This window comes from Pipra filicauda, unplaced genomic scaffold (genome assembly GCF_003945595.2).
Source record: "Pipra filicauda isolate LSUMZ 115617 unplaced genomic scaffold, ASM394559v2 scaffold46_size3722508_pilon, whole genome shotgun sequence".
NCBI lineage: Eukaryota > Metazoa > Chordata > Aves > Passeriformes > Pipridae > Pipra > Pipra filicauda.
This window is the reverse complement of record NW_024104609.1, coordinates 855,076-927,164: the sequence shown is the minus strand read 5'-3', so window position 1 is coordinate 927,164 and position 72,089 is coordinate 855,076. Positions and strand designations below refer to the sequence as shown.

Below are 72,089 nucleotides of genomic sequence, written 5' to 3'. Positions count from 1 at the left end.
GCACCTGTGTTGGTGGAGAACAAAGAGAGTTAATGCCCAAAACTACTGAGGAAAATTGTAAAATAGCTTAACACTTCCAGCTCTCTTTTACCAACTATTGAAACATTTGGGAGATATTTCATTAATTATAGCTCAGAATGTTGGCAGATACGTACAGAGGAATTATGACAGCAGTTTCCATTCTCTCCATGAAACTTTAAGTAGCATGCAGAGTGTCCATATAGCTTATTCTTTACCAATGCACCATCATCAGAGGGGGAAAAAAAATTATTTTAAATGCATTATATGAATTAATGGGAGAGCCATCTGGCTATAGCTCAGCTCTTCATACTTGGACCCCAGATCTTAATGCTTGTCTGGGGTGTAGACAGTGAAGGGCTGTGCTCCCACAGCATAAACGGGGTACAAATCTTTCCTGCCGTTCATATAATTCTAATATCCTGGGAATTTCAGGGCCTTTTATAAGCTGGAATAAGTCCAGTGTAAGTTTTTATGTAACTCTGTTTATACAGAAGCACAAGCAGATGAAGATGTGCTTCTTTGGAAGATGAAGCTCAGCCCAGACTTTCAGTAAATGAGGAAGGCCTCACGCAGTTTCTCCATGAGGCCAGAGATATAAAAGAAGAAATAACCTAATCTTTTCCCAAACCAGAGAGAGGTCTTCTGGCTAAAATGTTCTCTCCTAGTGAAGCTCTTTCATACACCAACCATGAAAATTACTCCTTACAGCCAGCAGAAGAATACAATGAAAGGCAGGAGATGCTCTTCTGTGACTCTGGATATAAAGCAACAAAGAAGAAACGGTAGGACCCGGAGGAAACAGAAGCCTTGTCCTACTAAAAAACAGTGGAGAAAAAGCAGTAAGGTTTCTCTGTAAGTAATGTTATATGGCTGATGTGGGCACCTCATGAAAAATGGAATGTGTGTAAGTGAATCTGGGTGTAAGCCAGTGGCGATGCCAGGGGATTCTTCTGTTTAAACTTTTAGCTGGCAAATGTGAAATGCTTTCAAAAACTACTTTGAGGGTTGATTCTCGGTACTGTAATTCAGTTCTTCTCAACAAATACCAGAGGTCAGCCAGAAAAAAAAAAAAAAAGGCCGTATTTCTAAGATGCTGTATCTGCTTCATAGTAAATGAACATATTCTGGTATTTCTCTCTGCTGATGTCTGTCTTGTTAAAATCTGGGATTTTTTTTCCTAGACAGCAACTTTGAGAACATGATCCCTTTCTGAGATCATATGCTTCTGGTTTGCATATTGCAAATATGCAAAATTATCAAGCAAATAAGCCCTGCTCCTCCTTAGATCCGTTCACAGCCTCTCTGTTAATGTCTGCCAGCTCTCAGTGGTACTGAATGATTAAATCCTTTCTCCAGCAACCCCAACACAGCACGGTTGATGCCTTTTTGGTTAGTTTTTAATTAGTTACTCAGTTCAGATTTTCATGTTTGTCTATGCCCCTCCTCATGCTCCAGAAGAAGGTTTTGCACACCTGCAAAACTGTTACTTTCATTGAAATCCCAGAAAACTTTTTATCCCTCTTTTTTTTTTCTCTTTTTTTTTGGTCATGCTTGCAAAACAGGATAAATATCAGAATGACAATGTACTTCCTATATTGCTTGCTTCTTTTGTTTTGCCACTTTCTTTTGTCCATATTCTCTCCCATCTTATACAAAAGTGTGTGTGGGACAAGAAGCGTCCTCCTAACTTTATATCCATGGAGCAGCTGGCATACTGAAGCCCTGGCACATGATTAGGATTCATAAGCACGGTGCATTTAATAAACAAAACATTACCTACGTAATTTAGGCTGGTGCAAAACTGGAATTGATATTGTTAAGACTCCATAAAGGGATCTATGATGAAAGGTGTCTGAAAATCCAATTACATATTCTTACCTAATACACTTTAGTGTCTTTAAATTTGAAGAGGTCATTGCAGTTTGTACAGCAGATAGAACTAAATTGAGTCTTCCATCACAAAACTGAGGCAACTGTGTGTGGGCTGAGTATGAAAGCTTTAGCCAGGATCTTGCTTGTAGGTAGCTTCGTGACATCGGAAGGAATGTCCATGAGCATTCTAATGTCCTGATTGTTCAGAAGTACTCCGTGAATTATGGTCACGAAGAGTTGGATTTTTCATTGTCCTCTTGAGGGTACTGCAAGGATGGTGAATCAAATGTATCAGTCCTTTTATATGCACACATGAAGACAAATATGGCAATTTGGGAAGTGGAGTGGTTATTCCATCTCCTTCCCAGGACACACAGAATCTGCTGATGGGAATAGAGACACAGGATTTCAGGTCCCATTTTGCTTTTCTTGTTAATTGTCTGAATTTAGGGTATCCAAGAATAAGGAAGATTGGTAATGTTTGTATTAAATACGTGCAAAAGGAGATGTATCAGAGTATTCCCAGTTTATGATTGTCTAGGTGAATCTTGGTAGACTGCTAACATGGTGTTATGCATGCATTACTCATAGTTCATGTTGTAGATAACATAATTCTTTTGATGTAGGAAATAACATGTCAGATCTCCAAAACAGCAAATTATATATTTTTTAAATTAGCCTTGTAACTTGTCTGTACGAGTAATAATATGTATTTACAGCACTTGTTCTAGGCCAGTCTCTACTGGTGAACCAAAAAAACCCCCATGCATACAGCAACTAATCCAAAAGGCAGAGAAACCAGAATTTCTAATGTCTGAAATTAGTTAGTTGTATAGTGTTTTAACTCCCTTAAGTCAGATCATCATATTTACATCTTGATGTCATTGCAACTGCGGTTCAAAACTCAAGGTAAAAATACAAGAAACTGAGAATGTTAGAAAAGTGCCTCTCTCAGACCAAGAATTGGTTGTTTTTTTCCTCCGTTGGCACAAGAGGTTATAATCAATAACCTCCCTGCTTAATTTGCATTGATAATGTGTAGAGATTTATCTCCCTTCTAGGATATGGTCTTGTCACCATCCTCTTTGAGGTAAGTGGGTTTGGGGGACAGTATTTTAAATATGGGAACAGTATTTTAAATATTGTTACAGGTTTGACACATGCAAGCTTAGGCTGCTGAGCCTATGTATTTAGCAGTACTGACATAAACAAGTAACCCCCCACCACTCAGTTCCTATTTGTGTTGGTTTCAGTTTATACTGAATAAAATCATGTGGAAAAAAGTTCTGTATAGTAAGAAGGTTTTTGTTATGGTTTCCTTAAGCACCATGTTATAACAAAGTTACAGAACTAGAGAGCTACAAAGATAAATGACATTTAAAATAGTTTGTGAGGATTTATGATAAGCATGTACACAGTTCAGAAGGCCTCTGGCACTACTAAGCCCCAGTGTCTATCCTCTAACTAGATTAAATTCATTTCCATTAGATTTCAGCAGATGCAGTAGCCATGAGTTGTTTTTCATTCCCAAGGGGTACTTTCTCCTTGGTAGAGACTCCAGATACCCTTTTGCTTTTCCGTGTCTAATTGGTAGACAGCAATCAGGAAGGTGACAATAAAACCGAGAGCTTATGGTAAACAACACTTAAAAAAGGAGGAAAAAGTTAAAGTGGACATGGATTAAAGTAGTTTCTTAATGGACTTCACAACTAAGGAGAAAAAGGGAGATATACAGCTCTGAAAAACACAATGCACAATTTGAAAATTTGAACCTAGTGGAATAAAACAATAGTGGAATAAAACAATTTAAGACAGAGCAGTCATTGTAAAAGGAAGCTAAATTGTCAAAAAATTTGAAATGAGGAGGAGTGGCAAATTTAGTAGTTGGAGTCAAGAAGTTCTTTCCTGTTTTTCAGGAATATTCTGAAATTTATCTCTGCCTCAAAAAAACCTCCACAAGAAAACCCCCAAACTTTGGATGCAGCACTGTAAGAACTCTACAGTCAATGATGAGGAGAAATTTGATAGGGTAAAATAGTTGGATTTTCTGAATGAGCTCTAATTCCGTGCTAAAAGAAGTTTTACAGCTGCTTTGATGTGCAGCTGGAGAAGATTCTGCTTTGGTTAGTTACCAGGATAGGTCACATTCCAGGACTTCCCATTGTAATACGCTTCTAAGGACTATTTATTGTAAGCTCAGGGATGAAATTTATTGATTGTGAAAATTATTGTCTGTAATGCGATGACTAAAGGGACAGACATGTTTGTTGAAACTATTGGAGTCACTTTGTTTGAGATTTGTCCCTGAATAGCCTAGTTGAGAATTCATAGAGATGATTGATTTTATTGCTGTGCAGTAGATTTCCCTACCACCCATCCAAACTGTCTGAATGTGTAGGATGCCCAACAGCAAGAATAGTTCTGCAGCAAGAAATTCCCATGTTCTGGAGCTTAAGTTCTGAACAAACTGGGGATTTTTCCATTAGCACTCTTAAGGCACCACATGTTGCAATAATATGTTAAAGATCTATAATGTGGCAGACCTCTACAGCTTCAGTGGCATATTATTTAAAAGAAGAAGGTGCTGTTGCAGGCTTCCCTAATACTGTATAGAAGGCCAGGCAGGCAGACAGGGTTGCAGTATTTTATCATGTCTTGAAGTGCCTCCCTGGGGTGTGCCTGTTGGAATCCAATCCTGTCTGCAAGGTCCCTGTGGTAACGGCTGCACTGTGCAGGGTTCTCCTCATCCCCACTGGGCCAGCCAGGGCAGAATTTGCTCCATAATTATGAAAAAGGATGTGTGTTTCACTGTGCAGATGTTCAGATGATGTACTTGCTTTCTTCCATTTAGAGAGAAATAAACTTTTTAGCAGTATCACAGTGAACACAGGCACAGCTTGCAAAGGATTTCTGTTTAATATCTTATTGAATGTTGTTACCATGTCACCCAAAAATACTTTGGAAGATGATATCTTTATGCAGCTGACAAGCTATAAATTTTCTCTCAGGCAGCTCTGCAAATGTGTGATCTTCCCAAGAGCTTTTCATTTTAAGCAAATGTGCAAAATAATCAAAGCAAGTATGGATTTATTTATAACTACCTCAGAATTTTACATTTAATTTTGGGCTTACTTTGGTGTATATGCTTGATGTTTAATGAATCAAGTTTAATAATTTTACAAAAGAGTCTTTTACCTTGGCCAGGGAGCTGTCCTCTCCACACAACTGAGAGAAATGAAAAAAAAAAAAAAAAAAAAAAAAAAACAACCCCCCCCCCAACAAAAAATAACAAGAATTAAAAACCCAACATCTTCAGCAGAGAGAATTATGGAGACATTATTGATGGTCAGTGTCACCATCCTAATTGGGATGGTGAACCTATTCTTGTCATATTACATTTTTTTTAATCATCCTGTTGCAAACCAGACTGTGTTTTAATTCTTTTTTTTTTCTCTTATAACACTGTTATAACAACCTCGTTGAATAAAAGGAAGCCTCAAAAGCTTTCCTGTGCAGCACCAGCAGTCTATGGGGAGGCTGGAAACAGAGGTGCTACAATGGTAAATGACACTACAGTAGGAAGGAAAAAAGATGTGTGCAGTATGAATTAGGCATTTATATCAAATAACATTATAATGCCTCAAGCTTTCTCTGTACTCAGGTGTGAAAACCAGAACATTATCATTTGTAATTTTCCCTCTTCTCTGGTAAATCAGAAGTGTCAGGGATAATGCATGTAATCAGATTTCTCTGTGGCCAACAGCTTCTTCTGTGCTTCACCCACTCTAATTTTATAATCCTCAGTATACTCTGTGGTGTGTGCTCAGACTATCTCCCAGTAAAATTAACAGGAATGTTGAATGACAAAGGATCCCTGATAATAAATATCCCTGTTTTGCATTTTTCCCAGAACACCTAATGTGTTATATTTATCCAGTACATTTGCTGATGTATTTCTGGTGAGAAGTCTCTGTTGACATTGATAATGCTTTTAAAATGTATTGTAAACAGAAATAGGAATGTGAGTAAAGTTGACCCTTACTGTACTATATGATCTTGCTGCATTTGTATCTTGGTGACCACCAGAACTCTGTTGAAAAATTACTGACAGGAAATTCAAAACTCTCCAATCCCCCTTCATTGAAAGCTGAATGCAAACCTTTCTTCTTTGTCCAGGCTTCCCCATGGTAGTGCTCTCATTCTTACTGATTCATGCAGAAAATGAAAACCAGGAGACTTTTTGTCCCTGTTTGTATGGATAGAGGAAGAAAAGAGGGGAAAAAAGACTGGAAGCATGACCATTTTCTTTGGAGGTGTTCTCAAAATGGTCTTTTTTCTGGCCAATGTTTGTGCCTGTGCTCAGTCACGGGCTGTCAATAAGTAAAGGCTGAAGAGGAGAACAATGGAACATTTATGTGTGCTGAGAGAGCTAGAACAGTAGGAACTGGGAGACGTGGCAGGATCTGAGCAAGGTGTTAATCATGTGCCTCGGGAGGCTGGTTGCAAGTATAGAAATGGGGATTAGTATGTGTTTTCTCATCAGAAAACTTGAAGAGAAGCCATGAGCCTCTGTCAGAGGTATTTCACAAAAGCAAAAAAAGGGATTTGTAAGCAAGGAAAGTGATGCCACTTTCTTTTTCTCTCCAGTATGTTCAAGGCAACTATTTCATAAATCAATAGGTTTATGACAAAGACATACCTAAATCCTATACAAGTCTCCTCCTGACTGAAACATTTTAGGAAGGCTCCAAACATTGGCTGTTTGCCTGAACTGTGAGTAACCATATAATGGAACAACTTGTAAGAATTTAGAGAAAAACTACCTTTAATGTGCTTGGTATGGGACTATACGTCTTGAAAACTAACTTATTTGTGCCAGCTACAGGTGTTTGCATACCCTGTTTGCTGTTTGTTTCTGGATTAAACTAAAGATGTGTTGAGTTCGGTTCAGAACTTTCCGTATAATGATTAGGTTTTAGTTGGCACCTGATTATTTGTATATAGAGATTATCTGTCAAACAAAGTCAGATCTGGCAATAGTCTCAGACTTAAAACAACAACAAAAATCCACAAAAACCCCAACCTGTTTAATGGATGACTTACTACTTTATATTGTTTCTAATTACCTAGGACTGTCCAATATTGTTGTTCTTCATGGTATGGTGTAAGAATAATGTCTTCCACCCAGGCATAAGCTCCCAAAAACCTTGACAAAAGAAAACCCTCAAAAAACACTTGTTCAGCCTTACAGACATAAAAATTTCAAAACTGGAAAAGTTATTGTGTGTGTTTCAAATTATTTTAAAATCAGGTTTACATTCTGTAGTTGACTTAGTGAATCAACATGTAGTTATGAAGTTATTTCTATATAATATCATGTGCTACAGGACCATATGAGTTTTTCAATGTGATACCATTTTATTTATGGTATATAATTATATGCTATATAATTGTACATCTCATTTTTCACTCAGAAGGAGTTAAATGAAGACAGCATATAAGACTCGGATGATTCAGGATATTTTAATTGCTTTTAAAGGCTTTTAAATTTAGTTAGCTGGAATCTAAAATAGGTCAGGGCTGATTGGAATTGTATTTTGTCTAATGACTAGGTATAGATTCTTGCAAAATAACCTGATGGTCCTAAGCCTCTCCTTGGATTCATGCTGATCCTCAGGAGGACAATGCTTGTGCTGGCTCTTTCTGTGGCTGAGAGTGTACTACTTCTGTCTTGAAAACCAGAGCTTGTTCTGAAACAGAATTTAGATTAATTACTTCATCCACATTGGTACACAGTCATTTGCTTTCCTCCTAAAACTCCAAGGTAAAAATTGCCTAGAAATATGCTGATCATAACTATTTCTGTGGAGCTCTGTGACCCATCAGATTTGCTAACAGGCCTGCAGTCAACTGACAGATTATTAAAATGTGTTTTTTAAATAATTGCTGCATAAAGAAAAAATACATGCAGCCTAATCCTGTGATTGCTGTATGCTTGGATATCTACAAAATGTTAGGGTGCCAGCCTTTATCAGGAGGGGAAGAAGGCATTAACTTCTGTAGTGCTTCTGAAGAATTAATTCTTTTGGGATTGCCTAAAATCTCCAGTTCTAAAGAGGCTTCTGCAATGTGTTTATATGATTTAAAGGGTAACAAGGCACAGTTTCCTGCCTTAAAAAAAAATAATGTAGAATCTTTTTCACTTTAAAAAGATTCTTTTTGTTTGTGTCCACTGTTAAACTAAAAATGCTCTTGTTTTCCTAATCTTTCTATGAAGTCTGTCTTCCACCTTTTCTTTCAGTTTCAACTTCTGATAAATCCTGAAAAAGGACATATGTGGTAAATAAATCAGATGCATGAAAGTCAAACAGAAGTGGAAAATGTTCCCTATAAAATAACTGAGATAGTTAAATCAGTCAGTTATGATAATTACAAAATACAGAATATCAGTCTGATGTTTTTCAGGCTGGCTGTCTTTTAATTTTTTGAAGACTTAGTACATAACTACACTATAATTAATAATAGAATGTAGCATATCGTTTCTATGAGTATATCCAATGAACTCAACTGGTACATCAGGACCAGCAAATCCAACCAGTCTAACACAACATTAGCTTCAAAATGAAATATTTATTATTTTGAAACAACGTTTTGGATTCTATTTGCCTTCTGAAACTTTAGCTCTTACTTTTGAAAGTTTTGTTTGTTCACTTATTTTAGTGGAAACCAAATTTGAGGAAATTGCTTGAATATTGCAGATGTTAAAGGCAGCACTGCAGGGAAAAATCCCCCAGCTCTTTGTCAGGTGAAGTATTATCAGTGAAATTACAGGAGTCAGCAACCCTGTGTGGGTAGGAGGCTGTGCAGGTTAGGAGTGGGTTATCACACCTATTTCAGAGAATCTCGTTACTCTCTTGCAAACTAGGTTTAGTTCAGCGTGTTATATAAGAAGAGATTCAGCATATCCAAAGTCGCTTTCTTATGGAATTCTTGTTAGCTCAGAATTTGGTTCCTATGCAGAGTGTGTGGTTCAAGCAGACATATGAAACAGCTATCGATGCTTCTCTGAAAAACTAAGATTATTTTTCGATGAGCTGCTTTAAGTAGTCATGCTGTTCTTTCACTTTCTTGCTGCCAGAAGATCCCTAAATAAACTGGTCGGGAATACAGATGTTTGACAGCCTAGGCAGTGATGAATATAAATTAAAAAACCCAAACTCACCCTACTGCAGAATGAAGAGATCAGTAGAGATCCGACGTGTCCTTTTGTAACTTGTGTAATCACTAATTTTTAATTAGTGTACTATTACCTTCAGACACTTCATTTACTCAAGTCTCAAAATGTGTGTTTTGTTGGACACCATGTACTCAATTTTCTTAAGGGCTCAATGGTCTCATTTCAATATATAAAAAAAGTAGTCAGGAAAGGATACTGGGTAAAAATTAATTCATTACTTTTAGAGACTTTATAAGTAGGAAAATCACTTAAGCATGTGTATTTTTGCTACCTTCAGTGTTGTTACAGACAAGCTTAGAAATGAATTTATGTTTGGGTGCTTTGCTGAGGGAGTAGGTCCTTAGCTCATAGGATTGAGTGTTACTTTGAATGATCAGAAGCAGTGTTTTTGCCTAAGAAATCAGATCCAGACGCAATATTTGATAGCCAATTTATCCGTTGATAATCATGTTTCTTCATCTCAAGAGAATGCTGCTATGTGTTGCTAGTACTTTCTTCATTTGTAAAACAAAAAATGTGTTTTACAGAAACATAAAATAACCACCAATGACTTTTCACATAAAATTCATGTATAGTATAATAATATATTAACTTTGTAAAATACTACAGTAGTAGTATTTTATAAAAATAAACAGTGGGAACCAGTTTATCCCTTTCACTAAATGAATGTGAAATAATAGGACTTTTAAGGAAGAGGATACTGTCTAAAGTTTAGAGGAGAAAAAAATTATTTTATTACATAAAATGAAACTGAAGACCTACAGACATTATTGTCTAGCAAGGAAACACAGTAATCCCATTAAACTATAGGCCTACATCCCTATATAACGTCAATGACAGTAGTATTATATACTTCCATAGTGACAGTAGGTACTTTTCCTAGTAAACAATGCATACAAAAATAATGTCAGTAAATAAATAATTAGTAAAACTTGATGTTAAAATGCTTAACTTTGGTTTAAAATTATTATGTTAACAGATACTGCTAATTTAATGGCACCTCCACAGTGGGCCTTTATTACTCATCATTTAAAAGGGGCTCGGTTGGAGTGCTGTGTCCAGTTGCCAGAACTATGGTAAAAAAGGATAAAAGGCGCAGTTGCAGAGTATGCAGAGAGAAAAGAAAAGCATGATCAGAGGTCTTGCAGTGCTAACCTGTAGATGGAAAGAAATTTATGTAATTTACTGAAGATTAAAGTCATCAAAAACTGAGAAATGAAAAAAAAAGATGTTCCTGTGTTCACTGAAGTGTTTCAAGAATGAGCTGAAATTATAATGGGAGATTTAGATTATAATGTAATGATATCTATGAATTACTTTTATGAGCTGTTTATACAGACTTCTGGTAGAAATAACAAAGGTATAGCTGATCCTACCTTGGAGCAGGAACATGGATTAGATGGCGTCTTAAAGTGTCTTTGAGATCTTTTAGCCCTCATTTCCTACAGTAATGAAGTTTGTGCCACCTGCTATGGGGTCTATTCCAGTCAGGCCTCTCTACTAACTCTTGACCCTGTGGGTGAGTGACACCCCAGACTGAGGGAGGAATGAGTCTCAAAGACTCTGCAGTTCCTGTAACTTTACAAGAAAGTGTAATCATGAATAATGGAGGAAAACTGAGATAAGTGGTCCTACTGATGGGAGGAGGGAAAGGTGACTGGTCTGGAGAGCTGGAAGGTGTGAGCTGGGTCATGGAGCAGTGGGTGGAACACAGCTGGGAAGGAGCTGTGCTGGGTGCTCCCTCTGGGGCACCTCCAGTTACAGGGATGAGCGAGCTGAGGTGCTGCAAAGGGTTAAGGCAGGTGAGCAAGCTGGAGGCATTTCAGAGCTAGCGGGAACGTGGGAGTGAATTGGGAGGTTCCTGTGGTGAGGTCAAAGAGAAGAAAAAGCCATCAGAAACTAGATTTAATTACTTTCACTGCCCAAGAAACTAGTTTCTACCCAGGGAAAAGCAAATGCTTAGTAATGTTGACCAACTAGCAACACATTGATCTGGTACAGGACTGAGAGACTGTCACTTGCCTCTTTTTAGCAAAAGGTTAGTGTGTGTTCCCAGGATCAAAGTGTTAACCACAGAGATGCTTTGTAGAAACCACACAGATTACTGGAACTGATAAGCATTCTGGTTCTCTAAAAATACTAACTGTTACTATTATAGATACTTTTTTCCTTGTTCTCTATAGGATACTACCTTTTTTGAAGTTTCCACCGTTGAATAGACTTCTATATGTTTAAAAATACATCAAATGATTAGCCCTACTCTGTACTAAAATTGAAGGTGGGGAAAAAAATTAATATTGAGAATATGTTGCTTCAGGATTGTGCCCTTCCTATCCAGGACAAAAATAGTACCTTACTTAATCATATCTCTTTAAGTATTCAATAAGTCAGCCCAACTATGAGTTGGCAGTCACTGCCACTGTATCACTCCCCATGAATACTTAAAGGAAAAGGCTCAATAATCACTGCATAGCTACAAGGTGTGCAGGGAGAAATTATGAGCAAAGTTAAACTCCTGTAGTTGCCATCCTTTGAAAATAAATAATTGATATTATCCATACTTGGGGGGATTCTTAAAGAGTGGTTTTGGTACATATTGCATTGCATCACTACAATGATGTATTTTTGAGAATCTGCCTTAAAACTAATCACAAAAATCTCTGAAGAGCAGACTTGGCAGATTCAACATAGCAATGTTAAACAAAAAGAAGTGCTTTACTGGTCATCAAAAGGAATGAGGAGGATACTGAGAACCATCTGGATAATCAATTAAACTGGCCAAGAAAATGCTTCAGTCATTCAAAAAAATGGAAATAAGATAGCAAACGCATATTTTTAAATATTTTACTGAAAATAAACAAGTGTCTCTCCTCTGGCAAACCTCTGAATAGCTTCCGCAGATGAACAGGGTCCTAATCCAACAAAGTATATGTAAGCACACCAGTAATTACATTTATTCCATCCAGTTTATGTGCTGAAACTTACATATGTATTTAGGGCACTGCTGGACGGGGACCCAACCCGAACGATGCACAGTCTGTGCAGAGCCCGGAGGAGGGGTTTGTTTTCAGCAGTCCATTAAACCTCGTGCTGGACGGTACCGGCCTCTCTCGGAGAGGCCACTTTGCGGATTTTTTTTTTTTTTTTTTTTAAAACAGAACTACGAGTCCCTGGGACAGAGCCCGCGTGGCCCCCGAGGCCCCGGCCCTGCGGATGCCGGCGCGTCCCAACACCCGCTCCCAGCGCCGAGCACGGGGCGGCCGCCGCCCGGGGCGGGCCGGCCGAGAGGGCTCCGGGTGACCCCGCGGCGGCGCAGGTGAGCGGCGGCTCTGCCGGGGCTCGGGGCCGGCTGGGATCCCGTGGGATCGCGGAGCATTCCCGCAGCATTCCCGGGGGGCAGCGCGGCCTTTGTTCCCGGGCCGGGCGCGGGGCAGAGCGCGGCCCGCGCGTGCGCGGTGGGTGGCGGGAGCGCGCCTCGGGAGCGCGCTCGCGCGGAGGCGGCACCGGCGGGATCGGGATCGCTCGGGCGCAGCCGGCGCGTGCCCGCGGCCGAGGGAGCGAGCGAGGGGAGGGAGCGCGCGCTGGGCTCGGGCCGCGCACGGAGCGTCTCGGCCGGAGCAGCGCAGAGAGTCGGCCCCGCACGGAGCCCGCGCCCATCGGGGGAGCCAAGGCCGCCTCAGCGGGTCCCGCCCTGCCCGGCGCACACAGGTGAGCGCGGCCCCACCGGGGAGCCCGAGCGGCCGCGGGGGCGGCGGGAGCGGCTCTGCCCGGCGCGGCCCTTCGGCCCCCGCCGCCCGCGGCAGAGGCCCCGGCGCGGCCGCGGGGCGGGCTCGGGACAAGGCCCCGGCGCGGCCTAAGCGCGGCCCGGGCGGGCGGAGCTGTGGCGGGGCCTGCGGGCCCGAGCGGGGCCGGGCGGCGGCGGCGGCGGCCCCGGGCCCTTCCGCCGGGCCATTGTGTGGGTCGGGGGCGGCGGCACGGCCCGGGCCCGCTCCGCCCGGCCGGGGCTGCCCCTTCGCTTTGTGGGCTCGGCCCTGCCGCGCTTTGTGCTCGGGCGGCGCGGCGGGGCCGGCGCGGCCCGGGGAGGCGGCCTGGCCACGGCGGGGCCACGGCGGGCCCGGGAACAGCCTGCCCCGGGAAATGGGCCGCTCGTGGCCCCGCCGTGACATTCCCCGGGAGCGCGGCTGGCTCTTACCTAATCCGGGCAGGGCAGAGAGGGAGGGAGGTTCTGGCTCGTCCCTCGGGTTCCCCTGCAGAATTAAACGCCTGGAGATCTTCGTTCTTTCCCGTTCTCCACGGTTTTAAAAGGACGGGAAACAACAGTGTTTGTAGTGAAAGGCAAAGCATTCTGAGTATTTATTCATCGAGTTTCTTTTGCCGGTGGTGAACTGGTGGCACTTTTGTTATAAGCTCACGTTCATACAGTATTTCTCCACTATTCTCTCTGCAGTCTCTTTTTCAACCAGTCTGGGTGAATATTGCCTTTCCCCTGAAAGCAGTTTAATCATATGCTACATAAATAAAGTGGTTTAATTTGTTTAACCTGGCAGATGAGTGTCTGTTAGGAAGCCCATAGCTAAACTGGTCTAGGTCATGGAGGACATGGGATATTCCACGCGCGGGACGTAGTTTCTGTTGTCTTCTAATCTCCCTCCCAAACTCGAGGTTATCACGGTGCATTCCAGACGGGTAGGGAAAATGGAAGGGAGTCTTCTCAACCCTGATTTATTCAAGCTGGTCTGCGAGAAGATTTGAGTTACTGGGATACAGGTAGACTAATACAGAGAGGCTTTTAGGATAAAACTTGGATTTCTGGACTACTCATTTGTTACAGAAAATAACTGGGGTGTATACCTAAAGCATAGGTCGATTAGTTCTACTTTTATCATTTGTTCTATGCTGTAACATTGGTGTAAAAATCGAATGGTAGAAATCATAATTATGTTATTGTCAGTGGAAACTAATGTTCTTAAATAGCCTTAGTACTTCTCAGAGCAGTGAAAAATTGTGTAGGAAAGGACAAGGATAAGGCTCATCCATCAGTGGTACAGTTTTAGAAATCTGTTGTGACCCAAGAATTCTGAAACTCATGAAATGATGGGCATTTTTGACCTGGAAGTGCATGTTGTGATGAAGTATCTTAACCATTAGCGTGTCACGTCTGTTGATAAGGTTTTAATGCCACAGTCTAATTAGACTGTACTAAAGGAGTTAGCTCAGAAATTCAGTGGCTCCAACTAAGTAGGTGTGAACTAAGGAAAGTAAATACTTTAAATAACATGAGTACTTTTGATACTTAGGTTTGAATAGAGTTGCTACTGTTTGCTTAGTATGAATTGAGAAAGAAATCCTGCTCTGATGTCAGACAACTGCCTCTAATGTGGAAGAGGGGGGAGCATGAGCATGTTCATATGAGAAGCAACTCTTTTTGGTCTCAAAATTCAAAGAAATCAAGTAGGACAGTTTTATGAACTCTGATCTTCAGATGAAACAGTCTGGAAGACTGTGCATGCAACTTCTGTGAGGAACATGATGTTCTTAATTTTAAGTTAGAATTGCTTTGCTCTGTTTTTCTGTGGTAATAGTGCTTGTAGCCGTGTGTCAGCTTTAAGAGCTGGACTGAGTTTTGCCAAATAGATTATCAGTGTGTTTTTTGCTTTAGTGATTGTCTCATTTATGGGAGCCAACCAGAATGGTCAAGGTGAATCAATGGTATTTGTAATTCTGGAGACATCTAAAGAACTCAGTCCTTCAGTTGTAGTGCATGTGCCCAGTCTGCAGAAAGCCCAAGTGCAAAGGGTGTTTCCAGCTGCTGATTGCACTTACCTGGGTCCCTGGCTGCTGCTTTGGGGCTACCTGCTGCAGAAAGCAGCAGCAGTGAATGAGGATGCTGGCAGGCTCTGGGTCATCTCAGCCATCATGTGGTGCCTGAACCTTAGGATCTCATCTCTGAAGTTTACAGTCTTAAGCGTCATGAACATTGTAGATGCAGAAGATTTTTTTTTACTGGATCCTTTTTTTGTTTGTTGCTTTGGTTTTTGAAGGGAAGTTAGCTTTAAGAAAAGTGAAAACTAGTTGTTAGTAAGAGATACCCCTTTTGACTTTAACAAAAATACACAACAATTAGAGAGATATCATTACCTCAGTAAAATGTTTTGTTTCATTAATAAAAAAATTTGTGGTAAGCAGTTTACTCTTTTTCAAAATGTATGTTTCTTAAATGTTTGGTATCATGATAAAAATTCAATTTTGGTGTATGCCTTCTGTGTACAGTATCACAACATGGACTAGGAACTGATAGGCATATGTACTGTGTTGTTACCATGAGCTGTTACTTCAGATTTATCTGAGTTTTTCTTATTAGCACTTAATTGCACGTAGCAAAAATCTTCCTAAATCATTGACTTGGGGCAGTTTGATATCAAGCTATAGTATGTTTAGCTGCTAACTAAAGCAGGAAGACAAAACCTGGCATTAATGCCCCATTAACTCTTTAAGGTTTATGCCACTATAGATATATATTCCAGTTCTGATCCAAACTGCATACTGTGTTTCTGCAGTGCTCAAGACAACTATTTTAAATATATGCCCGTGTGAGTGAATATATAAAATGGTGATTCTTTGTGTTATCACAGGAATAATGAGAGATTTGGTTAGTAATTCCACAGTGCTTTAATCAGATAAAGTGCTAGATAATTACAGCTAACCAAATGGTCCACTTCTGATTTTGACTTGTTTTTCTTTGTAGAAGCTGAATACAAAAACTGAGGTCGGCTGTGTTTTCAGTGAGAAAGTAAAATATTATTTAAACGGTAAAGCCTGTATTTGTCCTATTGCATCTGGAAATGGGTTTTATAAAATTACCATGGATATATTCCAGGGAAACTGTTATAAAAAGAGCAGCAAATTGCTCTACAGACAGTTGTTGTTGACTATTCCTTTTTGGTTTGACTTATCCAGAAACATGTTTGTATCTTTTGTTGTAGCAATTGATGACCTTGCTGAGAGATGAAGAAAAAGAGGGAGAGTGTAGTGATAACTTCTGCTGCTTAAAAAATTAGTCATCAGCTCCTTAAAAGTGAAAGAGAAGTTCTTTGAACTGTGGTTTGTGTGGCTGGCGTGGTTTAACCCTGGCTGGCAAGTAAGTACCACGCAGCCACTCTCACTTCCCCACCTGTGGGATCCAGGAGAGACTTGGAAAAGTAGAAGTGAAAAAAACTTGTGGATTCAGATGAAGACAGTTTAACAGGTAAAGGAAAAGCTGTGCACACAAGCAAAGCAAAACAAGGAATTCATTCATCACTTTCTGTGGGCAGGCAGATGTTCAGCCATGGCCAGGAAAGCAGGGCTCCATCGTGGGTGATGGTTACTTGGGAACACAAACGCCGTCACTCCAAATGTCCTGCCCTTCCTCCTCCTTCCCCCAGCTCTGTGTGCTGAGCGTGACAGCAGATGGTCTGGAATATCCCTTTGGTCAGCTGGGGTCACCTGTCCCAGCTGTGTCCCCTCCCAGTGTGTTGTGCACCCCCAGCCTCCCCTCTGCTGGGGCAGTGTGAGAAGAAAAGGCCTTGAGGCTGTGCAAGGTCTGCTCAGCTATAGCAAAACCATCTCTGTGTTTATCAGCACTGCTTCCAGCACAGATCCAAAGCACAGCCCCATTCCAGCCACTGCAAAGAAAATTAACTCTATTCCAACCAAAACCAAGCACAGTGGCATGAAATCTTTAAGTTAAATATTTTAAGGTTCTTTTCTGCAGTTCTTTCAGGTAGTACTAAATGGAGCAAAACACAATTTAGTCTTTGATGAAAGACTACAGTTGCTTTTCAAGGTTTTTTTTTTAATGCTGTCAAGGAAGAGCATTTAAAATGCCATGCTTTCAAGAGTCATGTTCAAACATGTGGTCAGATGAAATATGTAAAAGGAAAACTATATATGAAGGAAAATTGTATGTTAAATTTTGCTCATGTAAGGATTGTCCAAACATTTTAACTGCAGTAGGAGTATTTTGAAACAATTTACAGTTATACTAGAGGAGGGAAAGCTTGAAAATAAATTGCATAAAAATTGCTAGAACTGGTGTCTAGCTTAGAAATGTACATGTATTAAAAGACATAATTTTTGGTTTCTGTTTGCTCTGTATTACATATCTTTCATGAGGGAAAGTGCTGTGTCTTCTGTATTTTGCAAAGGGCTGGCAACTGAAATGTGAAGTTTCTGAGTTCTGTTTTGTAATTCTTAGTACACCTTGCTTCATGCTGAAATGTGATGTAGGTATTAGTTTGAAATGGGGTTTAAAAGTAATTTTTTCCTGTGATTTTTCTAAAAGTCAACATTATTTCTAATATATGTGGTTATTTGCTGTTAACACATCAGTGTTAGGAAAGAAGAAATAATAGAAGATGTAGCACTGCACAAGCTGTGGCACATCCAGGGTACAGTTCTGCAGTAGCTAAAAACAGTTTCTGTTGGACTGCCAGTGTTAACTTGCAGTGTTTCTGCCACCAGTGTGAATGGGGCAGTTTTAGTCCCAAGTTTAGTTGCCAACTCTCTGCCTGTGAGGAATGGGTACCTGTTTGCTGGGTCACTGCCAGAGCTGCGTGGTGATGCAGGTTCAGCTCTGCTGCAGGAGCTGGGGGTGTGCTCAGGAGCAGTGGAGGTGAAGACTTGGGGCTAACAAGGAATGGCCACGACCTCCTTTGCCGCTTGGTCTCGGTGTCTTCCTGGTGTGCCAGTGCTCAGGTAGTTGTGCAAGACTGATCTTGTTGAATCCACTACCTTAAAAAGAAAGAAAACTAGTGGTACAGGGCAGGCAGCACACCCACTGGTGTTGGTGGCAGCCTTTTGTTTGTTGTAGAAGTGGTGGTACAGTCTGACATGCTCTGTGTGTGCCTGGCACTGGGGAGCCTCTACCTGCTGGAGTGTTCTTTGTGCTGTAGATAAACCATGTTCTTCACGGGTTTGTAATGGTATCTGAAAGCTCTTAATACTGTAACTGAGCAGTTCTTAAAAGTGCTATTAAAATATTTAAGAACCTTTAAAACATGTAATGTTGCTACTTTCTCTTTGAAAGATAATGTCTGTAACTCCCTGTATCAGCTTAGATAGTCCTTAATCCTGTCCTTAGTTCTGTAAAAATGGATTCTGATTTTTTTTTTGAAACCTCACTACCTCTTGTAATTTTTTTTTTTGACCAGATATAGGTCTGCTACAGTTTCATATTTTAATTCTTAAATTACCTAATATTTTTTTGGAAATGATGTGTGAAACATGCTTTGATATGCATTTGTGTGTTGATAGGTATATAACCTAATTTTTAAATTCATGTAAAGTTGTTCACTTTTGCCTATACTTGAGCCTTAAGTTTTGCTCCTTTCCATCTTCTTATGTGCAGTTGTCTTCTTTTAAAAGCTGTGAAAATGCTCTGCTCAGCTAATATTTTGATTTCTGAATGACCGTTTATTTTGAAATATATATACACGTATATTTATATAAAAATCTTTAGAGTCACAAAATGACTTTGATTCACAGGAATTTTCCCCTCTTTTTAGTGCATGAAGGCGTTAACTCAATTGAGAGTTAATTTGTGTAGGGTTCTTCCCTCCGTGGCCGATATCTGTGTGATTACACAAGTGTGGTGAGGATGTAATTTGGAGACTGGTTGCACAGGTGTGACCAGGGAATCATTTGGCTGGCAGATGTTGATGGTGTACTATAAAATTTTAGTCTGGCTTTGTGCTAGGTCGAGTGTAATTATTAGAAAGGAAATTTTACAAATAAAAAATGGACATTCTTCTAAAACAGCACCTGTAAAGCAGTGATTTTAAGAACACTTTTGTGCATATTAAAACCAGCTGCTGCCTTAAACAGTTTTATTTTAAGATCAGGTGTTCCATTTAAGCTAAAGTTGTTCCTCCATGTACTGTTGTAGTTCTTCCATGGATACAGGTGCTTGTCTACTACTGGAGTTGAACGTGGGCAAAAAGAGCGTTTCATGAAGCTGCTCCTTAATGAGAATATGAGGGAGTAGGCCTAGGGTTGTCCATGGAGCTTTACATTTTTTATTTCCCAATTTTTGAATGCTTGACCTTCCAACCTATTGTATTTTGGTAACACTCCTGTAAAAGAAAAAGGCTAAAAAATACTGAAGTTTACAGCTGTGCTTTAGATAGTGAGTCACTGCTGGGATTTGATGTTCGGGATTCAGCACTGCAACATAGACTCAGGTTTTGATTTTTACTACATAATGGAGGAGAGGACAATATTTTACAGAGAAGGACATAATGATAAGTCTTGCATTTAGAAAGTGCAGATAAAGAGAACGTGAAGTAGCAGAAAGATACATCTACGCCTGTCATTTCCAAACCTTTTATAATATCTTGTGTTTTAATTTCTGGTGCAGACTCAGGCCTGACTTCAGAGTGATTATGGTTGAATTTTAATTTTGTACGCCATGAAGCATTTTTCAGGCAATACAGATAAGTGAAATAGTGAGTGCATTTTACTTGGCATTTGAGATGTACCTGATCAGAATTTAATGGCAATAAAAGAACATGTGCTTCTTTTGCCTAAGAGCTTTTTTCTGTTGAATTTCAATCACTTGCTTGAGAATCTGGGTACTTGGAGCTTCCCAAAAAAAGCTGAGGGAATTTTTTTGGTAATACAAGGATCCCTCTTATGAAAGGTTACTTTATTTACCTTTCATAAAATCAGGAGGCCTTCATATTAGATACTATAGAAGTAGTGAGAAGGGTGTTGCCAATGTCTCCCTAATTTGTCTCTTTAATGTACAAAATACTGGAGTGAAGAGAGGGCAGTTATCCATATGTGAGCAGGAGTTGGAAAGTAAACAGTGATTGAAGTCTGATGATTGCTAACTATAAAAACTGAGATGTTAAATAATTTAACAGTGTCTTTTAGTGTGTAATGATATTTAGTTATTACTAACCTGAAGTAAATTCAAATAAGGTCTAACAAGGTTAATTTAGTGTCCTTATCAAGTCGTTTCATTCCCTTTGCATTAATGTCTGAGGCTCACAGCTACTTGTGGTAGCTTAAAACCTGTAAGAAGCAGGGAAGTACTTGCCCATGGTGACTCAGAAGCTTGTGACAGAGCAGGAACTAACCCCAGGTCTCCCCTGCCGCAGACTTCTGCTCTCGTACCACTAATCGTGGGTTTGGTTGGGGATTTTGGAAGGTTTCAAGGAATGCTCAGTCTTTTCATGTCCCGTGGTGCTGTGTGCAGTCAGCAGTTCCACCCAGGCCTGGTCGCTGTGCTCGGGCTGGACACTTGCTGGGAAAGAGCTCTTCTTTGGGAGATAAAGCTGCATTTTAAACCTGAGGTTCTGATTAAAAGCTGTAGAACTGTTGCTTTCTGCAGCAGTGACCAGTCTTGGCTGGCAGTAGCCAAGACTGAGAATTTGAGTAATGTTGTAATAATGATTTTAAAAAATATTTATTATTGTGGTAGTTGAATCCTTGTTCCACAGTTTTACAGAAACAGTTGATTCAGAGTGGATGAGTGGAGAAAAACTAAGTCAAATAAAACAGTATTGATTTTAATTGAGGCACACGTGCTTCAAAGAATGAATGCTAGAAACACAAGACATGCAGAAGGTGGGAGTTTAAAGAAATGAAGTACTGAAAAGAGTGGAACCATCAGAAATGTGAAAATCTCGCTGTAATTTTGTACTTTTTTTACTAAAACTGTATATTTCTTTCAATGTAAAAAATTTCAGTGTTTTTTCTGCCTGTGGCCTGTCTTAGATTTCCACAGCTCTCCTTTTGAATTAGTAGCATACTAGGAAAATCTTACTTCCAAAATGCAGAAATGTCCATTTTAAAAATACAGACTTGATCCTTTATGTTTTAAATGTTGTGTTTTATTCTCTTTGTGATGTGTATCTGTAATAAAATAAAATAAATACCTTATCTTTATTGGACATTCTTCTAGATATTCTTTCTTCTGAAGGTTAAATGGATTTTAGAAAAACCCAGATTTGTAAAAACTCTCACTCAGAATGACTAGAGAATCTGTGTATGTTAGTACTAGAGGTTCTGAAAAATTCATAATTTCTGAGGAGTTAAAAGTTAGGCCTCCAGTGTCACTAGTCTGTGTTCTACAATGCTGGGTGTTATTTATGTGTAGATTCCATATCTGACATACCTTGGGGCACCAAGGTCTGTTCTCTGGAATGAGTATCTCTGTTCCCCAGGCCCTCCCCTCCATATTTGCCCTCTGGGGTTTAGATTGCCATTCTTTACAGGACTTCACTGTCACCAGGACTGCATACAAGAATACAGAACAAATGAAGGATCACAGGAATAAATGATTATATAAAATGGAAATATATATGAACCTCAGCAATGAACAACATGTGGAGGGATCTTTATAAAAATAGTCAGTGTAGGTCATCCTGTCCTGACTCTTCCTACAAGTGGCTTTCTGTGTCGTGGTCAGGCTCTTCTGTAGGCCAGTCTCTCTTTGCAGGCCTCCTTGGGCAGGTGTGGTTATTTTGATGGTCTGCTCCCTAGTGCTGTTAAGTTATGCAGGGAAAATATTGAGCATGAATTTGAATTGGAATAGTTATCACAGAAAGACTTTGTAAGTGAAGACACATCAAAGTACAGGTACTGGTGTAGTTGAGCCTTACTGAATTAAGGTAGGTGCTTCCATGCCACACCCTCTTCCCTGTGTCTGCCACAGACACAGGAATGGTGATGCAATATTGCATGGCAGTTACAGCATGCAGTGGAGAATATAGGCTTTGCAAAATCAGACTGAGGAGAGAAATACAGCCCCCAAAGTGTCACACTTGGTAGGATTTGCTGTGAATGTTTACAGAGGGATTTGGGTTTGTTTTGTTTTTCCTTTTTTTAATTCTAATAGAGTGTGATTATATACAGAGCCCATCTATGATACCTTGTAGAACAATTAAGTGCTTCCTGTTTAGATACTTCTGAAAGGCAGTATGTGTTAGAGCATGAAAAATAACTTGCCTTTTTTTTTTTTCTGGTGCTGTTACTAATTCACTTTGTAGCTGATCCTCCTGTATGCCTCTTAATTGTTATTGCAACATTGTATGTCTAGAACTTCTTAAAAGTTAACTATCTCCCTGTGTTTATAGACATTATTTGGCTGAATTATTGTTGGAAGATGATCCTGATGCAGCTCAGTTCAGTGTGCGCTTTTCACAGTGAAAGGAAGCTAGGTATTACTGAAAAATTAAAAACTGGTTTCCCTGTTATGTATTGTTTGCATAGAGATACCTGTATTTTCATAGGAAATTTTTCTTTATTTTCTTAGGTTCTGCCATCTTTATTTTGAGACCTGTACTTCTGCTTTACCTCCATGAGCTGTCCCGTGCCCAGACCATGGCAGCTCCAGACGGGCACAGTCCATTTGGTACCTGAGAAGGCTGTGTGGGACAGCTCCTGCTTTGAGTCCATCCCGTGGGGTTTGGTGCTGTAGGTCCATGTGTGGGATGCTGGAAATGCAGGTGTCCTGTGTCATTGGCTGACTGGCACCAGGGACACAGAGCAGGGACACAGGGAAGGCAGGAAGGAGAAGGCTTTTGTCACAGGTACCAGGCAAGAGTGCCCAGGATACAGCCTTGGGCAGTGTTTCTTTATCCCCATCTTCACACCTCTGTAGGATGTGGGATTTGGCAGTGTCACAGCAAGATAAGTTATTGTCTTGTTTTTAAAAATGAAAATGAAAAATATGGTAAAGTCCAGTTTGGAAGTGGTCCATGTCTTCTTAATGCAAGTGCTTAGTTTTGATTTGTATTTAAATAATGGAGCTTTTCTCTGTACTTTTTTTAACCATGTATAGTTTCACTATCTACTTTGAGGCTTAACTTTCTTTTATTATAATAGATTGCCAAATATCAATAATGTTTGATATTGTTTCTTATACCAGTTTATTTAATGTATTGCTGAATTTCCTTTTTCTCACAGTGGCATTTGGTAAATTGGTTTTAGTGTAGCTTGAATTTTCAGGAATTTCCTTGATAGTTCCCCTAGCTTTTGCTTTCTGTCCTGCTGCCTTTCCTTCCAAGTTCAAAAGACAAGAGACATAGATGTCCTATTTTGCTTTATAATTTGTTGATGGTCTGAATTTCCAAAGAAACCTGCTTTCTTATTTAGTGCTACATATAACTCTGAGACCTAGGAAGGCTTGGATGTTCTCCGATTATACAGTACAGAGGGAGTGGTACAAACTCAGGTTTTGGCCAGTGAACAGACATTTTTAGTTTTTGAGGTTTTATCAGATAGTTATATTTTCTCAAAACTGTGTTCCTCAGGTTGTCTTTGTTTGCAAGGCTGGAGTAGCACAGCAGTATAATCTCCAGTATTCCATGTTAAATTGGATGTTGAAGCTCTGTTTGGCTACAAGTTATTCACTTTTTATAATTGGTGGACTTGTTTGTTGCATTTAAAAATTAACACTTCAGTCATAGGTGTTGTTTGCTAATGTGATTTTTATGTGGTTGTTGTATATCTTCTATAGGACACTGTTCCTTCTTAATTTTACATTACGAAGTTGTTGTAGAACATCTTTAATAGCTAGAAAAAAAGCACCTCCTGGATTGATGTTTAATATTCTGGCATATCTATAGAGGAGAAACAGTGTTAGTGATGAAGCAGAAATCAAACAGCACTAGCCAAACTCAGGGGTTTGTGTTGGATTAGAAACAGGTCACTGCCATTTGGTGGGTGTAATAATACCGTTTGTGTTTACATGGTGCTGTTTGTATCTGCATCTGCCACATGGTATGTGTTGAATTTGGAGAGGATCTGGATTGTCCACCAGCCGTGACTCAGTTGGTGACCGTAGTGTGTAAGGGGAACACCTGGGATAAGTGTTAAGGGCTGGTGGCTCACTGCAGGGATAGCCATGAAGACAATAACTGATTCCATGATTGTATGAATCCACTGGGATCTCCTTTCCTGGTGATTGGAAAGCGGGGTTGGTAGGGTGAGGTGCAAGGAAAAAAGATACCTACAATTTCAGGCAGATTGGGTCACTGCGAGGTAGTGGGAAATGTTGAAATTGTGTGTGTGGAAAGGAGATGAGCTGGACAGATGATATTTTGGAAAAGGAAATCATCATGAGACTTTCTGTAAATTTTGTAATTTTATTTTGGTCTTATTTTATAGTATCGTGTTACATTGGATTGATCTAGCTGTTGCTTATTATGCAGAAAAAGAGAAAGCCCTGAGGTGTCTGAAATAAATAGCATAGTTAAGGGCACTAAAGAAAACAGTGTCTGGAAGGGTTGAAAAAATTCATAATTCATTATTGTGTTATATAGTTGATTAATAATTTATGTCATGAACTGTCTTGTAAAAGTGTTGAAGTAGGCCAGGAGGTGCAGAGGCTGTGTCTGAGCAGGGATGCACCATGTCAGTGTCCAGGGGTTAGAGCTGCAGGAGCAGGCCTGTGTTTGATGCTGACTCTGCCGGGCCCTTGGGATCTGAGAGAGTTGTAAGAGATAAACTGATGGACTTCAACGTGGAAAAACCTTGGGCCCTAAAATGTCTTTTAAATTAAACAGAAATTAAAGATACTAATTTCTTTTAAAATATTTGCAAGCTTTTCTCTAATACAATCTGTGCATAATACACTGGATGTGTTTTGACTGCTGAAGTGTGAGTTAGGTGGTGGTGAGGACAATATATATTATTTTCAACAGAGCTTGCTAAAACTTCTTTCCCTTTTGTTTTGCTGTGTGTTGACAATTATGAGTGCAAGAGGGGACAGAGGAAAGGTAGTTTCCTTGGACAATTACTTTCAGAAATAGTAAGTATGTGTAATAGAAGAGCTGGCTTTTCCATAGTGCTATAGATGATGTCCTCAGTAGTTTGAGTTCTCATAATTGAGCAGTATTGGCACAAAACTATGGTATCCAGAGGTTTTTTCACATAGAGTTAGCCTAACACTACTTAAATCTTAGAGTTCTTATTAACACCTGTTTAATGAGTATTTAGAACAGTTAATTAGCTTTTGTGTCTTTACATTCTTGCTTGTATTGCATCTTGAAAAAAGTAACCTATGTTTTTCACAACTTGGAACACTGTCCTGTTCTCATTTCCAGTGCTCTGTAAACAGGGTATTGTGTTTAAAAAGGTCTCATTTCAAATATGTACAATTGAAAAACTTGAAAGGTTTTCTGTTTGGTGGTGGCTGTAATGCATTAGGAGTGCATTTTGAATGGAAGTCTCTGAATTCAGTTAGTTCTGAAATGTAATAGAAAAAATATTTTATCCATCACATATAGACATTTGTGATAAATCATTTTATCTGTCCTTGTATCACACTTAGGTGTGATGAGAGATTTTTTTCCCCTTCCATCCGTTAAGATGACTATACAGAACTTTTGTGGTTTTGTTTTTTTTTGTTCCAAAACTAATATTGTTACCCTCTCAAAAGCAAATTAAAGTGTTAAACACAAGTCTAGTCTTGATTGGGTGAAGATGTGAGAGAAGATACGATATCTGATATGAGAGAAGTGGATGGTGTTAAGTTGGGTTTGTCAAAGGTGCCCTGTATTCCAGTGAAGCGCAGGAGATGTGATTTCTAGAATGTGTCTGGAGGTAACACCTTGGAAAGGTGAGAAGCTGAAAGGGTATCAGTGTAGTCCTGTATACTGTTGTTAATTCCCTGGCATGTCAAGTACGGCATCTTTGTGAACTTCACTTGAAACTGCTCTCCGTGGGCCTGAGCCTCTGCAGAGCTTTTCAAACAGTGGATTGGTTGTGTCTTTCCATTGTCCGTGTTTCTGTTACCTGCCCGGGGTTCCACAGGCTCTCTCCCCTCAGGCATTGCACACCCTGCTGCAGTGGAGCAAAGCAAGTGCAGCATTAGCTGTAACCTGTCCAAGGACCCCTGGGGTTGCTTTGGGGACAGCTCTGTGCTGCAGGACAGAGCCCAGGGCTTGTTCCAGACACTGCAGAACATGCTCTTAATTTCTCAAAAGCTGTTTCTGTGCAGATTTTCTTCAGCTTTTCTGTTCTACTCAGAAACTTTCTTGACTCTTACTTGGTGGGATGATGGATATTGCAAGTTTGGGGATGAGGCTGAAGGAAGCCTTGTATTGAATTGGTAGTTTTTGTTTATAGTAGTTGGGCATTATTGGCATGTATTCAAGTCCTGATACAAGTCTTCCTTGAACAGAACTTGGATTTCAAATAGTAAGAAAGCATTTTTACAGATAATTTTCTCTACCCTGATACTGTAGCCTTACTTTTTATGTGACCAAAACAAATTATTGCAATGTGTTGTTCTGTTGCCTCCACTGAAAGTTGTACTTCGATGATCTTATAATCATTACATCAGTATTCCATAAAGTCTAAGATCTTCTGAGCCCACTGTGTGCATCATGCAAGCGTGTTGACTTGGTTTTCAGCTCCTTTATCCTTAAACTGTTTAAGTTTTTTAAGAATCCGTGTGAATATTTAAATATGCCACATTTTCCTTGAGATTATTAGGCTTTTGCTTATTGAATAATCTTTATGCAAATGGAGAAAATTCCTGTTGAATAGAACTTTATAGGTCCACAGTGGGAAATGCTCATCTGAGGAGTATCCTTGAAAGAGCAGGAAGTGAAGTTCACGTGTTAAAAGAGTTTTGAGCGGATCTGTAGCTTTTAAAGAATTTTTTAGGGAGGATGATGAGCTCCGTCGGCGTGGAGCAGGGGGCTGTTGGTCAGGTCCCGGCCGTGCAGAGGGAGCTCCGTGTGCGGAACGCGCACGGCTGTGGGGACACGCGGTGCCGGGGCAGAGCCGGGTCCCCGTGGGCTGGGCCGGGTCCCCGTGGGCTGGGCCGGGTCCCCGTGGGCTGGGCCGGGTCCCTGTGGGCTGGGCCGGGTCCCTGTGGGCTGGGCCGGGTCCCTGTGGGCTGGGCCGGGTCCCTGTGGGCTGGGCCGGGTCCCTGTGGGCTGGGCCGGGGCTGTGCCCGGTCCCTGTGGGCTGTGCCGGGGCGGGGCCGGGTCCCTGTTGGCGGGGCCGGGCCGGGCCCTCCCCCGGCAGGCACAGGCCGGGCGGGGCGGGGCGGGCGCGGCCCGGCGGTGCCGGGGGAAGCTCGGGGAACCATTTTGGCACCGGGGCCGGAGCGGCCGCAGCGGGGCCGGGCCGTAGATGGGGCCGGCGGGGCCCGGGGCGGTGACTGCCGTGCGCGGCGCGGGGCCCGCCGGGGCCCGGGGGCGTTCGGCGGGGTCCCGGCCCGGCCCGCGCCCCCAGCGCGGCTGTGCTGCCCCCACACGCCATGAGCTCCGCGCCACATGAGGGGCAGAGCCGCCTCCGGCGGGCCGTGTTCCTGGAAGGGCGTCTGGTCTGCGTGTCTGCCGGGGAGTAGAGCCTGCAAGGGGAAAGGTAGCGACGTTTCCTTGCGTTATCGCAGCATTAAAAGCTGGGGTTTAGGAGCTGTGAAGTCGCCTCCCTCGGGAGGTCTCGGTAGCCTGTGCATGTCACCTTCCGCACAACACTGGCGAGAATACTTTTTTATCAACAGGTCGGTGCGTTCTGATGTCATGAAGGACAGTTCTTCTTGCTTTACAATTAGGAAATCTTAAAATACATTTTCCCCGTTTTAGTCGTGGTTAGATTTTTCGAATATGTGCAATCTTTTGGATAATTTGAGTTAAAGGAACTAATAGTCTTGAAAATGACACCTAGTATGCCTTAGTTTATCACTGTTGCTTAGAGACTTATTCCCAGTGTGTGCAAATATAGATAACATAATAGCAAATACTGCATGTAGGGAGTAAGGGGGTTGTAACTAAAAATATCTTTAAATTTTGTTTCCAGTTCTGTAGTTGTTTTTCCTTGGTTTGTAAACAAGTCACTTGGTTTGTATGGTTTTCATAGTTTGGTGGCTTAAATGTATTACGCTGTTAGAAGTTTTACTTGTGATTGACTTGTAGTTTTTAACATAGCCATAAAAAATTAACTTCTCTGACTTTTCTGTTATTATATATTATTCATCTTTGTGTTAACAAGAGTGATGAAAATGCAGGCTTTGGGCAGGTTTAGGCTTGGTAAATTACAGTTAATGGCTTTATCCAGCTTTTTCCTTGCATGCTAATCATCTCAGTGGTTTGGTTCACATGTTCCCGCTCATTTTCATTCCCTGCTTGTGTGAGGTGCTCGGCTGTGGAAGGTGTGTGTGAAGGCTGGTCACACAGTGATAACACACAGTCCTGTTCTCCAGTGCTTCCAGAGCTTAGAAGGCTCAAGTGGGAAGTGCATCTGTGCATAAGGTATTTCGCAAAGTTTGTAGGTTGCTTAATTTAACTGTTGCATGGGTTCTGAGAGGTGTAATTAAAGACACCCGAGCTCACCCAGCTCGTCAGACTGCCCAGGGAACTGGTCTGACGCAGTGGTTTTCACCAGTGTTATCTGCGGGTTGCTGGGGATCCCTGGATCAGGACATACAGGGTCAGGCAAGATCCAGCACACACAGCCTTCTGAAATGTGGGTGTTACGATATTTGAAGGGAAGCGTTTCCAGAATTGTACATGTGACTGTGGCTGTGATTCCCAGGCGAACAGCGGGATCTGAGTTGGTTCTCCCCTGTACAGTCGCTCCTGTGCGTTTGTTCCAGAGCAGGGCAGGGTCACGAGCTCCCACCCGCGGGTGCTGGGGAAGCAGCAGCACTGTCAGCTGCCAGAGGCCTTGCTGTTCAAATCCCCTCACTGGGGCAGCATCACTTCCCCAGAACACATTCTTGATTTGTCACAGACATCCTAAACTTTTTCACCTGAACTGGAATGCTTCACAGTAGGAAAATGTGGCCAAAAGACACAAATATTCTTGACATATCTCTATAATATCAGTTAAGGTCCAGCACTGAAAACTACTGCATGGATTTTTTTTCCTGAAGATGGTAATTGGGTATTTCTAGACCACCAAACCTGAGATGAAGCAATAGAATTTGAAGAGTTGAGAAGATGCTATTACTGGGCTTGTGAGACTTATAAAATCAGTGACTGAGTATCCAATCTTAGACACTCATGTTTATCTAGCTCTGGACTAAGGAGAAGTGCTTCTGTAGAGGAATTTGGAATTGCCTGTCTATGATTACTTTTGAATGTCAAGGGATAAGTCATTTTGCAAGTTGGAATCTCTTAGTTCCCCTCCTTTGTGCCATGAACAGTGCGTGTCTTGCAAAAGCATGCAGAGTATGCTGCTCTGAGTTATCTGGTCCAAGTATGAGTAAGTTTGTGGGTGAAATGATGCTAAATATGGGAAGCTTGCCTATTGCCTAATATTCCCATGTCAAATAGCAAGGAGATTAAAGATGAGGTTTATTTTGAGAGCTTTATACGTACGTGACAGATACAGAGCTAATGTACTCGCAGAGAGGCACTGAGGGTGGCTGAGAATTGTACTGTGGAACAGAGGCCAACTTTGAGTAGTGTTTTGCCTAACTGTCCTTAACCTACAAAGGTAATGTTTATTTTTTCAGAACTGCGTTTATTTTCTTGGGTAGCACTAGTAATTCCTCTTGCACAAGGAGGAGGAGAGTTAGGGGTTGCAAAAAGTGTAGCATCCATAACACGTTAACAAATATGGTACTTGTACCACATCTGTAGGAATGCTCAAACAGGCTGTTTGTCAGACAGCTGTCAGACCTTTGTCACCTTTGTGTGGGGACAGCAGAAAGAAAAACTTCAGTGGGAGCTCCACTGAATGTAAGACTTCATTAACAGGGCCTTTTCAAGGGACTGCAGATGTTTGAGTTACTGACATGGTAAAATTAACTCTCAGATTTAATCTTTTTTATTTCTTGTCTTACTTAGGAAATTCAAGAAAATAATTGCTTTGTTTTTCTTTTCTGGTATCCTCACAAATGGTTTAGTTCAGGAATCTGAAGCAGTAGATGTGCTTTACAAGATGTGGGCCCAGTAACAGAGTATTGAAAACGAAGAGTCACTGTCCTATCCTGGGAAAAAGGCAGGGTAGCAACTTTCTGAGCTGTGTTTTGCCTTGCTAGTGTTTTCCAACTTTTTTAAAAAACAGTTGTACAGTAAATATGATTACTGAGAAGGTCATCTCCAGAAAATCTTTTTTTTTTCATGAAAGATGACCAGTTTGTCATACACAACAGCTTAAAATCCAGCCTTAGAATTGTTCCATAGTGCTCCAAGTTCTTACACACAAGTGATCTGGGTGAAACATTTCATAAATGCAGTATTAAAAAAAGCAAACCAACAACAACAAACTTATTTTTAGCATATCTTTACTTATCTCCCTTGCAGCTTTCAATAGATAAATTCCACTGCAGAGCACTTAATAGAACTTCTTCACTTGTTAAATTTCCGTGTCATGCAAGTGTCTGCATCGAATGTGCACAACTGATCTCTGTGCGTAACATACCCATGTAATACAGTTTGTGTTACGTGGGGTTTTTTGCTTTTATTTCTGTCTTTTCTCTTGAAGCTTCTTTGTAAGTGAAGAAATTCTGTGTGCAGAGGAAAATACAAGGTGGTTAGATATTAATTCTTTTCTCTCTTCTGTTGCAGACATGAGCCGTCAGACTGCCACAGCACTCCCCACGGGTACCTCCAAGTGCACACCGTCGCAGCGGGTGCCCGCGCTGACGGGCACCACAGCCTCCAACAATGACTTGGCCAGTCTCTTTGAGTGTCCCGTGTGCTTTGACTATGTGCTGCCACCGATCCTGCAGTGTCAGAGTGGCCACCTGGTTTGTAGCAACTGTCGCCCCAAACTTACGTGCTGTCCAACCTGCCGAGGCCCGCTGGGCTCCATCCGTAACCTGGCTATGGAGAAAGTTGCCAACTCTGTACTATTCCCATGTAAATACGCCTCTTCCGGCTGCGAGATAACTTTGCCGCACACGGAAAAAGCAGACCACGAGGAGCTGTGTGAGTTTAGGCCTTATTCTTGTCCGTGTCCCGGTGCTTCATGTAAATGGCAAGGCTCCCTGGATGCTGTGATGCCACACCTGATGCATCAACACAAGTCAATTACAACACTGCAGGGAGAAGATATAGTGTTCCTGGCTACGGACATTAATCTTCCTGGTGCTGTTGACTGGGTTATGATGCAGTCTTGTTTTGGCTTCCATTTCATGTTAGTGTTGGAGAAACAGGAGAAATATGATGGTCACCAGCAGTTCTTTGCAATTGTACAGCTGATAGGAACACGCAAGCAAGCAGAAAACTTTGCTTATCGACTCGAGCTAAATGGGCATAGGCGGCGATTGACTTGGGAAGCAACTCCTCGGTCCATCCATGAGGGAATTGCAACAGCCATTATGAATAGTGACTGCCTAGTCTTTGACACCAGCATTGCACAGCTCTTTGCAGAAAACGGCAATTTAGGCATCAACGTAACTATATCCATGTGCTGAAACGGCAATCAAACCTCTTCAGGCCAGTGTTTAAACCGTTGCATTTAATTTAGCAGAAACTAGGGTAACCATCTTTGACTGTCAGACAAATTCTTTGGTAGATGGAGGGTAGACATAAATGAAGGTAAATAAAAGGAAAGGCTGTTAAATTACAGGAAGCAGTTGCATGTAGTAACTAATATATTTAAAATAAGTCAACAGTAAACCACTGAAAATATATATACACCCAAAATGGGCATCTTTTGTATTAAGAATTGATTCTACAGGAAATGTTGTAAAATAATTCTAAAAACTTGTTTGTAGATTGATTGTACTGTTGAAAAGGATACTGTTTCGTGTTTTTGTTTGTGTTTTTTTCCTCCCCCTTTGACTGACAAGCCATGTTGAGCGGTCTGGTCTCTGGCCGCTGCTTCCCCTCCTCCTCCCACCCCCTCTTTGTAAGTCACTACATAGTATTGCTGCTGTTTGTGTATATTTTTTGTGTATTTGCTAATTTTTATTAACTTCTAGTTTTTCATTAAATAAATATGACTTTCTTTTCTGTAATTCAGGTTTTTCTCTTTTTTGTATCTTTTTAAAATTAATTACAGGTGTCATCTTTTGATATGCATAATTGCTATGGTAAAACTTATATTTCTGTATGTTTGGTAAATTTTGTCTCTTTCCAGTAGTCAATTCATTGGTGATACTGTTCTTAATTGAGCTATTTGTGAATGTACTGAACTCGAAAGGAGTGCTTATGTTCAAAGATGTGTCAGGAAAGACAGCTCCTTTAAAAACAGGCCTAGATGTTGTTGTACTTTGAGTTATCTTCTAACAAAAATGAACAATTATTAAGAATTTTCCGAATTTAAAAAAAATAATAATTCACATTTCAAATTTAGAGATGCTTAGAAACTTGATTGCATCCTTGTATTTGTTGGTTTGCAGTACAAAGAAGGTATTGTATTACACAGTATTTGTAATTATAAAAGCAGACCATTTGTTTAAAAAAAAAAAGGCAGGCAGTGAGATGTTTTCAGTCTTTTTATATTTGTCATTAAAAGAATACCTGGCAAATTAAAGAAAACACAGCCAGCTTCTGCTTTTTGCTTTAGCTCAAAGTTTGACACATTGATGCTCTTGCTCAGTTTCTTGTTTCCGTGTCTTTTGGTTGTTACTAAAGCAACTGTCTGGAAGTGACTTTTGTATATCATTATGGTGACCTGATACACATGACAGTGCAGATGAATCTCTTGCAGGTGTTTCACCAGCCCTAAAGGCTCTGTTTGGGCTTTTTGCAGACTGCCTGTAGGTGAAAACCTTAACCACAGCTGTATGTGGCATTTGTGTTACAGAACAGAGACAGACAGAAAAGGGGAAAAGCTGCTTCATCTCAAGTGTTGGAAAGAAATCTGCTAGTCTAGCAGACGCCCCTTGGGGAGGTAGTCTGGCTATCGATACTTTTGTAACACATTAAAATATGGTTTATTTACTGTGCACTGTCTTAACTTTCTTATGAGAAGTTGATCTGTTAAGACAACTCGTTATTATTTTGATGCATGAAGAGGTAAGTAGTTCCACAGGTAAGGAACATAAAATCCATTGGGTTGGATTATTAAAGTACTACAGAAATAGTTGGCTTCATGTAGTAAAAGTTTCACTCTTAAAATTTGATACTTAGGCTGTTTGACCTGTGCACAGATGTAATTTAAAAGATGTACTGGTACCTTGTGACAGTAGATAAGTGCTTCCAAAAGTCCTGCAATCTAGCTTTTTTTTCTTCTTTTGAATATACAACTGTTTGCATTTTGCTAAATTCAGTAATTATTCTCACCTAAACAAGCTTGTCACATTTACCTCTGTTTTGTCTTCTGGTCTTTGACAGACTTTTGGCAAAATACTTCAGATCTTTTAGAGGAGGCCACGGGTCCCCTGCTCACTGGTGCCTGGCTGGCTGGACTGATGTCCTCCTGCCAGCTGAGCTGCCTCCAGCTCTGGTTTTTTTAGGGGAAGGCAGGGGAGAACCCGAGGGTTCCCTCCAGCCTGACACGTGCCCTGGGAGAGGCCGGGGCTCTGCAGGCACAGGTGTGTAGGGCTGGGCACTGTGTCTGGAGGGGTTCAGCCTTGGGTTGTGTCCCCAGGAGAACTGTGACTCTGAGAACCTTGTTGTGCTGATCTGCAGTGAGTTTATCTAGGCTGGGATGGCCTGAAGGTCAAGACTGTACTTCTGAAGGGGACTTCAAGAGTGGCATTTGCAATGAGCTCCAGGAGCTGACTGGTGTGGTCAGACAGGTTGGTTCATGTCTTACAGATGACAAATGCTATAGCATAACTACTGTATGCTGACTTACTGTAATGTAAAATAGTACCATTTGGTGTTTAAAAATAAATCTGTATAAAATGCTCAATGTCCATCATCAGATGGAATGATTAAAGAAATTACACTTAGGCCCAGATCCTCAAAAGTATCAGGAGCCTAATTCAGTGGATCTCCTCTAAAGAGTGTGAGGATCTGGTAAGTCAACTACACTGTTATATATGAAAAAAAGAAAACATACTAGAAATCTGTACAGTTTACTACCTTATCTAAAATAAATGGTGTATTAAAGCCTGGCATTGTCTTAACATTAGCTATTTATTTTAGAAAGTGCTGTTTTACTTTGCTGTATTGGGAAAGCGTATTCAGATTTGTCTCTAAAAGATGAAATGCAGTAGACCTTGCATTTGTCTGCTTGCACTACCTCTGTGGTTTTCATTGCCCTTTAAAAAGAAAGCCTTAAAATGTTTGACAAATGTGGATGTAAATATTCGGGTTCTGTTGTGACAGTTCCTGCTAGTTCTTGTTTGCAGTAGTGCTTTAAAATTAAAGCAGGTGAACAGTTTTGTATTGCTGCCTGTCCTGTTGTTTTATCCAGAATCTTTCCAAAGCTACTGTGATTAAAGCAGGAATGCACTAGTGGGATCCTTACTCTCTGTAGCAATTCATAGTGTGGACAGAGGAAAGGAGCTACCACTGCTTTTTTTTTTTATCTCCTCTGATAAGCTTTGGCTATTTCAGGGTATTCTTCTGAGGGCCACGTTTAATATCAGGTCCATTTAACTGTCAGCTGCAAAGCAGAATCCCCGGTGCATTGAAATTACTTCAGAAGTGCTTTGCTGCTGCATGGAGGGTTATTCTTACCACCTTCCAGAGTGTGTCTGTCGTGTCTGATACAGGGGGTAATGCAGAAGTTTTATTTAAAAAAAAAATCAGCAAAATAAAAACCGTGTGAGCTCTGCCAGCAGGAACAGCAAACAGGCAGTAAGTGCCTGGCATTCTCTTCAGAGTGGCCATGGACCCACCCCCTCTTTAGGTGAAGTCCATGTGGACAAGACTTAATATGGGAGTGGTGTGTCAGGCAGAAAGTCATTGCTTAACTTTTCTGGGGAGCAACTCCCTGTTTTGCTGTGGTGGAAACTTCTTTTTTTATAGTCCTTTCTATTTTTAAAATAAATGCAGGTTTGTTTTCCACATGTAGAAACAGACTGTGCTGGAATTCTGTGCATGTCTGTGCTGCCCCCAGTGCCAACAGTGCAGGATTGTTATTGGAGCTGGGTTCAGTTTGGTTAAGGATCTTTCCCTCCTGGTTTGATCAGAAGCAAAGCAGCAGCACACTCGTGACCATACTGGCCCGGGGTTTTACCCAGGGTGTTGTTTATCTGCACTTTTTGCCTGCAAGTTTCTTATAAGGCAGAACAGGTTCTGAGACTCTGTGTGTTGCCCATGGTCTGGTGACTGACTTAAGAGTAGAGCTCTTAAAATAGTGACACAAAAGGGGTTTTTATTTTTATTTTTTACCATTTTATTAGATTAAGTCTTCTGTGAAATCTTCTGTAAACAGGTGCAGAAATTTCCACTGAATATTACTATTATGTTCCAGATAAATCAGCTTTTGTTATCTATGGAAATGAAAGCAAAGCAAACTCTTTTGATTTATAGGCTGCTTCTAGAACAGGTTGTTGTCACTGGTACAGTTTGTGTTTCCAGAGCACACTGGAGCTTGTTTCAGAACCAGTGAACAAGAGAAGAATGTAACAACAGGGGAGGTTTGCTCAGGGGTTGACTGGTATAAACAATGCCAAAGGCCCAGCTCACACACTGAAGTGTAGTTTTCCCTGAGGTTCAAGAGAAGAGACAAAGCTATCAACTGAGAGGGGAGACTGACAGACTTCTTGAACCATAAATTATTCACAGTGTGCAGTACTGAATGCACTTTAATGATTCAGTATTTTCTTGGCATTGTTTAAGTGGATTTAATTTCCACAGGCTCAACCCCAAACACAGGCAGCCCAGAATCAAGTCTGTTTGTATCAGTAAGAATAAAGGACTCGTACTCTGTCCCTCCAAAATGTTACCAGGTTTTTTATCAGGGCTTCAGGTTTGCTCCGCCCCCTGTGCTGCTGGAAGGACACATGAACTCACGTGTGTTACTGCCCTTCTTACACAGCAATTCCTACATTTCACTTCTGGCATTGCTTCCTGTGTTGGGCTTTGAAAAATGATGTCTGCAGTGACCTTGCTACAAACGAGAAGCAAGTGCTGAAAGAACTTACTAACTTAATTTAGACCATAGTGCTTCTGTTCAAATCCCTTAAGCATGTTTTTTAGATTTCAAAAACCTTATTTTTCCCGATGCTACTGCTCCTTAGCACATTACTGTTATTATTACAAATATTATTCTCTAAATAAGTGAATTCTCCTGCTAAATCAGTTTTGCTTTTTGTCACAAGCCCATCTATGAGCCTCTCGTGCTGCCTTTCTTGAAAATACAGCTCTCCCAGAATTGCACATTATTCCCTCTTTGTGGGTGTGACCTCTCTGAGGATGGGACCAGCTGCTGCCACGTCCATACACACATTCCAGATATGCCAAAGAATTCTTTCTCAACAGCTTCAATTTTCTCATGCTTGACTCTTATCAGGAAATGAGTATTTTTTTCAAGATTCTTTGCTGATAAAAAGCAGCGAAAGCCCTTAAAATGTGGTTTCAGGTTGTGAACTGCTGCAGCAACATTTTCCTTTTGATTGCATTTACACCCCCACTTAGACAGCCCAGTTTAACTCCTAATTACACCTGACACACGCAGGGAGCTGGAAGAGATCACAAGCCGTGGAATCTGATACAGCAGGAATCTCAGCCTGGCTGCTTAAAGTTTACTGTTCAAATGCTCCACTCTGGGCTTAACTGCAAAGCCCCCCTCGAAGGCGGCGTTGAGGACCTGGTCGAGGCAGGTGGCCAGCACGAACGTCAGCTCCTGCCGCACGTGCACCGCGATCTCCTCCAGGTCCTTCTCGTTCCTCTGAGGAAGGATAATTCTCTTCAGGCCAGCTCGGTGTGCTGCCAGGACTTTGTCTTTAATTCCCCCAACCTAGTAAAGGAAAGAAGTAAAAACATATATAAAAAAAAATATATAAAACCAGCGACACTCATCTAATACAGGAATTATTGTAACATCACATCAGGAGTTAAATTTTGATGAAAGGTTCTGCCTCCCCCAGTAAGTTAAGAAAGCAATTAAAAATGCAGCCACATTTGTAGCTCATTATGTGCTTAATGAGGGAAATATGTTAATATGATACAGTATTCTTTCTGTAACAGTTAATAACAAGGGAAAAATTAATCTAGGAGTGCAGGTAGAAGAGTACCAATACTGGAAAAGTCATTACTTTTCAGGAATTTTTTTTAACTAAGGTGGCCTTCACTCCATTTTTATATGGTGTGCTGAAATCCTGCATTAGAACAGCAGGCTTTTCAGAAAAAGGCAGTGTTAGATTTAGAGGGGAAAAAAGTCCTAAGGAAGCACTGTCACACAAATAACTTGAGCTGTACAACAGAAAATGCACAGAAATTTAAACCTCTGCTCCAAGACTAGAGAGATGCTTTGTGCTACAACAACAGGCACTGCTCCATTGAGCCACCTGGCTGAGCTGGTAATGAGATGTAAAAAGGGGGGTTAAATTAGTTTTGCTTCGAATCACAGCTGTAGCTTCTTCCCCTAAACTCTCTTCTGATCCTAATTAAAGACCATCTTACAGAAGAAACTTGTAATTCTACAATACTTTACAGGAGAGCAAAGCCTTGTATTATAGCACAAAGGGCTGTAATACAAGCAAGGTAGGAGGGGCCATAATCCCCCCGGTGATGCCACTGCTCTGGAGGTGCTGCACACCCAGCACACACTTGGGGCAGCAGCAGGGGCAGCTGCTCAGAGGAATTCAGTGACTGACAATGGCAAGATCCCAGACAATGTTCAGGAAGAAGGTAAATCTGGTTTAACATTTACAGGTACCTGATCTTTGCACCCACCTTTAACAGCAGGCAAAGTGTGGTCACTCCCTGGTGAAGACACTCTGGGGAGCTCGGGCACCTTTCACCAGTTAATGCAGGGCCCAGGAGAACCCTGAACCAACAGCTCGTCCTGTCAGGCTCAGTGTCCTCAGAACAAACTCCAGAGATCCTCCTCTGCTACCTCCCCCTGGCACCCCTGCTTTACTCTCCTCTGCAGGACACAAAATGCTGCCTCTGTTTTCCTACTTCATCCTCCTCCTCCTCTCCATCATTTGGTATGGGATGATAACTCCTATATTTGCCTAATCACTTGCACCAGGCTCCACTGACACTTTAAACTGTATTTGTTTGAAAACTTTCCTTTGCCCTCATGCTTTATTTTCCATAAAAAGCTTTATGGAAACACCTTTTGGCTAAACTGTACACAAGGAACAACAAGAAAAATCTAAAACTAGGTGTATGGAGGATGGTTTCAAGAGTAACTTACACACAGTTACTGTGAGAGGTTTAAGGAACAACTTTTCAAAAAAAAAGATAGTTCTGTCCTGATAGTTTGAGGGAGCATGTTTAGAAATTGCAATACCCATTCTGGACCCATCTTGAATTTTAAGACTTCCAGGTTTCCTTTCTAACTAGACATTTTAATGTGTTTTCCACAAAAACCACATCAAGGCTGGCTTTATCTTGAAAAGCAAAGCAGAGGGAGGAGTGGGACAGTACTGCAGCAGGCTGGCTTCCATCAGCCTCCCAACTGCACCAGAAGAGACTGGATTGCTGCTAAGGAATGATCCAGCAAGATCCTGCTTTTCTAAGTGCCTATAAACAGATTTTATATCCAGAGTACGGACAATTAATACAACTTAGCTCTTATCTCAAATGATGCTTACTGGAAGAACAAGGCCTCTCAGTGTAATTTCTCCTGTCATGGCTACATCTGAGCACACCAGCCGCCCACTGAAGAGTGAAGCAAGACAGGTTACTATGGTAACACCAGCAGATGGTCCATCTTTTGTGACAGCTCCAGCTGGGAAGTGCAGATGGATGTCAGTGTTGTCAAGGAGATCAAAACTTCCAGAAGCTTAAGGAAAAAAAAGAATGGTTTCAATGTTAAAAATCTAAACCCATTTTGTTCCCAGTCTTTATTCTGAAAGCCCACCAAGAATTAAAAGCCTTGGCACTATTTTTTTAACAGTAGGCTGAAAAAAACAACACGATGTTGCAAACACCCCAGAAAAAAACAACAAAAAGAGAACCCAATGAGCTTTCCTGCATCCAGATTCCTAGAAGAAAACTGTAACACAGTAACCAGTAAGCTCAGCATTTGCATGTGTTGGCAAATTCAGAGTAGGGATTAATGGAGATACATAGAAATTTTATGTCCCAAACCATAAATGTCAATTTTCAGGGAATATACCACAGAATCAGCACTCCACAGGAACCCACAGGTAATGCCTACAGCATTTCATACATTAATTCCATTTTGGTTTTTAACCTATCTAAGCTTCCAGACATAATGACAAATACTGGACAATTATTTGCCTATTCAGCAGATGATGCTAGAAAGCACATTTCCACAGCTCCTGGGAGGAGTTAAAATGTTCTTGTCCAGAGTCCTACTGCACTGCAGTTCAGCTACCATACAAACCCAACATTCTCAAAATATTAAAACTTAGACTACAAAACCATACTTTTAACAGAATCTGTGTCTTCATTTTAGATAAAAACTACAGACTTCCATATCTATGTACATCATGAAAGTACTGCTGGAAAGCTCAAGTGTAAAAGTGAGTAAGAGGCAGAGTCTGGCACCACTCAGGAGAAGCACCTTGGCACTGAGGCTGTCCCAGCCTGCCAGGCTGTTGCAGGGAGAGACTGGCCATGGTGGGAGAGCCTGCAGTGACAACTCCTGTTCTGCCCACACTGACCTGTGTGCCACCGACACCCCCTTCACAGGAACCAGGAAAGAACTACACAAAGGAACTCTGGAGCTGATTTCACCTTCACCGTAGCACTGATGGCTGGAAAACTTTCTCTGTTATGGCACCACTTACTAGGTTTCCACAGTGAGTACAAGTAACTCCCCCCGTTACTCAGCAATGCTACAATCTGCCGAATTTCTAACCACCACCAAGTTTTAGGACCCTGAATTTCCCTGCAGTATTAATCCTTGCCCTGCAGCCCTGCAGTGCTGTGGCCCAGAGCCCCACACACCGTTGGTGAGCTGGTATCTCTTGGCGTTGCTCCTCAGCCAGCTGATGGCCAGATGTGCCGACTCCTTCATGACGTCCCCGAGCTGCCCCGTCAGGGTGAGCTGCCCCTCCCCATCCATGCGACTCGCTTCCACAAACATGATCTCCCCTCCCAGGGGAGTCCAAGCCAAGCCTATGGCTACTCCTGGCTGGCTCAGGCGTTCAGACACCTCAGGGAAAGAAAACACAGGAAACGGTTTAGGAAACAGTCATAAAAAATCTACTGCAAAAACAAGTCGATAGTTGCTGTACCCATTAAAACACAAAAGTTAAGGCAAGTGTCTGATCTCTTATTTTACCATTTAATGCAGAAGTAATTCTGGATATGTGTAAACACTAATTACAGGACTGGAGCTGTATGTGGCAGCTTAGCTTAAGGCAATGGCAAACATCTGGGTGTATTGTTCTTGGAACCTTCCCTGCCCCCAAAAGCACAAGAATCTTTCCCTTCAAGGGACTTCAACTATTTAGTCAATCCTGACTGAATGTTTATGTGACTTAACCCATCTGCTAGAGGTATATTTGTCCTGGCTGTTACTCATGTGAAAAAGACAGTTTTGCTCTCCAGTGTTTAAGGTGGTTGGCACTGCCTGAACTCAGACAAACACACTGATGTTGTTCACTGCAAACATTTATAAACAATTGTGAATAACGGGAAATGAATGTGCTGCAGGACAGGTAAGAAAGAGGATGGCAAATCTGACAAGACTCCCACTAGGAATTACAAGCAGTTAAGCAAGCTCTGCCCCACACAAGAGACAGGAGAGCCAAGGAGCAGAGGCCAGTGAGACAGCCCTGGATCCAGCTGACAGCCAGGGGAGTCAGTAACTACACTCCTATCATGCTAAAGCAAAGGAAACCACACAACCCTTCTCCTGTGGCTCTCTTGGTTATCTGTGCATTAGGAACAACATCATGCCATTTGCCTTTATTAGCATAATTTAGCTAAAATGGCTGTGTTTTTTTCTAGCATTTAAAATTTTACATAATATTGTTTCACTTCTATGGTATCAAAATAGTTCATCAAGCATTTTCACTTTTGCTAACATTAGTTTCTATATTCATTCCCTGAATTTTATTAGTTGGAGCTATTTACTCTGATTATCTTAGTAACTCAGGTTAACAAAGTCAGTTCATCCTGCTCACACTGAAATCCAACAACACTGGAGCATTCTCTCCTTTGCACTTGAGACAATCACATATTTTGGCAGCCCACTGTGGTTTCAAACATTTCAGATGTAATGAACAAAATCAGCTGTTGTCCAAACCCTCTTGCACCCCAAAGTAGCCATGAACAAGGTTTGTTGGTTTGGGGTTTTTCTTTCAGTTTTTTTGGACTGGACTCTGTATCAATTAGAAACAGCTTACAGACTGATTCCACTGTTTGAGAGTTCAGGGGCAGAATACAGCAAATGTGACAACAGTTCAAAAACCAAATGGTTCTAAGGACACATCACCTCCCTCCTGTATCCTCAGACTAGGTAGGAACGTCCTCCTACATTCACAAGTAATTTGAGATCTGGTAAGAGAAATTAGATGTGTAGTAGGTGTTAATGACCTTTCAAGTGGCAGCTTCAGAGGCCAAGCAACCTCTCCTGCTGTCCTAGTAGAGACTGGACTACTCCTACTGTGACCTCCTCAGCTGAGCCTTACCTGAGGCCTGCTGACAGGCAAACATATGGAAAATGCCCTGGCAGTTTGATATCTGTCGGCAGAAAAGATCTCTGAAAATCCCCGAACACACACACAGCCACACAACCACACAATACAGAGATGAAAGTATGTTGTATTTCATTAAACACCTAGGGAGTGTTACAGTGAGCTCCACGAGACTCAGTCACTCCTGGCACTTCTGAATCATTTCTTGTCACCAAAAGCCAGATGAATTTATATTAGAAGAAATCCTTTCTCACACTTTTTAAACAACTTCAATTAAAAATGACCTCCAGAATCAGCTGATGATTAGTCACATCTGTCAGATGATGAAGATGATTTTACTGACTTTAAGTCTTGGGTTTTGAAAATTTTTGTAGATGAGACCAACCTAGCTGTGATGGAGCTGTAATCTAAACATACCATCAGATACATTTTAGCTGCCTGGACACTGCAGAATCAAAGCCTTAACATTTAGCACAGTCATTTATTTTAAAACATTTACAGTTGTTCCAAGATAAAGGACAAGAGACATTGTCTGCAGTTGTGGAGTTGCTTTGTAAGTCAGTGTAATGGAAAAAAAGCTATTTAATCACTGATTCACAATGGCATGATGAGAACCAGTTCAGTTATTTGCTGGCCTTGAGCACCTTTGTTATCCTTCCACAGGTTCTCCCAACCTGACTGGATCAACCTTTTTCCAGTCTCCTCTTCTGATTCATTTCCTGGCAAATCACTGCTGGCAAAGCACCTTAACAGCAGCTGCCCTTTGAGGGAGGAGGGTTTCCCAGAAATATCACCACAAGAGTGATAGTTCTTTGATAAAAATGCCCATCTAAACCTGTCCTTTGTCCAGGTTTTGCTTCTAAAAGAACCTCCCTTGTTCCTTAATTAGAAGTGTGCACGTCCCATGAAACAGAGCCATTATTTTATGGCATCTGCACTTTCTTTTCCTAGAACAGGCAATTTCACTGACCTACAGCTTCTGTCCCTTCAACTTCACTCCCATTATGAGGATATAAACTAATCCTGACGGGCCTTCCTGTGGTGCCAGTAATGTTTTGTTACCTGAGCTAAAAAAAAAAAAAAAAGATAAAATCCAAGCCAAAAATATAAATGGTTCATTATAAACACACTGGATGTGTTATAAATCCTTTCCCCCCAAAGCGTGCAGTGCTGAAACATTTCATTAAATCTTTTACACTTTAAACTGTCAAGATTATTCTTTCAAAGCCTCACTATGTGATTTATTGCAACATTTGTTCTGTAGGGCGACACATAAGATTATTTATTTGTGATAAATGAATTAATCCTACAAGTATGAGCTGAATATTCTGTCGTGTCTTTCTGCTGGGAGGGCGGTGCAGAAAACAGACAAGCAAAGCACTGAAAAGGTGAAAGATTAATCCCTTGTGTTCGGGTATTCCCTGAAGGACAACAGATCAATTAAGTCGTGTCATGTTTTCAGTTCTATTTGCTCAGTGTCATCCAGGTACTCACACAGTGGCTTTGTTTCAGCTACTGAGAAATGGCAAAATGCAGGTCAAAGGTGAAGCTTTAAGGCCAAATATGGAGAGGAAACACACTCTGCAGACTTACACACCAGAAAACCCACCAGCAGCCAGTCTGAAAGGCCTGTCAGAGACAGGAGCTGTGCTTACAACTCATTTGCAAAGTTTCCTCATTTCTGTCTCTTCCTTAAGAATCTCTTCCATGACAAAACCTTCGTATCCCAAAACCTCAGTTCAGTTCTAAAAACTGACTCATTCCTTAACAAGCACTTGTTTTCCCCTGCACATCTTGTCCCCTTTCTTGTTCTCCAAATCCCACTGGAGAGTCTGGGCCTCTGATCTAGGAGAAAAGAATTCTAAGAGGAAAGTTCTCAGAAGTTTGTCTCTTATGGAAGTCTTCCATTCTGTTCTATTTTCTCCATAACTTACTGCTTTACTGACCTTTTCTCCACAATAAAGACAGAAAAATTCAGTGGTTCATCAGAACAAGTTTCAGTCACTTCACCTGGGCCTGGACTAAGGCAGAGAAAAACTGCAATGGAAATGGTGAAAAGAGAATCCCAAACTAACAAATTCCTTTACCTGATGGCATTTCCATAAAATGGAGGAATGCACAGATGGGGGAGAGAAAAAATTCTGAAATATGCCTACTGAGGAACAGAGCTGGACTCTGCCTGACTGATCATAAAACATTTTAATAGCTAAGAGTCACATTAACCTAAAGAATGTCTGAGAACTTCTGGTGCAAACTGAAGTGGCTTTAATACCCAAAAATGCTGACTGGCTTTAAGGAGGTATGTGGGACAGTCCTTAGCACAGCTGCTGCAGAAACAGGATTCCTGGGTTCTACTTTTGGCTTCTTTCCCAAGACCACCAAACATCCCCCAAACAAAAGCAAACTTGTTATAAACTGAAAAAACACCACCACATTCTTAAGCACAGAATAGCTCCAGGCATCTTTGCTAACAGAAAGTCATGGCATTAGGTTATTTATGTACCATGAGTTAAAAGAAAACAAAAACTTCTTTAGGTGAAAACACTCGCTGGAACACAAAGAAAAACAGTTCTGTTGCTGACACATTTTAAAGAAGTTAATATTGTATAAACTCGGTCAATAGCAATAAAATACACAACTAGTCAAACCAGCCAGAAACAACAGTCAAGCAGAAACAAATGAGGATGTTACCTCCATTTCATACATGGGTGGCCCCAGGATATCTTTTAAAGCATGGAAATCAATTAAAATCGGCATTTCAGGTGGCAGAGCCAGGTCAGCTGTGTCACTGATGGATTCCGGTTTTGCATCTTCTGTGACATGCTCTTTGCAATCTAAGAGAAGAAAATCTGATTTAGGATTTGTAACAGTGTTTCTACACAGAGGAATTTTAAAAAATCATGACAGAGAAAAATAAAATATTCAAAGAAATGCTCAGAAAATTCATTAAAATGTGCTTAAACCAGCCTTCACCAAAATCTTGTTACGATAATATGGCATCGCATTTAATTATTAAGCCTAAATATGTTCTAGCTGTTCATCAACAAAAATATTAAATCTAGAATACTGACAGAGATGGAACTCATCTGCTTAAATACATTTTAAACTAATTCAAATTGCAAAACACATTAAGTTCATTTAGGACTTTGCACTTTTCATCAGATTTCTGCACAGAAACAGTATTTCATAGAATCAGAATGGTTTGGGCTGCAAGGGACATTAAAGATCATCTAATTCCAAACCCCTGCCATGGGCAGGGGCACCGTCCACCACACCAGGTTGCTCCAAGCCTCGTCCAACCTGGCCTTGAACACTCCCAGGGCTGGGGCAGGCACAGCTTCTCAGGGCAACCTGTGCCAGGGCCTCACCACCTTCAGAAGAATTTCTTCCAGAAGGAGCAATGTAGTGTAATACAGAATACAGAGCTGAATGTGGAAATGCTCAAAGTTCAGTAACTACTGTGTTCTTCTTACAGACATTCACAACTGTGCTCTCTTTCAGCAGGAGCATTCTGCTTTACAGATTTACATTACTTTTCCACTATTTACCACTGGCCCGTCTACATGACATCCAGGAATATTTCCTTTCACAGTGTCCAACAAGGACAGCTTAACTTACTGCTCTGGGACTCTCCTTCTTCCCTCCACATCCCACTCCTCGCACACACACCCTCAACAGAAGAAGTTGCCATGTGTAGACCCCACAGAAGCCAGCTCCTCCAGGAGCCTATGACCCATCCAGCCCCGGTGTACCACCTCCTTCCAGGCTGTCCCAGGGAATCACTGCCCTGTGACACAGCACAGCAGTGCCCACCTCCAGCACAGCCTGTCCCGCACATATTCTGACATTACACCTCTCACGGGGCGTTTTGTCTCTTACGACTTTTGTGGCTTTATTCAACCATAGCATGGTTTGGGTTGGAAGGGGCCTTTAAAGATCATCCAGTCCAAGCCCCCATAGGCAGGGACACCTTCCACTCAATCAGCCTGCTTAACTCAAAAAACTGCCACCTCCTGTTGCTTCGACAGCCAGTTCAGAACACAGCACATACAGTCCATGTTCAGTGGACAAACCTCAAACCATTTCAGTGTAACAGCTTCATCCGTGGCTTTTGTCTTGAAATGCTGTACTTACACAGGGCTCTGCTCTTGGTTTTGTTGGATGAGATACTCCTAAGGTATCCTGACCAATAACCAGTAGCAGCAAAATATTCCTCAAAGGTTGTTTTTTTTTTTAAGAAACACCTCCAGGTATGATATACTCTTCAGGAAGGGTATAAACTCCTTATAAATATGTAGCTGGAGACTTCTGAATGCAATATATTCAAGTTTCATCTAGAAGGGACCACATAATTAAAGCAGTAGTTATGGCTTCAGAAGTGGGTTCTTCCCTTCCTTCATTTATAGCACAACTGTATTTCTTACCTATACAATTGTTTTCTTAGCAAAGCTGCCTTAAAATTTCTGTTTTCTCTAAAAATGTGTTTTCTGTACAAAAGTGAACTGCAGTGGGAACCAAGTAAATATCAAAGTCTCACACCAGCCTAGTCTCAGACCCAGCCTGCACAGCCTGTTGTTTGCATGACTGAGCTCAAGAGCTCAGGAGGTGCACACTGTGCACTTACTGGAAATAGAGGGAGAATGCAAGCAGGGAGTCATTTCCCCAAGGAATTTGATCCAGATGCAAAAGGCTCATTACCATTTTCCCGAGAGCCCGAAGCAATATTTTAGTGAAACACAGAGAGATGAAAAATACTTGGATAATCCAGATGTTTCTAAGGTTCTGTGGCAGTTTCACAGCAGTGCCTCCCTGCATGTGCATCCTGCACATAGTGAAGATATTTCTTCCCACCCCAAACACACAGGCCTAATACATATTTAAAGCATAGTCTGTATTACACAGAAATATATACCAAGCTTCCAAACTCCTGCATCATATTTTGGGAAGTTACCCAAATATGAGTTGCTTCCTTTCTTTGAATTCTCTTAAATTTCAGTTTGAAAAGAAAATTTTGGTTTCTTCCTTCTTCAAAGGAATAAACCATCTTCCTTTACACATTAATGCATGCACAATAATTGAAGATCCCACAAATCACTGATCTAATCTATTTACTATAACATGAAGAGGTGCTCAGTGCTGCAAAAGTAAGTCTCAGAATGGATGAACCAGAATGTCTCCTTTCACAAGATACAAACTATCCTGTTATTAATCCTGATTTATGAAGGCCTTTTTACAGCTAATTTTGTAGCAGTGCAATTCTCACTAATGCCTTAATACAGTGTGAAGGAAAACATTTGACATCACTATTACCAGAACAGCAGCAACTCAGCTTTCATTCAGGACTCAAATGTAAGAGTTATTATCCAACATCCACTAATCTTTCCATTGTACAACTCGTTGTTCCGTGCATAAATCCCACTCCTTTACTGTAAACACTGCCTTAGTCAGATGGCTCTCCTGTTCTTCCAGCATGTCTCTATATTTTTGTTAAACTACTATTTTTGTACATAATAAAATCATAGACATAAATACTAACAAGTCTAGGAAACGTAACCCTGCATGCTATTCTTGCAACTCAGATTGCCATTTCAACACCACAGATCTTTGAAACCTGAGTAATCTGATATACAATTCATATTTCAAAATAAAATTAAGTTTAAAACCAGCTGGTTTTGTTCTATACCAAGATTTTACTGTCTAACAAACACAACTGTTCTTGTTTCAACTAACTCTGCATATGCAGCTGAAGAGACAGAGTTCCCATAAACAAACCAGTAGGGAATTTGAGGCCACCTGCCCTATAAAAGAATCAGAAACTCTTTCTTTGAGTTTATCTAATCCAATTAGTAGATCCCATTTTATAATCTGTAGCAATAACAAACTCCACAATTTTATTAAAAATATTAACCTGAACTCTGACATTATCTACTTTTATATAAAAGCATACAGTGATGTCCCAAAATATAATTACAAACACTAATATTTTCTTTGAAGGAAAAAACCATCTTGTTTTATCATCTTTGACCAAGTGCTGACCGTGAAGAATCCATAAAGACACAAGCAATTAGGATTTCCATTAACAATGACAAATGCATGTTCCCTACCTACACACAGCCATAAACCACAGTACAAGTTAAATGACACATTTATCTAAACCAAGACAGCTAAATTCAAGTTTCCAGAAACAGAACAAGCTTAATCATCTTACATTTTGAAGTAAGTTGGAAAAATAAGCTAAAAAGTCAAAGAAGTGCCCTTAATACAGCTCTAAACTGCACTAGAGGAACCACCTGCTGATCTGCTATTACATGACTGCTTAAGCAAAAGCAGTATGGTGCTGTTTCAACATCTAAAAATTGTAAAAACTAAAAATAAACAGTAACAAACCAACAAAGAGCTTTCCCAAAGTAACAAAAAAAAAAGTTCAAAAAACAACCAACCAAAAAAAGAAAATTATTGTCAAATTTTCCAAGCAGAATCTGCAGCTACTCAGAGATCACGACAACGTCCCTCAGGAATCTGCCTTTGCAAGTTCCCAAAATAAAACAAAATCTCGCATGTAAATACTGGATTTGTAAGAAAATGGACTCCTAAGAAAACATACAGTGAACTATTAGGAATTCCATGGCACAAAGACTTAAAAATTTAAGACTGCTACAGATGTAATGGAAATGAGAAAATGCAAGAGTCTAAAACCTCCTCCACATGTAGCAATTTCTCATCTTGTCATAAAATATATTTAAATTAAGCACCAGCAACACATAAATCTCAAACCTAAAGATTTCTAGCCATACTAACTGACCAAGAGAGAACAATTGTAATAACAGCCTAACATTTTAGAGCAGTTTTTAATGTAACACATTCTGATTTGCTGAATTGCTATGAAGAGGAATGAGAAAGAACAACAGAATGACAGAAAAGGTTTCAAGCTTGAGGGCAATTAAAGGGAAAATAACGTGTTCTTTCCTTCTCATCTGACCTATCAGCAGACGCTTCAGCACACAACCTACAGACCCAGGATTCTTTCAGCCTCTCCAAACTAACAAACTTAAAGGGCTGAGGTTTGGTTAGAACATAGAACAGGTCACTTTTTGCAAGAGCAGTGGTGTCAGCAGAGCTGTATTAGGGCCCTCACACACACTAAAAACAAGCAAATCCCTCTCACAATGCACAGTGGTTTGTGAGGAAATGCACCATGCCCAAGCTGAGAGATGGAGGACACTTCACGTGTCAGTTCACGTTGACTACTTGAGTCAAACTTGCATTTAAATTCAAAACCAAGTGTTGTTTCACCCATAAGGAGTAGAACAAACTGCGCTGTTATTACTGGGTTATGGAAATAATTAAGTATTTTCAAAGCCTTAGTTTCAACATAAATAGAATCCTCATTTAACCACTTTTAGTTATTAAATATTACCTGTCCTAAATTTCCTTTCAGGTCTGAATTAGACAAATAATTTTTCACTCCAAGTTTCAACTGCTGTATCATGATATGATGCCTTAGTGCACAGTTGCTGCATTGTATTCTCAAGGCAGTTGCACTAAAATAGGAAGGAGAGTTTCACATATTTTTGTGACTACTAGAATTTCGTCTACCGTCAAAAGACTCGAGGAATGTCTCATAAATCTTAGATAGTGTTGCAGTGAAATATCAGATGGTGTTACTGTACACAAGGATGACTCCCTGGAGAGGCTGAAAAATGACTCCCTTTGCCTTTGCTGAAGTTCATGTACAAACCCAAGGACTGACGCAAACCAACACTGCTCCACTTGCCAACTTCCAAAGCTCAGGAGTCAAAGGAGCAGGAAGGCAAGACAAAGCTGCTCCTGTGCTTCAGTCCTGCATTTTTGGGAAGTGCTAAACACAGCTTGACAGAGCATCTCCCAGCATCAGCTCTGCTATGGCAGGTACCCTTCATTTTCAGAGCCCGCTATCAAACAGTGTCAAAAGCCTGATCTTTACAAAGCCTTGCAAACAGGTGCTCCTCTTGGAGTTAATAATCTGACAATCAGTATGATGATGGGAATGTTGGGATTCTCCTACCTAATGCTTTTTAACTTTTACTCCAACCCACAAGCCACAAGGCACTCAGCTAAATAAGCACAACAGGCACCATGTTACTATTTGGATATGCTATGAACCAGACACAAATTATGCTTTAGTAAGTGAGGCAAGGCTGGAGCTTTCCCTCTCCTAGTCCCAACTCAGGACATATCAATGCACTAACTGTAGTCTCAATCCCACATCAGTAACTGACAAACATGTAAAGCAAAAATGAATTACAGGTCTTCTTCTACAGATAGAGGTAAAAAAATTCAAGAAATACTTCTAAATGTAACTATTAAGAGACAACAACTTGATTAACTATTCTTCCAGAGTCATTCATTATACAAAATAAAAATTCATCATCAAGATGCACAACTGCACAAATGTCTGTTAATCAACAGGAGAAAAAAATGCCAAAAAAAAATTTAGGCTACAAATCCCACTATTTGCATCTACTTGCAAGTATTTGGAGATATTTACAAGCTTTGTTTTGAATACTTCGTTGTTTTCAACAAATAGAATGAAAACTAAACAAAACTATTTTAAAAAGGATCCTACTGTCACATACTCCCAGCAAGTGACACAGTCTGTTAAAAATACAGGAGGGTATAAGTACAGAACAAAACACACTTTGCAGACTGCACCATTCTATACAAGTCTTCATAATACACCACAGTTAAACGATAGAGCCACCTGTCCCTCGGGCTCCCTTTTATTAAATACCAGCTTTTTCTTCCAACAGCTTCCACACCAGAAGTACAAAGGCAACTCTTCACAGCTCATTTCTTCTGGGCTTACTCCAAACTCTTTGTCAACCAGAAGCACTAACATTTTGCCCTCTTCTGAAGCACTTAGATTGCTATTTTCATTTAGCCTCAGTAAGTTGCAAGTCCAGTACTAATTTTAACAGTGTATAATTTTAAGAGTGTAAATACCTAAGTTGCAAGTACAGTGCTAATTTTAACATGGTAAATACCTCTCTTGCTGGATTGAGATGCCTAATACAGTTCCTTTTTGTTATTTGCCTTAATAATAAAGTGTTTCTTCTTACAGTACCATGAGTTGTGCTCTGAACCTACCTTTCATTTATTATATCAGAAGGCTTGAAGAGCAGAATGACATTTCTTTTTATTCAGCAATTGCATTAAACCTTTGAAGCACATTTTAGACACAGCTGCCCTTCAATACAAAGAAATACTTTAAAAACATGACTTGTCAGAATTGCTATCAAAAAAGTGAAGTAGCAAAGACCCTGATGGTGCTTGCAAGCCTGGCCACCACAGCACAAAGGCTCAGTGTTCGGGTTAAGAGCAAGTCCAGGTATCCCAGAAGCATCGAAAAACTCAGTGTTTGTCTTCACAACAGTCCATCACAGAGAAGGTGCACATAATATAAATGGAAAGCATTAATAAATACATCTTAAAAGCTCTTCTTTTAATGTAGGTGAAATGATTTAAACTGCAGGATCCACACATTCAGAGCCACTGCTACTGTGAGAGTTCACTGTTATTAAGCCAAACATTCAGAGAAAACTGAACTGAATCTGCTTAAGCAAACATGGCCAAAAATCAATCCTTTGATATTACAGCTTCCACAGACACTGTGATGACCTCAGAAAACTCAACAAGGTAAAAGAAGATTCAATTTTCAGAAGGGAAATACTGAGCTAGGAAAAAAAGACAAGGTAAAGCTGACAGACCATCAAGAAACAGATTTTCAGAGAGAGATTACTGAAGTTTTACTGTGGGTAAAACTCTTCTTCAAATACCCCTCTAATTAATACCACTGCTTGTACAAATATTGATTATATTTCCTCCCCTGGGATTTACTCTCTAAAAGGGGTGGGCACCATTCAGACCTGTACACTGCCTTTTCTGAAAGGAACAGAAAATGAGTCTCCTTATTTGTCCTCCTCTAATCCAGATCAGAACTCTTCCAGCTGTACAGATGTTGGAACCTATAGGTTTTTTCCACATCAACTAAATTGGGAAGTATTTCACAACATCCCACCAAGAAGGAGGGTCCTGTTTAGTATTTTAAGTTTATGAATATCCTGGAGCAAAAGTAATCAGCCATTCTGCAGGTTTGGTCTTCCAGGATCCTCTGACACACAATTGTTCTCCAACAGACTGGAAGGACTTCTTGTCTGAAAGTGTCACCTGAACTCATTTCAGTCCTTAAAAAACAAATGAAGCACCCAACACCCTCTGCTTGCTAGGTTTTATTAGACTAAGGGCCACCCACATTTTAGAAGTCCAACTTCAGGTTTGGATTCTGTCCTTTCATGTTTCACATTTTACACCTTACGCTCAGGGCTCCTGCAGACCAGACCCCCAGTGCTCAGCGAACACTCTGAAGCTCCAGCAGAAAACTGCTGTGCACAGTGACATCCTCCACCAGTAACTGGCTGAACAAAAGCACCACCATCTACACTCTCCATGGTATCTCTCACCAGACACAGTGTGGATGTTCATTTATTAAAGAGAACACTCGAGCGGGGATGAAAAATGGAGCAGTCACCAGCTGTGTGTTGCACATGAACTGGATTATTGGCCTGACTTCTCCCTTCCCCCCTTCTATCTCAACACTAGAAAGGGTTCTGCCTTTTCTGGTGGAGCAGTGACCTGGGTATTTGTACTGTTTGAGAATTTTATGTTTAGTTTTCATTCAGTCTGTTGGATGACTGGGAATGATAAAACACTGTATACATGGGAAACAACAGGCTTACTGATGTTGAGAAGTTACCAAAGCTCCAAGGGTTCAAATAATAAGTGCAGTCCTAAAAGGCACATAAAAAGAGCCTCTAAACCTTTCTAATTTCAAAGCTCTTCAAGCAGACAATTATTTCAGAGTACAAAATAATGGGATTGAGTTCTGAGCCAGTAGAGCATGCACAGCACAGTTAAAGAACCTCTTTAAATACAATAACTAAGTTTAACTTAGTTTTTTATTCAAGAAAATAAGTGGAAGATTTGCATAAAAAAGCAAAAATATACACAAATCATAACTGCATCCCTAAGATATCAAACAGATCCATTGTACTTCTCAATTACCAACTTGGCAGGCTGAAATTATGCCCCGAGTCACAATTCAGCACTACTTGAACCATGCACAATAATAATGTCACACTATCCTCAATGCTTTTGAAAACAGCCCTTAAAGACGCATAAAAAAGGAGAAAAAGTCGGTAAATTAGCTTCCTAGTGACTACATTAGAAGTTCCCTTTTTAATAAACCATGCAAAAGATACACACCTTCTCCTTCCCCCACTTCAGCACGGTCTGGCTTTGTCTCTTTGTGCTGTCCCTCTGCCACTTTCACTGCCACTGCCCTGCAAATGGCTCCCAGCTTCCGATCCAGAGCCCGCACTCCCGCCTCCCTGGTGTACCTGGGGAGACACAGCTGCCTTACTGCTGGCTCTTCTCTGGAAGAGACTTCTTTGCAATGCAAACACACTTGCTTATTAAAAACACATCCAAATAAAATGAGACGTGAAAGGCAGTGAAACCTTGGACTAATCCAACAAACAAGAAAAAAAAAAAAGTCATTTGTTTTTATCCAAATAATCGTGGTTGCTGATGAAATTGTCGAGAAAAACTACTGAGTGGGAAGACGACACCTGGTGTTAAACCTTCATGAAATTCTAAACAATGTTTCAATAGCACTGAGCTCTTCTTAGATGCATAAAAATTAAAAGGAAGAACTATTTTAAAACTTTGAACTTTATTGAAAGTTGAGGAACTGACTGTAAAAGAGTATTTTCTTATAGTCTGTAAATTAAAAAGAAGCACCAGACAATAACACTAAACAAAGCAGCCAAAATGCTGTTACTGGTCACAGAATACTTCAATTCACTGAATCTTGATCCTTTTTCCATTGAAAATGAGCTAGTTCCAAGTTCAAAAGATGTTCTGTTCAATGTATGTGCTCTCACGTCCAACAAAAAAAGTTCTAATGAATACAAGCTATTTTAAAACCCACATTTTAATTTGCTTAACCTAATTCCAAATTTTAAACAAATGTGGCCCATCCAGTCACAAGGAAAAAAAATGTAATTTACCAGCTGGTGAACTTCAGAAGCTATTAAGGACAACAGATCTTAAGACATGTTTTGTTTTATCACACTATAAATTGATTTACTAGTTACAAAAAAAGAAGTTATTTAAACTGAAAGCAACGAACGGACTTACCTGGTAATTATATCCAAAGTGGTTACTTGGGGAATCTGGATTTGCTGTGGAGTCAGGCCATGTTGTTCAAGCTGTTTAGGAATCAAGTGTCTGTGTGCAATTTCAATTTTTTCTTCTTGTGTGTATCCTTCAAAGAAAAAGCATGTATTTATTTATCTTTTTGCTTATACACTACAATATAATCAAATTTCTTACCTTTTATAATTCTGTCTAATTGAATTTAACAAAAACCACCCCCAGCTATATTTTAAAAGGCTGTTGGTATGATCCTTTATGGTGATTCATAACTTCGTGTGAACAAGAACAGAATTTTGGTGTTTCAAAGACCCTTTTCTTCATTGGAATCTTAAAAAGATGCATCAACCAACAGACTATTAGAATACAAACAAATCAGTGAATGAAAATATCATTTCAGAATGTATCAATGTATCACCACAGCCCTGGCACTGAATTTTCCTAAGTGCAATGCTAAGTGTCATTCTCATGGCAGAGCCCATAACAGAGGGATCCTTCCAAGTCTCTTTTAATGACTCTGGCCATGCATTCCAGATTCCTGGTAGGCTTTCCTTAAGGAACTGCCCTTCATTTCAGGAAAAACACCCTGAACTTGTTTAGGGATTTGCAATAGTCACGTTAATGAAAACACTGCAGAGTTACCTGGAACTTGGATAATTTCCATTCTGTCCAGCAGAGCAGGTGGGATTGTAGCTGTAGTGTTGGCTGTAGCTATAAAAAGGACTTGGGACAGATCAAAGGCTACATTTAAGTAGTGGTCGGTGAAACTGTGATTTTGTTCTGGATCCAACACCTTGACAAGAGTGAACACAAAAGACATGCAATTGCTCAATTAGAAGTAAAGAAAATATGAGCATATTTATTATATTCCATGTCAAATCTGACTTTACACTCATAGAATACGTTATGAACATCACTAAAGCCTGACCTTGCTCGGATGAGTGTGTGACTACATTTCCCACCACACACAAAACAAAAGAAGTCGTTTCCCCATTAGTTGTTTCTGCAGCATTGCTCCAGCCCTCCAGTACCCCCCATAAGCTGTATCTCCATGACCTTGTACACATGGCAGAGAGTGGCCCTTCAAGGACTCTCACAGTAACCTTGGAAAAGCAGCTCTCATGGTCCTATGGAATAAGTAGAATTCTCTCAAGTAATCCCTGACTCCAATCTTCATCTGCTGCTGGTAGCTCTTCTTACTCTCAGCACACCAACCCCTGAGACCTCCCCATGGATACCACAATCCCAGCCCTTTCTGCTGTCCCTAAATCTCTCGTCCTGCTCATGCAGCTTTGGCCAGCCTTTTACTAATGGAGGAGTACAAGGGCTTCTCCTTGCCCATGACATCCCATGCAAGTCTCAACCCTTGGTGAGCCCTGGCTTTCCTAACACAATCTTTGCATTTTTCTTTTCCCCCTCCCCCAAAAAATCAGAGGCAAAATTAAATAAGCACAGCAGAATAACAACACACAGTCCAACCAACCTCAAAAATTTACTGAACAAGTAGAACTATGGCTTAAATAACTGTGTTGTCTTCCCAGTTCTGTTAGTACCATTTATCTGTGCTAATGCAACACTTGTGTTTATTGAAGCTATTACTTGAATAAGCTGGTTTTTCACATCAGGTGGATCACAAGGCTACTAAGATGCTGTTTTGTGTTTTTGTAACAGTGTTAGAAATGGGAAGTTCACTGTATATAGCAATGTTCACTTGGCTTCTGTATCACCTATGAACCACCTTCACTCCACAACCCCTTAAAACAGTCACACTTACTCCTTTCCAAATGATGAATTATCAGTGCTACACGAACATGAATAATTCTCATGTTACAAATACCTATGCATCTCCTGAGAAATAGCACACCACTGTCAAAATAATTTATCTGCCTACACCCAAACGAATGCACACGACTTAAATTATAGACAAGAACAGTGTTGATAATGAAAAAAACCCCTGAATTCAAGCTTAGATGGTCATAAAGAAAACAACTCTGAATTTTCATTACTCTTAAATTCTGTTCAGGCTTTGAAAAGTGAAAAAAAAAAAATCTTTAGAACAGAATTATAATCAGAACAAACCAGGAAAATACTGTTTTTACAGAATGCCAGAAACACAGTAGAGTTTCTTAAAAAACAGAATAAATTCTGGTTTCATTTTGAAGTACTACTCAGATTTAAGAGCAATATTTAGAAATGTATTGCAACTGTAATAAAACACAATCTACACAATGCCCCCAATAGTGAAATCTTAAAACACACCAAAGCATATGCCTAAATTCTAAAACTAAGGCTGCAACTCAGTGAATGCCATTGTTCAAGGGCTATAAGCTATTCAAAAGCTTTTCCTACACTCTTCAGCAAGCAGCTGCTGTCATTTACTCCCTTCCTTACCAATGAAGGCAAAGGCCTTGCAGTATCCTGACAAGCCAAGCACACTGATGCATAATTCACCCAGTTATAGATGTCCCTTCCCTCAACCAGCCCTACAGGGAGACACAACAACAGGCAGTGAATCCAAGCACAGCATCTACAAACTGTTTTCAAAGAAAGCAGATCTGTATCAAATATCAGTTGCCCATTCAAAGTATGCTCTTCTAAATTTTTCAAAACTGATTTAAACAGCAAATCCTAACTCAGATTACCCCTCCCTTTTTTTTAACACTGATAACAGTATTTCCACAGAATTGCAGTCTATTAGCTGAAGTATTTGCAACTACTTTCAAAATTGTTGAAAAACAATGTATTCTGACAGACCAAACTGGTATTTTACCACATTAATTTACAGGCATGTTTCTCTCTTTCTCCTTCTAGTCTGCAACTAGAAATCCTTATGAATCCTACTAAATGACAAGCTGGTGATTATAATGTTTTTTACAAAGATACACAAAATACTGATGCTGTACTCATAAGCAAACAATACTATCCAATAGAGGTAAATGAAACTGTAATCCAAGCCAACTCAGATAATATCTAAAAATGTGAATTATCTGAGATTTTTTAATAACAACTAGAGTTTCTCTGGACTCATATTTCTTTGTCATGGTAACTATTTCTTAGAATAAGACATAAAACAGTATCATGCCTATGCATTTCAAACAGATTTTCCAAAACAAATAGAACTGTTCTTCAGTGAGGTATCTGTGCTAAAGTTCAAGTTCAAAAGTTTTTAAAGATATTCAACTAATACAAAAATATGAAGTACAAAAAGAACATTGAGTGCACAAAACTTCTTGGCTAATTTACGGCCAGCAGCTCACATGCACACAAAGGCTTCTCTGTAACAGCTTTTTATTACCACAAAATCCAGAATAAGTTCCACGAACATTTAATTGCCTGGCTCTGCTCCTGGTCTAATTTCCCTGCATACAAATAGTCACTATCAGGCACTTGGATCCATTTCTGTTTTCTTCTGGTTTTTAACAGAGGTCATCTAAATTTAGACTAAAATATTCCGTTGTTAATGAGCAGTATCTGGAAATAGGAAGACATTCTGTCTTGCTTAAGCAACAATTCTGCAGAAGCATTAGAACCAAACACGTATCCAGCAATTATCAAACATCAAGCTTTGCTTCCAAGCTCACAAGGTTATGGCAATCTTCTCCTTGAATATATCCCATTGTAGACAGCGATAATTTAACACACCTACACATCAGGGAGAAAAGGATGGGCCTTTTATACTTAATGATGGCACTTACCAAACAACGAGCAGCAGTGTGGAAAACAAATGTACCAGTTAGGTGACCACCAACTACTGTTTGCTCTCCTACATAATAGCCACCTTTGTTTGTTCCAGATGGACTTCCAACCAATGTAAACCACAAAAAGCAGATGAAAATTAAGCTATTATGTCCAGACATGAGTTCTCCATTAGAAGAGGTAAAGCACCTGCTTCAGGATGTTTAGCCAGCAGTAGAGGGATATAGGGATCTCACAGGGGAGCAGCCCAGACATGGTTATAGAGCAATTACTTCTCCAGATGCAACTAATGGTCAATTAGCAACGGCTTGCATAGAGATTGCAGTCCAGGCAGACAGTTGGAAGCAAACCTGATGAGTCTCAGCCGGAAAAATCCATGGCAGGAGCTGAGCTGAATATCACTGAGAATGTGGGCTTCAAATACGGAAAACAGAAACATCTCAAAGCAGCAACAAAGCATCCAAAAGTCAAACACAACTAATTAAAAAAGAAAGAAATTTCATTTGCCCTCATGAACTTGACATGATAAAAGAAGAATACAATTGTTCTCTACTGCAGGACAGGGAAGGAAAATAAATGAGAAGAAGCAGCAAAGGTTGAATAAAATTAACAATATTAATGTACAGATCTAGATTCATGATGGGAACATTCTTCGCAAGAAAAGCCAAATCATTGTGGTGTTGGTGATTTTCACTGCCTCACCAACAACAGCCAGCTAACTAACGAAATTTGATTTTCAGGTATATTTATCCATGCATTGACTGGACTTAGGAGAGGTTAGTTCAAACATCTAGAGGACAAATGACAGAAGAAATATCAGCAAACCCGGACACAGAGCTCATTACCATTAACAGCAAGGAGTAAATAATATCCCATAAGCGAAAAGTAGAAGCAAAACATCTGTATTTGTTACACTCTCCTCCTTGTTTTCCTTGCATTTTGAGGCTTTTCATGCACTACTGCACATATGAGAAATACACAGGTAAAGGACCATAACTGTCACTTTTAAAAGCTGAAGAAGTGTAGCCATGCCATCTTCTAGCACATTTAAATTACTACTAGTTCATGTTAACATGCAAAGATCAAAACAGAGCTCTCAAACCACAGCCTGCTCATACACTGATTTTCAAAGAACTAGTTGGCCTTGTCAAAACAGCAATTTTACAGTCTAGCAGGAGGAAAATAATGACGTTTGTAGAATGCCAATTGACATTTCATTTGCAGAATGTCATACACCATCCAGATGAGCTCATGACACCTTAAGTAGCATTTTTCATATTTAAATCACTGCATTAAGCGCTGCCAGTCAAAAGAGTTATTAAAATTACTCTAGGCAAATATTATCAGAACCACTTTCATATCCACCTACCAAAGTTACCACACCTTAAGCCTGACAACTGAGACACTTCTGGGATATCATGTCATACTCCAGAAAATAGAAGTCAGAAAGAAGGTTCTGACAACTCATTACTGCTTTCAGCTACATGATAAATGAAGCCTGCAAGGCACAGGTCTCAATTCATCTTCTTCATAATCACTCCAGTTATAGCCTCCTGAAAACCTAACAACTAACCTAATTAGTAACATCTCAACACTTGATGGGATTTACAAAATATTCCAACAGTATCTTATTCGCCAGTTCTTAATTGGATCTCCTGGATTTTACTTGTGTCTTTAAGCAAGTAAACTTTAAAACCTCTAAAACTTTTGTGAGAAAATAATTGCATCATGTAATTCAAAATTAGATACATTTATATCTTAGTCCAAATCCCAAAATTTAAAAAAAAATGCACTCATGGAAAAACTGAGTCTCACAGAAAGTTAACACTCACGACACCATGATCAGTCAAGGACTGGGGGATCTGTGACTTAAAGGAAAAATTTAAGTTTAGAAAGTTAATTACAACACTAATTAAAGAAACGCTCCTAAAAGAACATGCAACTAGTCCATATGGACAGTCCACTGGATAAAATGCTTAGCTCCAGTATAAGCTGGTACCATCAAAAGCTTCGAAAATATACTAAAATTGTTCCAAGAAAGAAAAGGAAAACTTGAAACAGTCTAGCTGCTGTCTGGCTGCTCTATACTTGTTTCTTAGCTAACAACATTTGGTCATTAAAAACCAATGTCCTGAAGTCCCCCAAGTAACTAATGTTTAAGGCTTGAACAGTATTTAAATACAGCAAACACCCCAAAATCCATCCCTGTGTTTTAGTACAGCTCAGTGAGATTTACGTGCCTTATTTAGCCCTGACGGCACTTGCACTGTGCCCAAGTAATTGGCAGAAATCAAAGGATGGCAGAACTCAGCAGCTGACATTTGAATAACAAAGCTGACACTTTGGGCAGCGAATTGTCCAAGTCCAGTATTTTAATTTTTTTTTTTTTTTTTAAATACAAATGAAGCAATGCTTGCAATTCAACATCTCTCACCTCAAGCAAGGCTGCTGCAGGATCCCCCTGCAAGCTCTTGGCCAGCTTATCAACCTCATCCAGCAGGAACACGGGGTTGTTCACCCCCACAGTCTTGAGGCCGTTGATGATCCTGCCGGGCATGCTGCCCACGTAGGTGCGCCTGGGGGAGAGAAGAGCAGGGGGAAACAGGGCAGGAACAGCACAGGAAACAAAACTCAAAGCAAAATACCAGAACAAGCAGTATTGTAACAACTCCTGCTTTTTTTGCAAAACTTTTTGGAACCAGTTGATAAAAACACGCGATATACAACTGAACTAATACAGGCAATTGCAGCAGCAGATGAAAGTTTGAGTTCCACGGGGCACTAGTTGGTCTGGAAAGATAACCATGTGCATTAAAGTATATCCAAACTTTATGGCTTGCAAGCATTTTGCATGTTCCAGTACAGGCATCCTTGTACCAGAGGAACAAGCCAAAGCAGATTTGGGAACCTCACTATTACTAGCATTTTAATAATTACAATACTGGGATTTTATCACCACAACAGAGTTCAAACAGCACATTACAAATCAGGGCAAAATTCCAATTATGCTGAACTGTCAATGTCCCCTGAATATAAAGCATGCTTTAATAAATACTCAGCAAAAATAACTGTATTTACTATGTCATTTCAATATGAAAAGTTAAAACAGTGCAATTTAACAAAAAATTACAAGTTTGAATTTATTCAGCAAAATCAGTAAAAACTTTTTTCCACAACACACATACAGAGCAACTACATTTTATGTCCATATATCCCCTGTGTGCTGCATTTATCACAGCCTTTTCTGCTTGTGCCATAACTACTCCAAATACTACAACTAAGAGTATGAAATTCTGGTCACTCAAGAAGAAAGAGGTACATTAAGTGCTGAATAACTGCATCTATCTCATGACCCTCACAGAGCAGATAAGCAGAACAGGCCTGCTTTGCCATATGATCTGTTTTACTACAGTCCAAAATAAACAGGATGACATTTACAAAGATGAAACCAAAAATACCACGGGAGTAATTTCAAAAGATACCAGAGACAACTTTAAATATTAAAAAAATCCCAAACAAAACCAGAACCCAAACCACACAACAATGGTCTTAGTTCCATGTAACATTTAACCACTGAGTAAACAAACTGCAGTTACTGTATTTAATTCTAGATCTGAGCAAAAATAAAAGTTTTTAAGACCTTCTAAATAGCCAGCAATGCAAGAGAAATTCAGTTTGCCTCTTACCACCTTCATGAGGCAGCTGCTAAAGACTGAAGCAGCCAGCAAGCAATGGTTTAGCACTTTTGTGTAGTCTTACTCTGCAGCAAGGGAGTGGACTCCTCTCACTGAGGATTGCTCTGTGTGACAGGGATTACAGATCAAGACTCTGCACGGGGGAGCTATTACACCACCTCCTCCTCCATCTGCACATGGACAACCTTGCCAAAAGAATGGAAGATTCTATAAAATGCAATCAGAAAATTACTAGACTGGAGCAAAGCTGAAGTTCACAGAAATCAATCATTACCAGTGCAATCAAATTAATCATTCTAGCAATTTGGGCATTTCTTTGGGGGTTGGGGTTTTTTTCCTTCTTATGAGGTGGGTTTTTTTGGTTTTGGGTTTTGTTTGCTGGTGGTGGTTTTGTTCTCATCTGGGCTGTTTTTAACAAAAGGTGATCACTGCACTAGAGAATAGCTTTATAAGCTTGAGAGCCAATGCAGCCTGACTTTTTCTAATATTCTGATTATGCCAGTAATAGGATAACATAATTAGGTAAGCATTAAACATTCTTCTTTCCTGCTTGGTACATTGTTCTCAAGTGCATTGAAGACATTACACCTTTTTAATGCATGTTTGTGTTTTTATATACACAAAGTTCTACCTGATCCTTTTAAATTCTATAAAATTTTGAGCTATTCATGTCCCATCTAGTTTTAACAGATTTGGTTTAAAAACTAAATGAAGGCAAATAGGTGTTAACAGTCTAAATCTATGACACACCTTCATTTATTAGAGAAGGACCAATACCTATTTTATTATACTATTAAACAAAGACTGAAGATCTCCAAGGTTATTATGGAACACATCTCAACAAAAGAGTCCTTGGTAAAACAGTCTCTGCAGGTATTGACATATAAACCCAAAAGCATATATTAAAATTACAAGCATATATGGCCATTTATGTGTCTGGATATCAACCTTTGCCTTGTGACTTGTGAAACTGAATACTGCAGTTTGTGAACACCAGCCACGGAATGTAATGTTATTCTCTATTTCACTGCTTTTTCTAGGGTTGAAAAGAGAAGAAACAATATTCCAAATTACTACTTTTGATGATATAACATAGCTTGGCTCAATTTTTGATGCAGTTTCTTTCCATGCATCAAACCTAGAAGGACAGTCAGCTGTTCCCCACTCAAAACAGGAAGTACAGACCAAGTTTCCTGGTTATCTCACTTCCGTAGCACCACTCGGAAAAACCCCTTAAGAGCTGATGCCACAGAAGTTCTGTAATTTCGTACTCTTTTTATTTATTTTTAAAATCAGTGCAAAGTTAAACAAAACACTAGAATTGCACAGCATATCATTAGGAACTATATAACCTAGAAAAGGCAAGAAAACCAGGTGGGAAATCTAACCTTCCTGGTTCTCCCAGTATAAACTGGGAATGCCTACAAACTGGAACTCTTAGAGCAGTGGCACCGTTATTGGTAGAAACATGACTCACTTTCTTCATGCTGATCTACAGACAAATAGTTTTAAATGATTTTTAACTGCAGATAGAAAAGGATAACAGAGTTAGTGCCACCAGAAGAAAGAGCTTCACATGAAGGTGAGAAAGAGCTTCACATTTACCTCACCAGCACCACTATAAATAAATGGCACAATTACACCTTTCCTTCTCAAAAATAGAAAACCACACAGACACCAGATAAGCTCACATAGTTCCTGTATAACACAAAATATCAGTAATGAGGAGACTTTAAATGCAGTGAGCTTCTTGCAAATAAAGTTCTAAGCCATTCTTCAGGGTGGTTTGTTTTCTTTTTGTTGTTTTTTGTAATACAAGTAAACAACAAATATAAACCAGAAAAATTTAACATATGGTATAGATGGGTGGTAAACACAAACAACAGCTGAAAAATGTCTCATAAAACAGTTCTGGTTTTGTACCAAGATGATGATTTCATTTTGGGAATGCAGAACAGTAGTTGCTGTTCTTCCCCCAATCAAAAGAGAAGTCACTAACCCCAGCTGCAGGCACGTGATCCACACTCAAATGGCAAAACCTGGGCGTTTCCAATTGCCCTATTTCCACCTCAGGGCAGCAGCACAGTGACTGAACACACCCCCACCCTACTGCTCGCTAAAACATCTGATTTTGGCTGCTGAGTCTCTCAGTCTGCACCTTTCTCTTTCAACAGTACTGAGCAGCCCAAGTGAATGCTATTTAGGGCACTATTGGCTTGGAAGTCAAACTGAAACACAGTTCCTTTTTAATGTTCTAGTACATTTAGTACATGTTTTTCAATGTAGGTACATACAGTATCATTCTTCTGCAATGGTAATGGAATCCTGAACTTAAGCCCCAAAGCCTAATAAGGAGCTTTTAGGAGAAAAAGAATGTCTCCTAACATGTAATATTAGAAAATCAGCCTACCAAACAGTAAAACTCAGAACACAGCAGCCTATGTCTCAGAATACAACAGTTTATGTCTCCTCCACTTTTAGGACACCTCTGTAATTCCTCTCTCCGACTGCCACCAGATGCACAATATGGATTCACTTGACTGGGAATAACTTGAACGATTTATTCATGCAAAAGGACATTACAGAGGTCTACAGAAAAGTTGTACTTCTTATCTGATTAAATATTATTCTGAAAAGCAGAAAAAAAAAGAATTTAAAAACCAGTATGCAACAGCTGATTTTAACTACAAAAAGACTTGAAAAAGCAGTGGGTTACAAGGGATTCCTGGTACCAACTGCTCTACAGTCTGTTTTTAAACTATACACTTGTTTGTTGAAGAGTAACTCCACAATATTCCTGTTAATTCTAGATTATATTTTCCTTTGCTGGTGAAAAATAAACTCTCCTATCAAATACCTTCCATTGTCTAATTTCAAGTAAATTTTTAATATGAAATTTATACTGGTTAGCCTCTAACATGCATTAATAATTTAATAATGCCCTCAAAAATGTGTGACAGCCACAAACACCTGAAGTTAAAAGTTTTTTTTAAAGGCTCTATCACGTGACTCTACCTGCCTTTACTCTTTATTAGGTCGAAGCACAAGATAGAAAGTTTGACTTTTGTTTATAATGTCAAGTTCAAGACGTGGTTTCCCTGTTACAAAGGCTTCAGTCCTGCTCTGCCCTGGAAAAGTTCCTCCTGTCCGTAACTCTGAGTTTCCCACAGCCTCTAGTGGCTTCGGCTCGAATAGCAACGTGTTGTTGAACGAAATTTTACGTTGTTTTTAGGAGCAGTACCATAAGTAATCTGAAACATCAGAATTCTTACTTAGCAAACAGCGATTAACGATAGGTTATGAGTTACAGGAATAACACAAAGTGAAAGAGGAGGACAGAGTTTGGCTCTTTTTCCAGCAGTGTGTAAGCAGTGGGTCAGAAGGCCAGCCCAGACCTGCATACCTGTACAGCTCCACGGTGCTGCCAGCCAGGAAAAGGGTTAAAACAACCGTGTCACAAACCCCAGGGGGCTGCTGGGTACACTGGCCAAACCTACACTAAGAAAAAACCCTACACATGATTCCTACAAGCTACAAACACGAGGAAATGTCAAAACACCCTGGAAAACAAAACTCCTGCGTATTTGCCACAGGAGATGCACAGGAATAAACACATGTTGCACCAAGGGTGATGAACTAAAAGGTCTACGAAACAACTCTGAATTTTCAAGTTCTCATCAAGTACAAATTCACTGTTTTCTCACTTTTTCCTCTTTCATACTCTGGTCTAAGAAGCAGCCAGGTACTGGTTGGTACCCTCGGTTCCAACCAGTACATTACATTCCAGATTCCTACAAGTTTATGCAGGTATTCAGCACAAGATTTCCTGCATTCCCTCCAGTTGGGACCGTGAGCTTCCACCACTCTAATGAATTCACACATGTAACTAGCTTACACAGTCAGAAGTCTGACATCACAAAATGTACTTTTATTGCAATTAGGAAAGGAGGAAGTAGTTACCTGTGGCCTCGAATATCAGACTGATCACAGACTCCTCCTAAAGCAATTCTGTGGAATTCTCGGCCCAAAGTCTTTGCAATTGATCTTCCAACACTAGTTTTACCAACTCCTGGGGGCCCCACAAAACAAAGAATGGGTCCTTTGAGGTTGTTTTTAAGCTGTCTGACAGCTAAGTACTCCAAAACTCTCTTCTTCAGCTTCTCCATAGCATAATGATCATTATCCAAAACTATTCGAGCTGCACGGATTTCGAGGCGATCTATCATTGAAAACAGAAGAGAGATCAGCACATTTGCCTTTAAAAATGGAACTGGTTTTCTACTCTTTCCTCACTCTCCATTTCTGCATACTGTTCCTGTATTAATAGTATCACCCTCACAACTTTTGAAAACTGGTACAAAGTGGACATGATACTCAATTTTTCTATTGCACCTCAAGTTGTAATTATTAAAATTAGCTACAATTGTGTGTTTTCATCCTCTTGTTCCTTACCAAACTTGCTTAAGAAATACCAGAACCTTTTTCAGGAACATTAATGCTACAGAAACGTCCAAAAATTTTTTTGTCCAACATATAAAAAGTAATTGGATGCTCATTTCTTCATTATTTTTGATGCATGCTAGCACCAAATTTAAGTAATAACCCCTTCATTTTTCTGTGAAACTACTCCTAATACTTCTTAAATTCATATTCTTAGATGTACAGTTGTGCTACACAACCTATTCAGTATAGAGATCTCACTGAACTCTAAAGGTCTACCTGGCTTAAAGTAACACATTAATAATGTTTTTACAAGGCAGAACTAAGTACACATTTACATGATGGTTACTTGTCCTAAAATGTCTGTGCAAGAGACAATCACCAAAACTAGAAGAGTTTACCTTTTGTACTCTTGTTCCATGGCAATTCTACCATCAGTTCCAAGTAATTTCTTGTCAAAGCATATTCTGGCATTGACTGAGGCATCTTCTTCAACCTGGAAATACAAGCACTGAATTCGTAAGGCCAACCAGGAATTAACTGCAGGACAGGGTAAAACTGTCCTGCACCACAAGACAGCTACTGAGCAAACCTGAGGTTTAAAAATCATTTTGAAAACACAACCAACGCAAACATGTATCAATTGGAAAGGGTTTGCAGGATTTGTTTCAAAATATAAAATAAGAGAAGAAACCGCTATTTTTACCTTTTTATTTCCTTCAGACAAACTTTAAGAGCTTGTTCTGACATACTGGATGTTCTAATCTTTTTTTCTAGCATGACAACATCATCATGATCTTCTTCTTCCTCCTCATCCTCTGTAGTGTTTGCAACATGACTGATTCTTCTATTAGGACGAATAGCTACCACCTAAGACATGGAGAACAGGGCCAGAGAATAGTATCAAGTCTTCTTTTTTAAATAAGGTGTGTACTTTGGCCTTGAATGGAAACCATGATAAAAACATATGAGGTGCACAGAAAAATACTCAAGATTTTAATTCCATAAATAACTTCACAAAGTGTTATTGGTACACCTTAAGTAAAGTTAAGAGTTCTTACTTTACTGTAAGTATTCCCTAAGTGCATTTATCATGTACTCTAAACTAGCAAACAACAGAAGACAAGAACAAAACTGAAAGGAGCTCTCTGGGATATTTCAAGCACTGCAGTCCATCACATTAGGCAAAATAAACCTAATCTTTACAAAATGGGTAAGTTTTCCCTCCTACCCATTTTCATTTCTCAATTACTTCCCACTCACTAAACTAGTTAGCATAAGTGCAGTTAGTTGCAGGAAAAGTGCAAGCTGCCCTAGCTTACCAACACACATTTTACAATGCACATTCTTAACCCATATTTCAAAAGCTACCACTCATCTGCAATGCCCCAAGGAAAGATACACCTTTCACTGCACAGGCCAAAACTTGATGTGTGCACACCATGCAAGTAAACTGGGCATCAGATACCTCTTCAAAGGAATCTGAGCACTTATTCAATGTCAGAAAGTGCTCAGATTAAAATAAATAAAATAAAGATTAAAATGAATAAACAAATAAAATAAAGCCTAGGCAGTTTTAAACAAATATTTTCTCTTTTAGGTATCTAAACAGCCAAAGATACCAGTTGGGTGTTTTCTGCCCCTCCGGACTTCCCATCAAATATTATGGCTATACATTACAATTTTGCACAATTAAAATCGTGCACATTCATTAGCCTGCTCAAAAAGTGTATCTTTTTACTTATTTAGGATGCTTAAGTATCCCAGATTTAAAGGTCCATACCCTTTTATCATCATCCTGTTTGGGCTTTCTTGTTTTTTGAAGCAGCTTCAGGCCTTCAATCTGTCTAACAAGCAATGGTATCGTCATCTTGAACCGCTCCTCCAGCCTAACAGCATCTAAAATCTAAGAGCAAGAGTTGGAAGTAACCAAGTGCACACTGATGGATCAGCAGTCTGGGGGAAGGGAACATGGAGAATACTGTAACTGTCTTTTCACCAGAGTTATAGAATAGATGGATTAGGAAAAAAGGTAGCAAGAAAAGCAAAGAGAATATTGCACACAAGGTCTATCCTCAGGGGTCTGGATGCCTAAGCTACAAGCACTCCAAACTAGGAAAAAAGTCTTTTATCCTGTCTGTTTTAAGCATCTTAATATTTGAGATGCATTTGCTGTGGCAAGCATCTATCAACATTCTATTTTTCAATTACTGAGCCTCAGGGAAGAGCTAGCCCTCTAAGAAAGTTAAATGATTTCCTTGGTTAACCCAGGAAAAAAATCCTCTTATGCCTTAAGATGTTTTTTTTTATGACAGATTTTTGTGTTTATTTTGTTAGTCTTTTTTAAATTTTATACATTCCATTTTCGTGTTTAATTAAGTTGATATGTGGAAATGGGTAGAATTCTGCTTCTCTGTATTTCCACAACTTCCACTGGCTGCTCCTTTCTTTAGAACTTTTAATAAAAATAAAAAGGGACACACTAAATGTAATAACTAATGTTCCTTCCACCAGCAGGATATTCAGCTACAGTACACACCTTCCTTCAAATCACTGTATTAAGTGCTATTTGTGGTGCTTTGAAAGAATCTAACTTACACTTTCAATTCCAGGTGCAGCATTAGCAGTGACAAAAGAAAAGGAACAACAAAACTTACAAACACAGCAGGCAAATACAGAAATCAGACTAGTAAGAATCAAGCCATAAGGATCATTTTTGCATAAAGTTACTTTGACATACGATGGAAATTTAACCTCTCAGTATTTAAAGAAACCCAGACCTTAAGAATGTTTTCAAAAAGATTTAAAAAATTAACTCTCAAGTTGTTAGCATGATCTGTCAACTGTGATAAAAAGCAAGGTTTCAACACAATATGAAAAAAGATTTATCATCTTTACCATGAGAAAGGCAAGTTCATGCTGGATTTATTGTTTAAGAAAATTGACCATTTCCAAGGCTAACTAGATTAATTTACTTATTAGGTGAGTTCTGGCACATACATATGTTAACACTTTAAACAACAGCATAACTTTTTACAAGCATTCATGCTCGGCTGTAACACAAATACCTGCTGGCACAACCTTATCAGTGCAGAGTCTCAAGTGTAAACCATTCCAAAATTATCTAAAACTGACTGACTGTAAAAAAAAGACAGCAAACCCCTAAATCCCCTTAGAAAAGTTTATGAACGTGACACCTGAAGCTTCTCTTGGTTGGATGTCCGGATGATAGAAGTCAGGATATCTGGCAAAGCTTCTCGAGGCAGATTGTCCAGGAGACGTCTCAGCTTTGCGACCGCAGGCACTGACATGTCCAGCATCTCAACCAGCTGTAGGAAACACACCATCAATAACATCAATTTTTTTTTTTTAAATTATCTGAGTATCTGACCTAAACAGGATTGTATCTTTCGCTGTGAAGCTTGTCTAGGTGGTTTGCCAAAAAGCTACCAAAATAAATTCACAAAAAGTTCAGAGAGGAGGCACTAAATCGGCAAAGGGCAAGACTTTGGGATCTCTCCTTGTTTGAGAAGTTCAAAAATATCATTGCAGCACTTTTTTTCAATACCTACATCTCTTATTTCCCACACACACCCTAATTAAAAACTTCCTCAGTTAACACTATGATGGCTCTTCTTCTATATGTCCTTTAAACTCAGATTCATTATACCTAGTTTATATATGCATCTCTTTATAATCAAGGCTTTAGAGGGTTTTTTTCCCTTTAATAATTAAAAAAAAATCCATTGTATATATTTTCATACACATATAAAATTCTGGAAAAATTAATCAGAATTATTCCTTTTACTGGACTGTATTTATAGTATTGCTATATATGAAACACTAACATCATAGCACTAATATATGCAGTTAAACTCACCCAGCACTGAGCTGTATAGACACCCTGGAACTCGACACAGAAACCTCAAGCTATAACAAAAACATTTGTTTTGTAGCAGAAATACTGAAACTCTACTAGTCTCTGAGAAATATAAGAAGTAGAGAAACAGAAGGACAGACAGGAAACAAATAAAGAGCCCAAATATATACATAAATAATAAGATTACAACATATTACCTGCACTGCATACTTGTAGAATTGTTCTGATAACTCTCCAAGCTCCTCCTCAGATTTATGCTGATTAGTAAACTGCTCAAGTCGATCCAACTGCTCCACTTCAGCAACAGGATAAGGCTTCTCCTTGAGCAGCTGCAGGATCTGGAATCGGCAGAGGCCCGTAACCAGCAACGTATAATGTGGCTTGGGCCAGTTGCTACCAACCACCTGAACTGCCAAGGCAGCAGTGCCAATCCTAAAAACAGATCAAATCCTTGGATTATTTGTCACCTTCCACAGAACATTTTGCGTGCTTCCTTAACAGCTACAGGTTCTAAGACCTTTTTGGGCCATGGCTCCTTATCATGAAAGGCAACCAAGCTATACAACTTCCTTTGTAACGGAGATTACAAAACCAAACCCTAAAACCTGAAAATGAATGAGTTAACTGAAAAACTAAGATAATGTAATAACAGTCACAGAGTTTAGAAACCTGTGTAGCTTCTTCATAAATAATGGATCTCGGTGTGGACAGGCACGCTGACATTTCTGCCTGAATGACAGGCATTGGGAAACTAAGTCACACTTCTTCAGTGAAATTGCCGGCCTTATACTCAACAACCGTTTTACATCGCAGCACCTCTTTAAGCAGGCTTAAAACAGAAGATTTTTTTCTTGCAAAACCTTACTAAGTCCACTGATACGATCGCGTTCGCAGAGTAAGGGTTACAGCATATAAGTTTTACTTATACTTTACCCCACAGAAATACAATTCGTTTTCATTTTATGTGAACTAGGCTACTATCCGTGTTTCATACTAGGTGAAAAATGCGACAGCCCTGCAGCTACGGGCCTGCGTTCTTTGGCCTTATTTTCCTCTTCCACTTTACTCTCCTTTTCCAAACTTTCCTTCCGGAGGCCTCCCAGTCTGTCCCCGACACCTCGCAGGCCGGGCCGGTGCAGGGACAAGGTCTGCCCGAGGGGAGCAGCCTTTCCCACAGGGCGGCGGACGGGACGGCCCCGCGGGGTGAGCACGGCCGGGGAGGCCGCCAGGGACGGAGGGAGGGGGAGCCGGGCAGGGCCGCACCTGTGCAGGGAGGGCAGGTCGTCGCAGTCGGAGGTGGGGTCGCTGGTGTTGGGGATGACGCCGATGATGGTGCTCCGCAGCGAGGTGCCCTTCAGCAGCCGGCTGCGCACCAGCTGCATGTTGCGCGGGGAGTCCACGCTGGTGCGCATGGTGGAGCCGGGCAGCAGGACGCCCTCGTGGGTCAGGAGCAGCGGCAGCCGCGTGGGGATCTGGATGGCGCTGCCCGCCGCCATGGCCACCCGCGACCCCGCACACCCGCCCGCGGCCCGTCACCGCGGCCCCGCCGCCCCGGCCGCCCCCGCCCCTCAGCCCGGCCCCGCCCCGTACGGGCGCCCGGCAGGGCCCGGCCGCGCTCGGCCCTCCCCGCTCGGTCCCCTGGCGGGTGCGGGCGGGAGCGGCGGCCGGGCCGCTCTGCCCCCCGGCCCTGCCCTGACCCGGGAACGGGGTCGCTCCTGGTGCTCCCGACATCGCCCCCGGGGCCTTTCGTGTCCTTCCTCCTTTCAGACGCCGAGCCCGGAGCGTTTCCCCTCCGCTCCCCGAGGGCCGCTCGGCCGCCGGCAGGTGTCAGTCTGACTCTGGCGATGGATGCGGGCTCTGAGCTGTGAGCAGCGCTAACGGCGCAGACACTGGAAAGGGAGCCTGCAGCAAATCTTACTGTTTGTTAAATGGGGCGGTTACGAAGTGAAATCCATTTTTTTTGTTGTTGGTTCTTACACAAATCTACTCTCCTGCGTACGTGCTCCTGACCAAAGAGCTCAGGGATTCGGTTTCACAGAATCACGGAATTGCCGGGGCTGGAAGGGCCTTCTGGAGATCATTCAGTCCAACCCTCTGCCAAGCAGGGTCACCTGGAGCAGGTGACACAGGAACGCGCCCAGGTGGGTTTGGAATGTGTCCAGAGAGGAGACTCCACACGCTCCCTGGGCACCTGTTCAGTGCTCTGCCACCTTCAGCGAAAAGCAGCTCTCCCTCCTGCTGGGGGAGCACGGGTGAGCACAGGTGAGCGCAGGTGAGCACAGGTGAGCGCAGGTGCTCTCCCAAGTGCGCCGGGCAGCCCCAAAGTGGAGGGAGGAGAAGCAGGACACGACATCCTCTCCCCACACACTGGGATTTCCAACGCAATCTTGATGTTCACCGGGGGCA

At 40.5% G+C, this 72,089-nt stretch overlaps 2 protein-coding genes across 4 annotated transcripts; one reads left to right on the top strand and one right to left on the bottom strand.

Moving 5' to 3' along the window:
* The first annotated feature begins 12,312 nt into the window (after window positions 1–12,312).
* Window positions 12,313–34,371, top strand: SIAH1 (siah E3 ubiquitin protein ligase 1). Of its 3 annotated transcripts, none has more exons than XM_039386197.1 (2): window positions 12,313–12,446; window positions 30,652–34,371. In XM_039386197.1, the coding sequence occupies exon 2, from the start codon at window positions 30,654–30,656 to the stop codon at window positions 31,500–31,502; it is 849 nt and encodes a 282-aa protein (XP_039242131.1). In that variant the 5' UTR covers window positions 12,313–12,446; window positions 30,652–30,653; the 3' UTR covers window positions 31,503–34,371. The 3 variants fall into 3 exon arrangements, with proteins under 3 accessions (XP_039242131.1, XP_027588518.1, XP_027588511.1); XM_027732717.2 differs by lacking the exon at window positions 12,313–12,446 and adding an exon at window positions 12,630–12,838; XM_027732710.2 differs by lacking the exon at window positions 12,313–12,446 and adding an exon at window positions 27,296–27,499.
* Window positions 34,372–35,302: 931 nt separating this feature from the next.
* Window positions 35,303–71,205, bottom strand: LONP2 (lon peptidase 2, peroxisomal). Its single transcript, XM_027732695.2, has 15 exons — window positions 70,947–71,205; window positions 69,881–70,115; window positions 69,001–69,132; window positions 67,587–67,709; window positions 66,510–66,673; window positions 66,205–66,299; window positions 65,324–65,582; window positions 60,103–60,244; window positions 54,615–54,765; window positions 53,958–54,084; window positions 53,022–53,155; window positions 44,412–44,554; window positions 40,024–40,231; window positions 38,700–38,890; window positions 35,303–36,892 (listed from the first exon to the last, which is right to left on the bottom strand). The coding sequence occupies exons 1-15, from the start codon at window positions 71,177–71,179 to the stop codon at window positions 36,671–36,673; spliced, it is 2,559 nt and encodes an 852-aa protein (XP_027588496.1). The 5' UTR covers window positions 71,180–71,205; the 3' UTR covers window positions 35,303–36,670.
* Window positions 71,206–72,089: the final 884 nt, after the last annotated feature.

Coding starts and splice junctions, on each gene's coding strand:
- SIAH1 (XM_027732710.2), top strand. CDS start 27,409: ATGAGGGGCAGAGCCGCCTCCGGCGGGCCGTGTTCCTGGAAGGGCGTC. Junction 27,500..30,651: donor TAGAGCCTGCAAGGGGAAAG/GTAGCGACGTTT, acceptor CTTCTGTTGCAG/ACATGAGCCGTCAGACTGCC.
- LONP2 (XM_027732695.2), bottom strand. CDS start 71,179: ATGGCGGCGGGCAGCGCCATCCAGATCCCCACGCGGCTGCCGCTGCTC. Junction 70,116..70,946: donor GACCTGCCCTCCCTGCACAG/GTGCGGCCCTGC, acceptor ATCTGTTTTTAG/GATTGGCACTGCTGCCTTGG. Junction 44,555..53,021: donor TGAAGTGGGGGAAGGAGAAG/GTGTGTATCTTT, acceptor TTCTTCTCTTAG/ATTGCAAAGAGCATGTCACA.